The 72,089-nt window shown below is 37.5% G+C and overlaps 4 protein-coding genes and 1 pseudogene across 4 annotated transcripts; 1 reads left to right on the top strand and 4 right to left on the bottom strand.

The window, feature by feature from the left end:
- Positions 1-21,369: 21,369 nt before the first annotated feature.
- Positions 21,370-22,831, top strand: LOC120008072 (protein PHYTOCHROME KINASE SUBSTRATE 1-like). The gene has a single exon (XM_038858583.1). The coding sequence runs from the start codon at positions 21,508-21,510 to the stop codon at positions 22,696-22,698; it is 1,191 nt and encodes a 396-aa protein (XP_038714511.1). The 5' UTR covers positions 21,370-21,507; the 3' UTR covers positions 22,699-22,831.
- A 4,473-nt stretch (positions 22,832-27,304) lies between these two features.
- Positions 27,305-28,061, bottom strand: LOC120007311 (secreted RxLR effector protein 161-like). The gene is made up of 2 exons (XM_038857512.1): positions 27,942-28,061; positions 27,305-27,763 (listed from the first exon to the last, which is right to left on the bottom strand). Exons 1-2 carry the CDS (start codon positions 28,059-28,061, stop codon positions 27,305-27,307), a joined length of 579 nt encoding a protein of 192 aa, XP_038713440.1.
- Positions 28,062-41,559: 13,498 nt separating this feature from the next.
- LOC120008066 lies at positions 41,560-44,039 on the bottom strand (annotated as a pseudogene).
- A 4,196-nt stretch (positions 44,040-48,235) lies between these two features.
- LOC120008108 lies at positions 48,236-48,974 on the bottom strand. The gene is made up of 2 exons (XM_038858626.1): positions 48,631-48,974; positions 48,236-48,383 (listed from the first exon to the last, which is right to left on the bottom strand). Exons 1-2 carry the CDS (start codon positions 48,964-48,966, stop codon positions 48,303-48,305), a joined length of 417 nt encoding a protein of 138 aa, XP_038714554.1. The 5' UTR covers positions 48,967-48,974; the 3' UTR covers positions 48,236-48,302.
- A 530-nt stretch (positions 48,975-49,504) lies between these two features.
- Positions 49,505-50,156, bottom strand: LOC120007310. Its single transcript, XM_038857511.1, has 2 exons — positions 50,054-50,156; positions 49,505-49,956 (listed from the first exon to the last, which is right to left on the bottom strand). Exons 1-2 carry the CDS (start codon positions 50,154-50,156, stop codon positions 49,505-49,507), a joined length of 555 nt encoding a protein of 184 aa, XP_038713439.1.
- Between the last annotated feature and the right edge of the window lie 21,933 nt (positions 50,157-72,089).

The raw sequence follows: 72,089 nt of genomic DNA, 5'->3' as shown, positions 1-72,089 counted from the left end.
ATCAGTTCAGTTCTTACATGGATGACTCCGTTCATCCAGTACATTACTGAAGGGGTTATACCTATAGACAGAAATGAGGCGAGATGCCTAGTGGCTAAAACAGCAAGGTACACGGTGTATGATAGGTGGTTATATAGGAAGTCTTTTTCAGGTCCTCTATTGCGCTGTGTAGATCCACAACAAGCCTAATATGTACTTACGAAATTATATGAAGGGGAGTGTGGCAATCATTCAAGAGGCAGAAGCCTAACACATCACGCTTTGACAACTAGTTACTACTGACCAACTATGAGATCAGACTCGATTGAATATGTCAAGCGGTGTGACAAATGCCAAAGGTTTGCTCAAATCCGTCATCAGCCCCAAAAAAGCTTACTCCGATCGTAGCGCCCCTGGCCTTTCATAGCCTTTCATGAAATGGGGAATGGACATTGTTTATCCCTTACCTAAGGCATCAGGATAGCGACCAACACTTATTGGCTATGACTGATTATTTCACTAAATGGATAGAAGCTGAGGCTTACTCACAGATCAAAGACTCTGATGTCAAGAAGTTTGTCTGGAGAAACATTATCTACAGGTTTGGTGTACCCAAGAAGATTGTGACGGACAATGGGCCACAATTTGCTAGCCATAAAGTTCAGGAGTTCTGTGCCAATTGGGGAATACAAGTAAACTTCGCGATGCCAAAACACCCGTAGTGTAATGGACAAGCCGAGGCATCGAACAAGACGTTGATTAAAACCCCACCAGAAGCGCTTAGAGAAAGCCAAAGGGTCCTAGGCTGACGGGTTACCATGGGTGCTATGGTGTTATAGAACTAATGCTCGAACTTCAACTGGAGAAACTCCATTCTCTCTTGCATACATTTCAAAAGCGGTAATACCAATTGAAGCCGGTATCCCTTCTACAAGGTTCCAATGGGCAAACGAGCAGTTGAACTTGCAAGAGTTGAATGATCAATTAGATACAGAACTCAGAGACCGGGCACTCATAAGAACTACGACATATCATGACAGAGTGTTTAGGCACTTCAATAAAAATGTTCATACCAGGACTTTTAAAGAAGGGGATAGAGTACTTCGCAAAGTGTTTGAGAACACCAGAGAGCTAAACGCAGGAAAGCTAGGTCCAAATTGGGAAAGGCCCTATCTGATTACAGAATTACTAGGTAATGGCGCCTATAAGCGACGCAAGATGAGTGGAGAAGCCATTTTACATCCCTGGAACGTCGTACACCTAAAGTTGTATGACTCTTGAATTGCTATTTTTTATCTTTACATAGTATTATGCTCCGTATGCTTAAGTCTTATGTGCCTTCAAATATCCTAATGTAATTTTGTCATTATTTTGTTTAAAGAATATGTTCTAACTTAAGCATCGGAGAGACGACGGAAATCCCATCAACTACCCCTCATTATTGCCCTAAACGCGGGACTTAATAGGTTAGGTACCAGGAACAACAAAACATGGAAATACCCGAGAATGAGTCTTTCCAATTAAGTTGACCTTTCCTGTTGTTATTATTTTTTCTTGCCTACTAGAATGAGGTTACGATATCCCCTAGCTTAAGCCACATTAATATTTCGTTCTTTAGCTTGGTGATGGCCATAATCACTTAGGGTTATGTAGTTTAGATAGCAAGAAGAAATAACGTAAAGTAATTTTAAAGTCAGCAGCAATAAATTAAAATTCAAAAATTTTATTAATGAAGGAACGCCCGTTGGATCAAAGAGATAGTTTAGGAATTTCCTAAGACCGGACACTTAGGCTATCACTCATCTTGTCTAGGATATCCTTGATCATGAAAGAGAGATCCAGAAGGGAGGCCTGCAACTTCTGAGGATCCTTTTCCATAGCTTTCCTCTCCGCCATATCCTGAAGTTGGGACATTGCGCTTCTAGTTGTCTGCAGAGCTCTAGTGAGCTCCGCAATGCGCTCTTCAGCACTCTCAAGGTCCTCATCTATGTCTATCAGATCCACCTGTAAGCTAGCTATATGCTTATCTGGGTCCCTCTTAAACTTGGCCATGGTATATAAGGGACCTTTGTCCTCTTTCTCTCCCCCTCCCGATAAACATGAAGAACTTATGTTCTGAAAAGTTTACCTTACTCTTCTCTGTAAAAAAAAAGTGATATTATACTACCATTTCGGACTTAATATAGTGGAATTTCGCTTTAATTCCTCCTAAGTAATCCAACATATTTAAATAACTAAATTAAATTCCCTCCGGCTACCAAAGAGCCAGAGTTAATTGTCATCCCGAATTTCTCTACAACACAATTAATTTCGTTTAGAAAAGTTTAAGATCTACATTAAATGCTTAATATCCAAAAATTGGTCCTCCTTGAAATTAGAGTAACGATTCCGAAATACTAGGAGTAATAAATTTCACTGAAAACCAACAAATTCAAGGAAGAATGAAAGCCAGAAAAAGATAAGTTGAAGTCCAAATTTTGCAATGGTATCTAAACTTAAACTTGGGGACAAATAAATATCATAAACGATAATAAACCAAAGAAATCATAGGTACAGGCAAAATTGTCGTACCATCATATTATTGCTGTTCAAAAATAAGGATTGAACAAAACTCCCAAAATTAAAATATGAAATAAAATAGACTAAGGATCGGGCACCACATCAACCCTACTCTCTATACTCTCTATAACCTCTCTCGCTTGCTCCTCAGTGTCCACGAGGAGATCCTCTTGTACTCCAACCGATAGGAGAAGCTCCATCCTCGACCACTTGACGATCAGCAGGAGCCTCAATCGCAACGACCTGCTATTTAGTAGAAGTCTCCTCCCTAACAGTATGCTTTTCAACAGAGGCCTCAATTTCTCCTTCAATTCCAACAATAATCGAAACTACACCCTCAAGAATTGGCAGCTCCACATTGATCGATACTTTTTATCATAAGAAATACTTACAATTCAATACCGATGGGTTTATCCCACTCACAAGTGTACGTGCCGAAAGACAGTAAATGGTGAATGGGGTCGAATCCACGAACACTGTATTAATTACCAACTATAACTACTAACAATAGTGTAAAATAAATTTCAGACGCTTCTAATATTAACTAGCAATAAAATTGAACTAAATATCAATGGACGAAAACTAGCTTGGGTTTGGCATGTCAACTACCTCCACTTGTGCACACAAATTAATACGCAATCACACAATTTGAAAGTTTAACATTGTCAATTGAAAGGCCTTGGTCCAGCTGCAGTCAATTAGATTTCCCTAAACAACGATCCTGACTTTGGTCCAGTTGCAAGATCTTTTCTTATCAAAGGAGTCTTGGTTGGTCTATCCTAAGAGTTTCCTAAGACAAGCATCACACTAGGAAATCGACAGTTGCACAATTTAGGATAATGGTCTATTACCCAATCAATTATGTCCTATGTTCCCAAAACTTGGATCTTACGCAAGTTCTTGTTACTTCGTCAAACACCGGGTCATAGTCAGCGAAATATGTTTAACTAACAATTCCTAGAATTAAGATGTTGATCAAGAATGCATAACAATAGGAAATAAGCAATCAATCAATAGAATAAAGAATTAAACTTAGTCTGATTGTCAATCAAATCTGTGCACAAGGTTTATCGTAGAAGAATTACCAAACTCTAGCTAGAAAAGAGTTTAGCTACACATAGTCATAATTAAAACCATATAAATACTCATTAACAATGTTCAAATCAATGGGAGAATTGAGATTTGCCGAAGAATTGCACTGCGAAGCTTGATGTTTCTTCTCTTCTTCTTGCTGTCACACTCTCTCCAATATTAGGTCTGCAACCGTGAAAAAAAAGTCATTTTGTCTCAGCATAACACTACTTATACAGTCTTTAACAAGCCCTAAGATGACCCAACTATCTTTGCCACATCAGCAACTTAATCGTGCAAGTTTGATTCCCATGTTCTGTGGCCACAATAGGTTGCAAACAGGTTACAAATTCTGTCCCATGCTAACTTTACTCTCTAGCAGTATTTGTTCATAAAAACACCAATATGGGCAGTATTTTGCACTAACATCATAGAAAAATAATAACTTTAAGCCCAGAAAAATAGGTGTATTTTACACCTAACAAAATCCCCCAAACTTCAACCTTACTAGTCCTCAAGCAAGCAATCAAGAAAAAGTTTAAACCATTTTAAGAATCATTTAAAAAGCTTTAATCAAGAATTGGCAGCACAAGTACTTTCTCATTATTTTCACACACAACTACACCAGTTTACACATTTATTTTCACACACCCTCACAAAGGTACACACATAATATATAAAGGAAAATTTTCACTGAAGTGTATAAAGGTAGTGTTTACTCTCTTATGAACTCATAACCTACAGCCATATGCTCACATGTCCACCAATCTTACTTCATACTAAAATTCTGTAATATCCTGACCCGATTATACACCATTTATAGTATTTTGACACGTTGATCGAGGTGGAGTGAACCTTGGTAATCGTGAATCGGGATTTAGGGAGAATAAAAAATTAAATCAAGATAAAACTATGAAAATATTTTTAATAAATGAAGGATTTAAAAAGAAAATTATTGGCGTAAGAATTACTCGAATCGGATTTAAATTGGATTTATTATAAATTTTTGAAGTTAATTTGAACATTTTAGTTAGGGGTGTTTTTGAAAGATGGGTGTTTTTGAAAGTAAAATATTGTATAAAAGAAAAATTAAAGAAAAAATAAAAAATTGCAAAAATACCCTATTCTCTCACGATTTTATCTCTCTCTCCTCTTTCTCTCTCTAAAACAGGTTCAACTGTGATTTCATGATTCCGGCGACGGTGACGGTCAAGGCTGGTATCACAGGGGACGCTCTCTGGTGTAGGCTATGCTATCGGGATATCTGATCCTCATCCAGTTTCGGTATGGACCTGGACTGGGAGACACCCTACGGGGATTAGGGTGGGTCCAGGAGTGGATTATGGATTATGGATTACCGGAGATTAGTTTTTTGGTTACGGTGCTGTATAGCCTTATCGGCTACCATATTACTTGGTTAAATTGCCAATGATTGTATATTTATTGTGCGGCATATTATGCGTCATATCTCTGGATTTCTTATTTTTTTTTGGATATCGGTGTTCCCTTTCTATGCCCTACTGAGCTTCTTGGCTCACCCCTTTTCTTGTTTCCCTTTCAGGTGAGTTGGATTTAGGTGATGCTGGTCAGCGACGGGACGCATGAGCTGGTGTGTAGCCTCGAGCTGTTTCTTTAGCAGGTTTTGAGGATTTGGGGTTTTGTATTTGTATATATGTTACTTATTTGCTCAGTCTGATCTCGGGTAGATAAGTCTTCTTATTTCCGCTGTTGTATAGATACTCCGATGTTTTCGATAGGTGTATATATGTGGTATTCTGGAGAGACTATGCTCATGTTATATTTCAGGAGTTGTTACTATTTTATATATTGATTTAGGTATATTGGATTAAGGGTTGGTTCGGGGGATGGGGTCCCCTACCGGTCACGTTCTTATGAGTTTAGGTACACTTCGGTATACCTTAGGAGAGAGGGGCGTGACAAATTCTCATTCAAAGAATCAGAAGGACTTTATTGGGAGCAATAAAATTGGCTAAGGAAGGATCAAGAACACACAATATCAATATAAATTGGATTCAAACTAAAGTCATCATAATCCAATCAAAATTAAGTTCAATGCAAAAAGGATAAGCTTCCAGAAATAACATAAGCTGGATAAAGGTATGGTTCAAACAAAACATGTGATGATCATGCCATATATCACAGAGTCTCATAAATAGGCATCCATCATAAGACTAATCCTAACTCCACCAAACCAACCCAACATAATAGAATAACAAAAGCTTCCACTCCTCCAAAATAACAAGTCAGAGTATCAGTAAACCTAGTCAGATCATCAGCACATCAACCAAATAAAATCAGGGTAAGGTCCCGTCACGAATCAAATCAAACATCTCCATCTATTGAGCTTCAAATCTCCTGAGCCTCCTTCATTTCATGCATATGCATTCCAATACTCATCTGAAGTGACTCAACAGTTGATTCAAGATGCTCCAACCGGGTTACCACCTGCCCTTGCAAAATTCCAACTTGCTTAACCTCAACACCCAAATCAATCACCCTTTCCTCAACAGCCTCCAACCTGTCTTCCAAGTTACCACGACCTGCACCATCATTCCCTTCTTCAGTGTTATGAACCTGAGATTCCTCAACTGTACTAGAAGGTTTCTGTTGCTGCCTAATTAGCTGCACCTCACTTCTATCAAACCAAAATCTGTTAAGAGGTGCCTTCCCTTTCTCCTGTACATCACCCAACTCCTTTTCCACATTTTCAGTAAGACATAAAGTAGTAATCAACACCCCAAATGGCAGCACCTGACCAGGTTTGTTGTCCAACTTCACCTTGACAATGTGATCATAAATAGTACTTGCTATACAAAAATCCATATCACAGATAATTGCATACATCAAATAGCAAGATTTTGCATTGACAATGGAGAGATGCGTCACAGGTATCACATTCCTGGTCACAATCTGGGCTAACAGTCTATAAGGCTACATCAAATCAATATATAAAATCACATTCTTATTCGGCTCATCACTACTGTTCCCAGTCAAAGATTCCACCACAATCCTCCAATCAGGCCACACAGTATCAACATTTGAGGTTCCAAAATCCCTGAACTTGAAACTAGGTTTCTTTAATGGTTCGGGTAAACTTAAGACAGATGAAACCCTTCTTGGGTTGAAAAAGAATTGCTTACCACTGACATATGACACACAATGGTTATCATTGACTGTTAAATTTGCATAAAATTTATATACCAATTGTCAAATAGCCATACCTGGAACACTGGTGATGCCGAGCCATCCCATTTCCTTCAATTTGTAATACCAGTTAACTCGCTGGAAGTGCTCTACCACAACATGGCGTTCCACATGCAAAGCCCTCTTCGACCACACTTCCTCACACTCAATCTGAACTTCAGGGGAGATGAATCGGTCGAAACCTTCTTCCTCTTTTGTAGGGACATCTGAACTTTCGACCACTTTTCCCTTCTTTTGCTTGCTAACTCATTCTTCCTCTTCGCACTCCTCGTAGCCATTGATGAACTCAGAGTTGTTACAGGAGTCAAAGGAAACAACCCAAGTATAAGTTCTCCAAAAACTGAACTTGCCCCTCCCTTGAGTGAAAGAGACAAGAAATTTGGGATTTGTGGTTGTAAAAAGGGGTTACCAACCTTAGTCCGTAAATATATACTTTTGTTTTTTTCTGTTTTTTTTACGGATGTGGGTCACCGCTTTTTAAATAAGCTTCAGTAGCACTTAGGTCACAAACAGGTTGCAAATTCCCCCAGAACTCTATTTATACACTTCTCCCTTTATTCAGACCTTAGTCCCTTCAACACCACACTTAAACTCCTCCTCACCTTATCAATCACCTTCCAAACACCTCCAACCATAGCTTCATGATGGATTCTATTTTTATGACTTATGACACATGCATAACATATCATAAAGATGGGAAGGGTTATCGCAAGAGAAAAATATTCAGTCAAAGAACTGGGAGCAAGGGTAACGTTCAAGGTAGGCCAAAATTTACAAAGAATGCCTTCATCACTTTCAAAGAATAAAAACATAGCATTTACTTCAGATGGTCTAATGCAAGTTCTAGCTATACAAAGTCATGAAATTCATAGTACACAAAATTTTCTGACGGCTCCTCACAAGCTAATTGGTGTTGCAAATAATATGTAAACTAAGCAAACATTCATTGCAAAAGATCATGCAAATAATCACACCATCAGTCTCAAAAGCACTTCATAATTAAGCACAAGCATGCCAATACTCTTCTCAAAACAATTTCAAAAATTTTCTCGGCAAAAGCAAATTCCTTCTCCCCCAAACCTGAAATTGACATTGTCCTCAATGCTTAAAAAGAAAACAAAAAGAAAATTTGCTATGACGAAAAGAAATAACAAAATTAAGTGAGGAAAAGGAAGAGAGACTTAGCTGATTTAAGTGGTCAAAATTGTGCTCCTTTTCCACGTGGGTTACATCCCATGAAGTGCTAAATTTATTGTCTTCAGTCAGACATAGACTTAGATTCTGTCAGAGATCAATAGAGTGGAGATAGACCACTTCATCCACGGTAACGTGTACATTCTCCCAATAAGGCTTCACTCGATGGCCATTAACCTTGAATGTTTGATCAGAATCTTGATGTTTTAACTCTAATGCACCATGAGGAAACACCACTTGTATCACATACGGGCCATGCCACTTTGATTTGAGTTTTCCCAGAAACAGTTTCAAACGAGAGTTATACACCAGCACCTTCTGTCCCACAGAAAAAGTTTTTCGCACAAGCTTCTTGTTATGGCACCCCTTGGCCCGCTCCTTATATAACTTGGCATTCTCATAGGCTTCATGTTGTAATTCTTCAAGCTAGTTTAGTTGCAAGCGACGCCTATCTCTAGTTGCCTTCATGTCAAAATTGAGCTTTTTAATAGCCCAATAAGCTCGATGCTCTAATTCAACTGGCAGGTGACACTCTTTCTCATAAACCAACCGGAACGCAGACATCCTTATGGGTGTTTTGTAAGCAGTTCTGTATGCCCACAATGCCTCATTCAAGCGTAGAGACCAATTTTTTCTGTTTGGATTCACCGTTTTCTCAAGAATGGTCTTGATTTCTCTATTGCTTATCTCCACCTGCCCACTCGTCTGAGGATGATATGGGGTGCCCATACGGTGAGTGGTCCCATATTTCTTCATCAATGCCGAACATGCATAATTATTGAAGTGACTTCCACCATCACTAATGATAGCTCATGGCATCCCAAAGCGAGAGAAAATATTGTCCTGCAAAACTTCACAACCACTCGATGATCATTAGTCCTAGAGGGGATAGCCTCGACCCATTTGGACACATAATCAACACCTACTAAAATATATTCAAATCCAAAAGAATTAGGAAAAGGACCCATGAAGTCAATTCCCCATATATCAAAAAGTTCAATGACCTGAATATTTGTTAAAGGCATTTGATCTCTGGCAGCGATGTTACCAGTCCTTTGGCATCTGTCACAACTCTTACAAAAAATCCAAGCATCTTTAAAAATAGTATGCCAATAAAATCCAGCTTGAAATACCTCAAGTGCAGTCTTTTTAGGCCCAAAGTGTCCTCCACATGCGTAAGCATGACTATGCTTCAAAATTTCTTGTTGTTCAGACTGTGATACACATCTGTGAATAATTTGATCTGGGCATATTTTGAAGAGGTAAGGGTCATCCCATATGTAATTTCTTGCCCGTGAACTTATCCGCTTCTTTTCCTGATAAGACAACTCGGTAGGAAAAGAGTTAATAACAAGATAATTCATAATGTCAGCATACCATAGCAGTGTGTTTATGGATAGGAGCTACTCATCCGGAAAAGAGTCACCCAAAGGAAGTTCTTCATGCTTGCTGTCAGGTAGCAGCCGAGAAAGATGATTGGCAATGACATTTTCAACTCTCTTTTTGTCTTTAATTTCCATATCAAACTCTTGCAAAAAGAGTATCCAACGTATTAACCGTGGCTTTGCATCTTTTTTAGTCATTAAATACCTCAACGTTGCATGATTTGTGTACACAGTAACCTTGGAGCCTATGAGGTAATACCTAAATTTTTCTAATGCAAAAATCACAACCAACAATTCTTTCTCCGTTGTCGAATAATTCAGCTGAGCATCATTCATGGTGCGTGAGGCATAAGAGATGGCATATGGCATCTTATCCTTCCGCTGACCCAAAGCAGCCCCCAAAGAATAATCGTTTGCATCGCACATTAACTCAAATGGCAGCTCCCAATCAAGTACTTGCATAATAGGGGCTGAAGTGAGTGCTTCTTTTAACTTGTCAAACGTTGTCCGACACTCATTTGTCCATACAAAGTCTGCCTCCTTTGCCAGCAATGCACACAAAGGTCAAGAAATCTTGAAAAAATCCTTTATAAATCTCCGGTAGAATCCCGCATGACCAAGAAAACTCCTCACACCCTTCACTGTTGTTAGATGAGGCAGCTTTGATATGACTTCGATTTTGGCTTTGTCCACTTCAATTGCACGGCTGGAAATCAAATGACCCAACACAATTCCTTCTTGCACCATGAAGTGACATTTTTCCCAATTCAAAACAAGGTTGGTTTCTTCACATTTCTCTAAAACCAACCTAAGATGCTCAAGACATTCATCAAAATGAGCTCCAAATACACTGAAATCATCCATGAAAACTTTAATAAACTTCTCTACCATATCAGAAAAAATACTCATCATGCACCTTTGGAATGTAGCTGGTGCATTGCACAGTCCAAACGGCATCCTTCGGTATGCAAAAGTGCCATATGGACATGTGAACGTGGTCTTCTCCTGGTCTTCAGGTGCTATGGCAATCTGATTGTATCCACTATAGTTGTCAAGAAAGCAATAATGACTATGCCCTGCTAGTCTCTTCAACATATGATCAATGAACGATAATGGAAAGTGGTCTTTTCGTGTTTCATTGTTCAACTTCCTATAATCAATATACACTCTCCATCCCGTAGTCATTCTAGTAGGTATCAGCTCATTATTTTCATTCTTCACCATGGTGATACCATTTTTCTTCGGGACTATGTATTGGACTGACCCATTTGCTGTCTGAAATCGGATAAATTACCCCCATATCAAGTAGCTTCAGAACTTTAGCTGTGACAACAACCTTCATATGTGGGTTCAACCTCCTTTGTACTTCTCGAGTGGGCTTTGCATTATGTTCCAGAAAAATCTGATGCATACACCTCGCTGAGCTGATTCCCTTGATGTAGCAATGGTCCAACCAAGAGCTGTTTTATGCTTCCTCAAGATCCGGATCAACTTTGCTTCCTCCCCTAAACTCATATTTGCAGCAACTATCATAGGTAAAGTGTTTTACTCGCCCAAATAGATATATTTCAAGTGACTAGGCAGCTGCTTCAGCTCCAAATTAGGTGCTTTAACTGTTGAGGGAACAAGAGATGCATTAGTAGGCGTCAGCTGCTCGAAAGGAGGAGTATTCTTACAACCATAAAGTCGGTCCAACTGGAATGCTTGGATAGCCTCCTCTATTCGGTCATCCTCCAAATCTCCTTCGAAAATTCTTTTCTCATTCAAACCATACGCCACCACTGCTTCAACTGGATCACTACTTGTAACCTAAAATACCCAACTTACAAGATCATGTGTAGTATCAACATTAAAACAATCACTATGATCATCATGAGATTTAAGAGCATCAAACACACGAAATTTCAGTTCTTTGTCATTCACTTGCATAGTTACAGTCCCCTTTTTTACATTAATATTCATGTCAGCAATAACCATAAAAGGTCATCCAAGAATAATACGTAACGATGAAGATCTAGGACTATCCTCCATATCCAACACAACAAAATCAGCAGACAAGATCAAGTCATTTATAGTTACCAAAACATCCTCTAAAATCCCCTTAGGTATTTTCACATTACGGTCAACTAGTTGCAGTGTTATAGAAGTCTCTTGGAGCTCTCCTAACCCTAGTTTTTCATAGACAGAGTAAGGTAACAAATTAATGCTGGTCCCTAAGTCTAGCAATGCCTTTTCAAAAAATTGATTTCCCACTTTACATGGTATGGTAAAACTACCAGGATCTTTAAGCTTTGGTGGGAGTTTATTTAACAACACAGCACTAACTTCTTCTTTCAAATCAATTTTTTCATGGGCAGTAAATTTTCTCTTTTGAGTACAACATTCTTTAAGAAATTTAGCGTAAGAGGGAATTTGTTTAATAGCATCAAGCAATGGAATATTAATTTCAACCTTACGCAAATTCTCAAAAATATCAAATGCCTTAGAATCAGTTTTCTTTTTGGCAAACTTTGCGAGAAAGGTGGAGGATCTCTTTCCCATTCCTGTGTCTCCACTGGTGCAGTTTTGCCGCCTGTTTGTACCCTATCTGTTGCTTGACTACAGTTTGTAGACTCTGTTTGCAGCTGCTCTGTCTGTTAATTTGCTTGCCACTTCGGAGAGTTGTTATAGCTTTCAATTGCTCTGGTTGCCCAGCTAGGTTATTCAAGGGCTGTGAAGGTAATTCTCCCTTCTTCCTCTCACTCATCTCCTTAGCCATTTGTCCCACTTGTGTCTCCAATTTTTGAATGGCTTGAGTTGTTTGTTACATGAATTGCATCATTGTAGTCTCCAGGTCACTCCTCTTTGCTGGTTGATGTGCAGGAGTTACTGTTTCAGCCGTATTCTGTTCATTCCTCCATGAGAAATTTGGGTGATTATGCCATGGATAAGCTTGATTTCTTATGTTGAAATTTCCTTGTCCCAAGTAATTGGCTTGTTCTTGGTCTGACATAAATGTCAATGGACAAGCTTCAGTCACATGATCATTATTTGAACAAATAGCACAAATAGTGACTGGCTTTGTTGGCACAGAAGCTTTCATATTCATTCCCTTCATGGCTTCAACAATCATGTCAAATTTTCGATTGATATTTCCCATCTCAGCTTGTACCATAGTGTCAGCACTTACTTCGTACATGCCTTGCTTCCTTGTTGAACTTCTACCCCGTGTAGAAAATTGTTGAGAATCTTCACTCAAGTCTTCGAATAGCTCCATTGTTTCGTCACTACTTTTCCTCATCAACACTCCATTACATGCTGAATCAACCTTCATCCTATTAATCTCATTCAAACCTTCGTAGAAGTGCAGAACAACATCATTCTTATGTAGATTATGAGTTGGGCAACGAGTCAATCGGCTTTTGAAATCTTTCCAAGCCTCATAGAATAAATCACCATCTTTTTGTTAAAAGTTTTGAATTTCTCGCACCAGCTGCTTGGTTCTATGGGCTGGAAAAAAATTTCCTTAAGAATTTAGTATCCATCTGCTCCCATGTGCCAATAGTACCTGCTTCAATAGAGTTGTACCACATCTTGGCTCCTCCTCTAAGAGTGAATGGGAAGAGTACCAATTTCAGATTATCAATAGATATCCCAGTCATATGTTGAGTACGACAAAGATCGGTAAAATCCTTCAGATGTTGATGTGGATTTTCATCAAACCACCCCTCATAATGTGGTACAGAATTCAGCAATTGGGGTAATAGGCTGACATTAGCTGCTCCCGTAGGTTGGCATGTGATACATGATGGCTGGGCAATGTTCTACGAGATGTATCTATTCATAATGGGTATCCGTGCATTACCCTCAGCATTCCCAGCGCCACCGACAATTTGAATCTCTCGATTAGGTGGGTTTTCAGCCATGTTTCTTTGTCTCAATGCTCTAGTTGTTCTTTTAATTTCTGGATCAAAATCTTCTAGTGGCTTATGTTGAGAACAAGTATTGACCATGCAACTTTAAGAGACAATCTTGTGCCTGCAGAGAAATTGATTGAGGTAAGTAAAAGTAGGAAAAAAAACTAAACAAATAAATACACACTACTGCAGTAAGAACAACCGGTAATGAACTTAACAGTCCCCGGCAACGGCGCCAAAACCTTGATCGATACTTTTCATCACAAGAAATACTTACAATTCAATACCGACGGGTTTATCCCACTCACAAGTGTATGTGCCGAAAGATAGTAAATGGTGAATGGGGTCGAATCCACAAAGACTGTATTAATTACCAACTATAACTACTAACAATAGTGTAAAATAAATTTCAAACGCTTCTAATATTAACTAGCAATAAAATTGAACTAAATATCAATGGACGAAAACTAACTTGGGTTTGGCATGTCAACTACCTCCACCTGTGCACACAAATTAATACGCAATCACACAATTTAAAAGTTTAACATTGTTAATTGAAAGGCCTTGGTCCAGCTGCAGTCAATTAGAATTCCCTAAACAACGATCCTGACTTTGGTCCAGTTGCAAGATCTTTTCTTATGAAAGGAGTCTTGGTTGGTCTATCCTAAGAGTTTCCTAAGACAAGCATACGCACTAGGAAATCGACAATTGCATAATTTACGATAATGGTCTATTACCCAATCAATTATGTCCTATGTTCCCAAAACTTGGATCTTATGCAAGTTCTTGTTACTTCGTCAAACACCGGGTCATGGTCAGCCGAATATGGTTAACTAACAATTCCTAGAATTAAGATGTTGATTAGGCATGCATAACAATAGGAAATAAGCAAACCCTAGCTAGAAAAGAGTTTAGCTACACATAATCATAATTAAAACCATATAAATACTCATTAACAATGTTCAAATCAATGGGAGAATTGAGATTTGCAGAAGAATTAGACTGCCAAGCTTGATGTTTCTTCTCTTCTTCTTGTCGTCACACTCTCTCCAATATTAGGTCTTCAACCGTGCAAAAAAAAAGTCCTTTTGTCTCAGCATAACACTGCTTATATAGTCTTTAACAAGCCCTAAGATGGCCCAACTATCTTTGCCACATCAGCAACTTAATCGCACAAGTCTGATTCTCGTGTTCTGTGGCCACAACAGGTTGCAAACAGGTTACAGATTCTGTCCCATGCTAGCTTTACTCTCCAACAGTACCTGTTCATAAAAACACCAATATGGGCAGTATTTTTACACTAACATCATAGAAAAATAATAACTTTAAGCCCAGAAAAATAAGTGTATTTTACACCTAACACGCATTGCCAACATCACTTCCTTCAGTAGCAGTCGGGATCTCGATTTCTGGTAATGTGGCTCCACAACACCAGCATTCAATCCCTCTTTAGGACCCTTCCTCATTCTCAGAGTCACCTTCACTTTATCGAGCCATTTTGAAATTATAATCCAAGCAAAGAAAACAAGGATTACCTTTGAGCAATTGGTCTCAGAAATCGGTTCCTATTGAACTCTTTAGGACAGTAAGAAGGCTTCTACTAAAATGACAAAGTACCAACTAAACCTCAAACCCTAGTTTAAAAGGTGCATGGAACGATGCCAATTAAATGATGTGACTCCTCCAAAAGCAACTCTAATCATCACTTGTCACGGTTCACTAAACGTTTCACCCAAGAAATGATGGATGGATTTTTGATTGGACCTCTATTTTGAGGTCCTAATATCATCTAATTAGGAGGTTCTAGTGCTTATAGTAATGCATTTGTGTTTAAATAAAGTAATTTTACTCTTATAGATGTTTCCCTATGCTTTTGCAGGAAATCGGGCTTTAATAACTGAATTAAGAACTTTTGGAGCTGAATGAAGAAGCTGAAATTCGCTAAGTGTCCGGACACCTATCCGGACAGTGGGCGTCCGGACACATCAAGATTCGTCCGGACACTTTCTTCACAAATCGAGACAGAGGCTCATAAAGTTGAAGGATGCATGAAGTGTCCGGACACCCGTCCGGACACCTATCGCGAATCTGCAAGTTTCTACATTGAAATTTCAAGGGCATTTGGGGAAAATCATTTATGTAACCAATGGGGGACGTTATTGTAAGGGTAATTAGGTATTTTTCATTGTAAAAAGAGAGGAAAACCCTAAGATTGGGTCTTCTTCCTCATTCATTGGATTACACAACATCTAGCCTCCATAGTTTTTCTCTCTTTCTCTCTCTAGGGTTTTACTTAGTTCTTGTGATCTTGATTGTAAACATTGGTTTTTATCTATAAAATTGATTTTTATTCTCATTATAATGAGTGGCTAAGTTCCCTTTCTAGTTTCTAGTCCCGAACGGTGGGTGCAAGGTTTCGATTACTCAAGGTATGCTCAAAGAATCGTAGTTTCGATTTTTCTCTTTTAATTTCGTGATAGTTGTGTGATTGGATATATGAGAATGATATATTTGATTGTATTCTTGGATTGTCTAGTCTAGGGATTGCATCTAATGTGTTTGATTGAGAATTGTTAAATCCATTGCATGATTTCCTTAATTAATTGAGTTTTCCATTGCATAGCTATTAATTATGTGTATTGATGATGGGGTTTTGGGTTAATTTAGGAATGTGCATGGGAGAGTTATGGTTAATTGATCTTTGAGTGTGAAACTAGGGTGTTAGCCAAGCCGAGCCCCAAGGGGGAACATTAATCCATAATATTTGGTGCTTATCCCTTTGTGTTCATCATAGATTAAGAGACCCGATGGCCTACATGTATGAATTGAAGTCTTATATCTTAATTCTCTTTGCATATGCATGATTGATAGTATCACACAATGCATTGTGTGTGGTTGTGTGTGTTTGAAATGATATCTTGAGTATGAGAACCGAGTAGCCACCGGGACGGATTAGAGACTAGGTTTTTAATTAATTGTCTTAAATCCAATTCGTGCTTACTTTGATTACAAAATCGCTCATGCTACCGAGTCATTTGGGCCATTTCATTTACTTGCTTTTATTTGATATTCATTGTGTTTATTAGTGTTAGCTAGTCATTTGCATATCATTCACTTCAAATTTGCATTGCTTCCTCGTGGATCGATACCGGACTTACCGGTTTATTACTTGACGATACCCTACACTTGGGGTAGGTACACACACACTTTGGTGTCGGTCAATTTCAAAAACGTGTCCTACCGTTTAATACCCACCGTTTCATTTTGACACATGACGTTGTCCCTACTTTATTTAAAAAACACAAGCTCAATCATGTAAGTGGGACCCCTAACCTGCCACGTAACATAGTCCAATGTCTGCTGTGAGGAACCTCAGTTCCGACCTAGTTTCATTTAATGAATTATCATTGTGATTATGATTTCATTCTCTCTTACGAGTATTCAATTAACTTACATGTCTTTCAAATCAGTTAAGACAGTTACTTACTTATCAATTATACTGTTGATCATAATACTAACGTTGTTTCAAAGTTCTCAACAGGGAGCACAGAAACAATGACCCTGGCACCACGCCTCTTCAAGTTATATATCTATACACACCTCTTTAGGCTATATATCTATACATGCCTCTTCAGGGTATATATCTATACACGCCTCTTCAAGCAAAAAGAAGCTGTTCCCAGCTATACATGCCTCTTCAGGTGAAAAAAAGTTGTTTCCAGCTATACACGCCTCTCCAGGCAACCTGAAGCTGTGCCTAGCTATACATACCTTTTCATGCTACATTTGCTTAACAAATATCTTGTTCTATGCAAGCCTTACAGGATACACACTGCAAACTACTTTCCAAGATGCAGCTGCATTCATACTTAGAGAGTGAAGGACAATTGTGGTTACCAAAATTCGTATGGCCCCACTGGGCCACATAATTACTAACCCAAGTCCGGAATGCCGAAATTCATAGGCCCAACTAGCACACTCTGGCGCATGCTAAGGCCCATACGAATTGTTCTAGGCTCTTACCATTAACAACACAGTCACATGACAACAAACAGTGACCCTGACGCCACATCTAACACCATATCTGACAATAGCGGCTAACGTCCCCTCTTATACTTACTTTATTGTGTGTCATTACTTAACATGAACTTCCTTTCACCTAGCAATGACGCGACCACAATAAAGGCGCCTGGACGCCAAGCCATCAATCTTGCCCATGATCATTCCCTCCTAGGGAGCATGATCCAATCCAGCTCACACCAACATCTTTGTACCTAACAGATACGTATCCACAGGTATGATCTCTTATCACATACTATCATTTCACTTATAGTATCCCACTACTACTCTCCATTTTGTGACCAACGCGTGTCAAACTCTTATCTTATCATATGTCTCGACATCCCATTCTGCTTTCCGTCTACCAAACCTGACACGTCTGATATACTTGACTTTCATGCACTTATACCTTGGGTTTTGCCAAAAAAGACACAAGTGGGTGACACAACTCTCGAGGTCTGTCCTCACTTTCATATAAATACCCTGCTCCTACCTTGTAGAAGGGGATCGAAACATTGAATACCAAACAACATCGAAACTCTCTGACCACTCACTTACGATTTAGCCATAAACACTCCAACCATCGTCGGTCTTCCACCTCCGATCACCACTGACTTGATCATCGGAGCCTCTACGATCGACACCCCCCAGACCAGTCTGAGAGCTTTCACGGTTGTATTTGTTGTGACGTTTGCAGGATTCAAAGGTGCAGACAAGCCTCCACGTAATCAAAGTTGACTATTCAACGATTGTAGAAAATTGCCCTATAGTAGCTAATAATGTTATCCTACATAGAAGTCTATCTTGTAAAGAGGTAATCCACGAGTAACAATATTCAACTAATTAGCTAATGATATTATCTTACATTGGAGTCCATCTTATGAAAAAGTCATTGATCCACAGATGGCTGATTTGTTTGGTCAGTTGCCAAGTTATAAGAATCTATATGGTCTTGTTTGTTGGCCTCCCAATCATGATATGAATGCAATATCTTGTTTGTTAAAGTAACCGAACTCTTGGAGAATTCTTCCTTGAAGTGAGGCTTTCTAATCAGCTGATATGAGACTTTTATTGTCCTACCACTTTGTGTTGAAGGAATTTCATTTGAACCAAATTCATCACTCAGGATATTCTTAATGCCCGAACGACAAGGTAAAAGAGAGGCAGGAAACGTGTCCAATGCCTGAACAAGAAACAAAATTGAATTCATCTCATGCAGTTTGAGGATGAGATTTGGTCAGTTTGGGTGCCAAATTATACTATCAACATGTAGTGGCATATTGTCCTATACATTAAATATATTGCTTGGATTTATTTGCGGTGATGTGAACCAGTGTTCCCCTGGAGATTGGCAGGCAATGGTGTTCTTGATGAGGTTAATTTTTTGTGGACTACAGTTCTCTGGGCTACATTATCTTTGGCAGAAGATGATAATTTGGCATGAAATGTAACTTGTCGGCCACAGCTTCCCCTCTTGTGTACTATCGGCAAATGGTAAATTCTTGACCTCACATCTTTCTCAATTTGAAGAACTGGTTTTCAATTTAAAACCAAAATTAAATATATTTATAATATAATTTTAGATATAATATAGATATTATCAAAATACGTCCGCCAATAGAGATAGGCCACGTGGCAACACAAGTGTCTGCTAGGCCAGGATGAAGAAGGAACCGAAGTACCTACTTCGGTCCCTTAGGAATCCATACCGAAGTCAACCAATTTGACCCTGTGTTTACCACACCAAAGTACAACCTTGGTAATGTCCCCACACAACCAAAGTAGGTATAGACCAGGTCCAACAATGAAGAGTCCCAATAGAACACCAATTCTCAGTAGAGTCCAACTCCCATTTGGAGAGAGATACAAATGGAATTTACCATCCGAAAAACCTTCTGGAAAACCAATGAAAGAGAGTCTGACTCCTACTACAACTCAAACACTTCAAACTCATATAAAAAGGAACATCTGTCCTCAGGTAAACATTCTAACTCCTGCACTCTCAATTACTTACTGAGCAAGAGGCAATGCTTGAAGCAACGAGCCATCCTCCCAAGTTTAGTACTGTACTGACTTGAGTATTGGAGTGGTCCCCCCAAGTACACCCTCGGGACCCTACCAAAGCTTACGTTCGCTTCTTGTGTAGGAAGGAAGGAAGTAAGCACGTACCAGCAAAGAAGAGATTAGTTATTCTAGCTCAGTCTAACTTGATTGATTCGTCTGATAGGGCAGACTTATTTCGGACATCATCAAATATTATATATATTCTTGTAAAATAAAATTATAATTTTTCTAAAAGAATTATCTTATAACATACCGTGACTATCAATTTGTCTTGCAAACTGAATTTAATATTTTTTATGATTAGTTTTTACCAAATAAAGATTACGATATAATAAAGAACGACTACAAAAAATAAATAAATAAAACGTTACAGTACCAAATGACACATGTTTTCTTATAGATATAGTTTTTACAGCATCTTTTTAAAAAATTATAATTAAAAAAAAAAACAATGAGGTATTTCCCTTTTCCCAAATAATACCGAACTACAATTGATATTTTAAAGTCCAATCTATGTGACACATATGATATCCATTGATTATGAACATAGATTTACGACTCCTTAAACATTCAACATTTCAAACAGATGATGATTTAAATGGGGGTAAGAAATTGAGGGGACAAAACATTTTTCATTGCAACTATAAAAACTACAAAATAAAAGTCTGGGTGATAGGAATGGAATGTAGCTCATCAGTATTATATTTTATTCTAATCAAACTTAAAAGTGATTTAAGTATGAGTAATTCTATTGATTCCCACAATAAGACTCCTATTTTACTCACAAATCTATGTGCCATGTGTAATAACGACTGATTATAAACATATATATATGACTAACTTAACATCTTCACGTTAATTAGGGTAAAAATGATTATATTTTCGGGGTCTCGATCAAGCATTATATTCTTCAAGTATTTATATATTATTTGAACTCTTAAATATTAATATTCGAATTTATTATTAAATAATACATTGTAATGGAATAAAATTAGTGTAATTTTAAATTTGAATATATATCATTTGGAAGTTTTAATATATCTAATTTTAAATTTGAATTTATCTCATTTTTATAAATTCAACTCCATATATACAAAGTTTTAATATAATCTTGTGTGCACAAAACTGACACGTGGCGCAAATACAAAGTTTATAATCTAGTTTTATATAACTAGATATAATTGCAAGGTTGTTAGAACTGGGTGGATCGGTCCGACCTTACAATCGGTGACTAAGCACTTATTCAGTCTGATTGATATGTCAGAACCGATAATACCAAGAACTAGATAATTTTTAATTGAACCGACTGGTTCTGCAATTGAAAATGGAGACATAGTATTGATATATTTCTATATTATTGTGAATATTATATATTATTGCGAGTATTATAAAATATGAAATATTTTTAATAAATATAGTAATTTATTACATTGAACCCGATTTGAATCCCGATTGAATCATTAAACCGTAAACCGAAATATTTTTCAATTCGATAACCGATCCGGTTTTTAAAACCTTCTATAAAGGGCCAGCTAGCTAGACTTCTTTTATATATTTTATTTTTATGATAATCACACCCAGAAGTCGGACTACCCTACGACCTATCCCTATATAGTAAACTCGGGTGCAAGATCCCTCTCTATATCAGCTACTCCAAGTATGTCATGAATGTAATTATCATGGGTACATTATATCATATCTACACATACAGAAGTAAAGAGTCCAACGTCAATGTCGTTTTTATTTTATTTTTACTAAAAAATGGTGGGCAGGAAAGATTTAACCCGAATTCTAATGTAGTTAGGTAAGTAGTCAAAATTGCAATAAATACTGGTTGTCACATAAGAAAATGATACTTGTGTCTCTGTGTAGCTAGTGAGAAGAAAATTGCAAAGCTCATTTTGGACCACAACCATGAGGACCTACCCCAACTTGCATACTGATCTACTTATACAAACCCATTTCTCTATCTCAAGAAGCCTAATTGAAAACTTGATCGGTTTATTTCACCAAATATATTCTCTGGCTTCTCTAACTTGCTGCTTAGTTCTCTTCCAATTTTTTCTTCTGTAATCATGGCTATGATCTCAAATAACCTCGGGGATGTCTCTTTCTCTTGGTTCTTGAACCGCACCGACGAGGCTTTTGTGCGTAATGTAGTCACAGAATCCAGTAGAATCACTAAGAGTAACAATGAAGAAGATGGAGAGATTGGAGTATTTAGTGCTGACAAGTACTTCAATGGAGTTTCAGGAAATGAAGAGAGTACTAATAATGCAAGCAAGTACAAAAAAGAGCAGCAAGTAGTCTTGACAAAACCAAAACTGTTTACACCTCCAAGTGTTGCTTCTGAATCATCATCCAGTTGGCACAGCCAGACTGCGTTGCTGCCGCTGAGTAGCACCACCGTCGTTAAGAATCTGCCGAGGAGAAAACCAAACAAGGACCAACAAGGAAATAAGGGTGGTGGCGGTTTTCTTGCCAGTCTTGGCTGCAAATGCTATTGTTCTGATAAGACTTCTGTTGATGTCGTCGAGGACGAGGACGACAACATAACTGAAGTTAGTTTGAACAAAGGTCTTAATAATCATGTAGAGTTCTCAAAATCTCGATTCGATCAAGTTGCAGGGAAGGAAGAAGTACTCCCCCGTCAGTCGCTGGAGGTGTTTGGGTCACCGGTGATGGACAAGAGGGGCAGGTCATTAAGCCTTGAGAGGAGGCTCACAATGTTGTCATCATCAGCATCATCTTGTACTCCTAGAATCGAGACAATCATCGATGAATACGATAAGAACAACAACGATGATGGTGGTGATAATTATAGCGACGCGAGTTCAGATTTGTTCGAGATAGAGAGCCTAACAGGGAAAGTGAAGCCAATATTCCTTACAAGGCAACTATCATCAGCAGAATCAATTACATCTGGTTGTGGCACTCCAACTACTTGTTATGCACCAAGCGAGGCTAGTGTTGAATGGAGTGTGGTTACTGCCAGTGCTGCTGATTTCTCATCCGCGGCGTCGGATTACGAAGATTTAAAGGCACCCACCACCAAGACCAACATCAAGCCAATTAGTCCGATCAAAGGTAGACGATCCGGTAATATTCTGCTGGGTTGTAAGAATCAGAAGGCGGTTCAAGTTGCAGAAGATGCATATATGATGAGAACATATCATCATAACAACGTTGAGCCAAGAATGATGACAAGGTTTCAAGCTGAGACTAAACTCACTGGTCGCAAAACTCATATTTTGTACCAATTCTAGAATAAGTGTGTTGAATGGTTTAATTTGGTAGTACTATTAGTAGTTGTTTCTTCTGCCTAGGTATGGAGTCAAGAATTACATCTTGTCTTCTGCATAGATATGTAGTTGTTTATTCTGCCTATATAATTCAAGAAAATTTGGTCCCCAATGACACATGCAAATATGTAGTTCTTTTGTTTGATAGACATAAAATACAATACTCAATACAATTGAAATCAAGAAATCAAGTTAGAGGATATATAACACCATGTTTTATTTAACAATCTACCCCTCTGCACTAGTAACATATTGACGCGCACGACTTCATCTTCCTAGTCCCAACACTAGCCTAGGAAAAAAATTTGTTACTAGTTTGGAAGTGTTGTCAGGAAAAGTGCTTGTTATTAGTTTGGAAGTTTGACATATTATATTTTGTACTTCACTTCTTCCCTAAGGTGATGTGGGACAAGAAACGTAGCTCCATCACCAATCGGTAGCTCGCTTACCACCTCCAAACTTGACACTGCAGAAGCTTGTGACCCCATCCACTCAAGCTGAGTGCTACAGTTTATGTTTTAAAAAAGGGAGAAAAAGAAAAACAAACAGTGAAAGATTTGGGCTAGTTAACAAATTGAAAAGATAAGTTCTTTGGTTGATAGACATACAATACAGTTGAAATCAAGTTAGAGGATATTTCCATATTTCATGGACAAACTGACAAACAGAGAAATTAAAAGGATAAGAAATAAATAAATTGGATGACATGATGGGCAATATATTTATTCAGTGTAGGGAGGAGTGTCCCTTTCAAAATTAATTGCTGGAGGATGGAATGTCAAGATAAGAATGTCATACAATGACCTGCTCACCACTCCCTTCCATGTAAATCTGTGAACAACTCTCCTGATTTAGTTGTTAAATCGCTTTGATGAGCAGCACAAGTAACTAACTCATTAATGTGATGCATGGTCTATCTTATTGGATTCTTTTACTCCAAAGGAATACCAAGGCTTATTAAGTCCACCAATATGACATACAACTCGTGCATTAAAGAGAATATACGTACTCTCACAATCATTAAAAAAAGACCCAAATGTTGTCATTTAATCCAAAGTATTCCGTTGGATAGAAAGAAAAGGATTTGATAAATATTGATACATATATATATATGAACCCTACAACTTGCGTTGTCCAGGACTAGTAGCTAGTTGTTGAACTTTTAATACCGAACCCTACAACCTTACTTGTCCAGGATCAGGAGTAATTGGACTTACAACAATATACATCAATCTCACAAAATAAATCTCGCACTCCAACCCACGTTGATGGGATTCGAACCCTGGTCCGGGCGAGATTGCCTACCGACGGGCTATCCCATATTTCCCAGCATGAGATATGATGTATCCTAGATCGAGAGGAGAATGTTTCAAATTGCCATAAAGTCTCTATTGGGAGTTCCATCTGTAGAATCAGGCTGGAGTTAAAGAGTAGTTTGGCATGCCACCAAAATAAATATGTGGTCCTTCTTTGTTGCCCCAAAACATTATTGAGTATTGACCATCTATGTAGAGAGAGAGGGAGAGGGTCTCTTCAATTTGCATTATTTGTACTTTGACAGTCATTGTTTTGGATCAGAATTTATAAGATTTTCATACAATTAATATAACAAAAATTAGAAGGACATGAATGGTGCCGTGAAATCAAGATAAGTTCATTATTTTCTCAAACCCAGGATCGGTAGTCATTACCTTTCGGGTGTGCGGTGGATAAACCTACCACCCTACGCACTATTCCACAAATTACACATATATCTCATGTAAGCCATGAAAAATACATGTATAAGCTCATGCCTCTAGGGAAGATTGAACTCTAATGGGGTACGATTACCATATACCTTACGAGGCGAACACCGTCATTGCCAATTTTCCAAACACAAGAGAATGCCAACAACTAATGCTTCAAGCCCCAATGTAATTACAGCAACTTGTTCTTCGAGAGAATTTTCACTAACCTTTTGTGCAATTCTCTCCACTTAAGAAATTTGATAGGCTTACATAGGTCCCAATATCCACCAAATCAAAACAAAATCCCAAGTTCACAGTCAAACCTTCTTGATTATAGATGACCACTTGCTAGGAATCCCGGCAGTTATCATTCCAAGAGCACCCAAACAGTGTGTGGCACTCATTTATTGAGTGTAGTGATATCATAATAAGGGGTCCATTAAAAATCACATCCAAATATCCAATGAATGAGTGTCACACACTGTTGGGATGCTCTTGGAATGATTATTGCTGAGATCTTTATCATTTTTGAGTGAAAACATATGTAAAAATTAAATATAGGTAGGGGCACTCATTAAGTGAAATTTACATTTTGATAAATGTCGTGTACATGTTTAATTGCAGAATTTTGGCAATTTAATGGTATCATAAAAAAAATTCTTAACAAACAGCCTCATGTCACATACAATAGAACTTTTCATCACAATCAGACCAGCTTTCTTTTACAACAGAGAAGCAAAAGCACATAATGGTTGAAAATATTTTTATTCATCTTCAGATATAAATGAGAAGAGGGGAAAAGCCCTTAAAGTGATGATATTGTTTTTAAATTATAGAAGTTGAAGGAGAATTTTCTGATATTCTCATTGATCTTTTTATGGATATATATATATATATAAGAGTTCTATTGTTACAAGAGAATATGCTATCACAATATTTATGTACATAATTCTCTCCTTAACAATAGGAGAGAATTCCTCCCATTGATTTATTCTAATTGATCTTCAATTATAGTTGATAATTATAGAAGGCAATCATAGGAGGTAATTACTCCTAATCATATATTCTAACAGCCCTCCTCAAGGTGATGCATGGATATCACACATGTTCGGCTTGCTAAGAGAATTTGTAAATACTTTGTTGGATACTGCTTTGGTAAGAACATCCTGATAGGAATAGTATGCTAAAGGCCATTATTTTATGTAATATTCAAACTCGTTTTATTTATTTGAATAAAATATATTTAACATTTAATATGAGAAAAGATATATTGGCATAAGTGTCTTTTATTCTATATGGTATATGAATAGCTTGCACACGGAAGATCAATTCATAAGTTCCTATCGAATATAAGTAATCGATCGCAGCTAAGATGAAATTTGACAAACTGTCGGCTTGGTTGTTGTATAGTTTTCAGTATACCTATCTTGGTTACGGAGAGCGGCAAAGTTTGAACTTACTATACCAATACACTCGGAGTGTATTGATCAGGACTACGTGTAAGTCAATTTTCTTAGTCTGACCATATGAAAAATTATACACTCAGACAGACATTATAGAATTATTCATATTCTTAATTTATTAAAGATTATTAGTACATGTGCATTTAATGTACGGGATTTTGATTTACTAAAGGGTGAGGTCTTTTTATACAGACTGACAAACACCAAGTGAGTTGGGTCACAGTATTAAATGTACGATGAAAAATAATCTGTTAATAAAATTCACAACCAATTATGGATTGATGCTACCCTCTTGAGAATGCTTATAGGATTTGAAATTGTGTCAAAACCCTACAGGTGGATTTTCGTTAATTCGACACATTAAAATAAGTTAAGCGGTAAGCTCAAGGAAATAATTAAAGATGTCAATTAAATATTATATGTCAGTGGCATATTTAATTGACGGGTATCTATAACTTAACGTGAGGAATTTTATGAACAGATATAACGAAAGGCTCAGATTTAATTTGAGATAAAACGGGGAGTGCAATTATAATATTTTAGTGGTATATATTATAATTTATGAATCATAATTATGTCAATGAGTTTGGGTTTGAGTTGATAATTAAATTCATAGGAAGCCCATTGTAAGCATTGTTTTATTTTTCCTAGTTGGTCCCCACTGTAGCCCAGAAGCACAATACTAGAAGATACAGGAAAACCAAAAAGGACCGAAAATAGGAGAAGGAGAGGCCTAGCGGCCGGCCCACCTAGGAAGAAAACCCTAGGTGTGCCTGACCCTATAAATCCACATATAGTGTATGTTTTGTTCACACAAGTTTTGAGATACCAGTTGATCTCTCTACTCTCCAATCATTTCCACTAGTTTTTGGTTTGTGTTCTTCAGGTTCTTCGAATAAAGAGACCACCCTCTTGATTCAAGTTTGGGAATTGGTGCATACGGTGGAAGATCCGTAGGTTTGAGCTTAATATAAAACGCCCTGACTCCATCCTTCGTTCCTGATTATTAGAGATCAATTTAGAAATATCTCAAGGTAAATAATCTACGTACAATTAATTGATATATGGTTTATGCTATGGTGACTAAAATTGATAAGAAAATTTTTGAAACCTATCTAGCTATCGTTTATATTTATGAGGTCCTTATACGCTTTCGCGAGTTGCATGTTTCCAACACATCCGCAAGTTGAAATTCTGACTTGACAAATGGAAATGAATGATACCAGCTTCAAGCTTTTCTTTGATGAAATGTCTATCGACTTTCACATGTTTCGTTCTATCATGTTGGACGGGGTTATGAGCAATCTCTATAGCTAATGTATTATCACAATAGAGATTCATTACAATTCTTTGAGGGAATCTCAACTCTTTCAACAGATTTCATAACCACAATAATTCACATACTCCATTTGCCATCCCTCTATACTCAGCTTCAACACTTGATCTGGATACGACGGATTGCTTTTTGCTTCTCCAAGTCACAAGATTTCCTCTCACAAAAGTGAAATAACCAGATGTAGAGCGTCTATTATCAGCGGAACCAACCCCATCAGCGTTAGTATACCCTTCAACATTTAAATGCCCATGTTTAGAGAATAGTAGTCCCTTATCGAGTGAAGATTTTAGATAGCGCAAAATGTGATCTACAGCATCCATGTCAAGTACTCGTGGGTCATGCATAAATTGACTTACCACACTCACAGCATAGGCAATATCAGGCCATGTGTGTGATAAATAAATTAATTCTCCAACTAGTCTCTGATATCTCTCTTTCTCTGCACAACTAGTACCTAAATTGTAAAAAAGCTTATGATTCTGCTCAATGGGAGTGTCAATTGGCTGGCATCCAAGCATTCTTGTTTCAGTCAATAAATCAAGTATGTATTTTCATTGGGACAAAAATATACCATGCTTAGATCGAGCTACCTCAATTTTGAGAAAATATTTGAGATCACCAAGTTTTTTTCATTTCAAATTCAGAAGCTAGGTGTTGTTGTAAACTCAAAATTTCATCAACATCATCACCAGTCACTATCATATCATTGACATATATAATCAAGGCAGTAAGTTTACCCATTCGACACTTTAAGAACAAAGTATGATCCGAATTACTTTGTTTGTACCCAAACTTTCTCATTACTTGAGTAAATCTTCCAAACCAAGCTCGTGGAGATTTTTTTAATCCATATAGAGCCTTCATGAGTTTACAAACTCGAGTAGTATTCTCATATTTTGAGATTTTCCATATGCAGAAGGAGAGATTGTACTATCATGAGTCGACAGTGTCATTACAATGATCATTAGAGACGAGTGGAAGTGAAGCTGCAGTAGTTGAATCCTGAACAATAGAAGTATCATCATCGGAAGATTCATGAGTATTGTCACTGGGATACACAAACACATTTTGTAAATCAAAGAGCAAGACATCATCATTGCTATTATTTGACTGAAGAACATCGTCTGTAGCAGTAGACTTCAAATCCATTTTCGGATAATAGAGTTCAGACTTATGAAAGATCACGTCAATGGAGGTATATAACTGATGGGTATCTGGATGATAACATCGATAGCCTTTCTGAGTAGACCCGTAACCAACAAACACACATTTCAAACCTCTTGGTTCAAGTTTGGTCCGATGTTGTGGAGATAAGTGTACATAGACTACAAACCCAAAAATACGAGGCATCAACCACACCAATAGAGGGAGAGTATACTGATCAGCAAGTACATCGAGAGGTCGTCTAAAGCCTAGAACACTGGATGGTGTCCTATTAATCACATAAGCAGCAGAGCTAAGAGCACCTCCCCATAAATAAGTTGGTATAGTGCTTCCAATCATCATTGACCGAGTGACTTCCAATAGTTGTCGATTTTTCCGCTTAGCTATTCCATTTTGTTGAGGAGTCTCGGGACAAGATGTTTGATGAATAATGCCCTTTGAATGTAAAAAATTGGTTAATTCTCTAATGAAATATTCGCCCCCATTATCAGAACGAACTACCTTGAGAGAGCTACCAAATTGACTGAGTACCATATGATAAAAAAGACGAACTACACACAAACATCACTCTTATGTTTAAGCAAGTATACTCACATCATTAGAGTACAATCATCCACAAAGGTAACAAACCAGTTCATACCATGAGGTGTAGCAACTGGATCAGACCCCATACATCTGAATGATTACAATTAGTAAATAGAGACGGAAATAAATGTCTAAGTTATCCAAACGACGGGTGACCTAATCTCTTATGCCAAAGCCAAATCTCCTCTATATTTTCTATTGATTTATGCTTACTCAACATGTGCAAGTCTACGATAGAGCTGTGAAGATTCACCACCCTCTAGATAGTACAATCCTCCTCATTGTCTACCACTGCCAATCCTCTCCTTGGTATGAATGTTCTAAAAAATACAGTGAGTAGGATAAAACAGAGCAGTGCAATCAAGAGCCTTGATTAGTTGACTAGTAGAAAGAATATTGCATTTAAGGGATGGTACATATAACACATTTGAGAGAGATAAGGATGAGGACATAGGAACATTATCGACACTAGTAATAGAGGATGATACACCATTGGCATTGGTAATGGTTATTTTGGAATGTAGGGAGGATAAATGGCTAAATTTAGAAGAATCACAAGTCATATGATCATTAGCAGCCGTGTCAATTATCCATTCACTATTTTCAGTACAAGTAAGAGAGCTAAGAGTAGTATTAATCATACCAGTTTGAGCAACAAAGGCAGTAGTGTAACGGCCCATCTCCAAGCCGGGCCCATGGGCCGCTACCCCCAACCCCTCTCCTTTTCCCCAGACGGGTTGTTGATGGTGAGACTCGACCCCCCGATCTCACACACCCTTTAACATAGGGCCAAAGGCACCATATGCTACCAACTAAGCCATGGCTTAGTTGGTAGCATATGGTCATGGCTTAGTTGGTAGCATATGGTGCCTTTGGCCCTATGTTAAAGGGTGTGTGAGATCGGGGGGTCGAGTCTCACCATCAACAACCCGCCCGGGGAAAAGGAGAGGGGTTGGGGGTAGCGACCCATGGGCCCGGCTTGGAGATGGGCCGTTACAAGTAGCATCTGGTGGTGTTGGTGAAAAAGTGACGGCAAACATTTTTTTCCTTTGGGATGCCAATCAAGATATCCATGAAGTTTGAAGCATGTATCAACTACATGATTATCACCATTATAGTGGGTACATTTTCGAGTACCTTTCTTGTTATCTAGCCGAGTAGATGACCTTCGAGCTGCCATAACAGTTTCACCTATGGATGTTCCATCCATCATAGTATCCAGTCTGTTTGCCTCAGCACAAACCATAGCATAGGCAGTTGGAATGTTTGGGAGAGGTACAGTTGTAAGCACACGCCCACAAACCCCATCCAATTGTGAGTCCTGACCAGCCAAGAAAATATAGACACGTTGAGAGTTAACCTTAGTGGTATATATCTCAATATCGGCCTTCCACTTTATTGCACAAACATCTATAGAATCAATTTCTTGCCATAGTTTTTGTAGTTTGCCAAAATAAGAAATAATGGAACTTCCATTTTGACGAACTGAGATTACCTCACAGTATAATTGGCATGATTTAGAAGCACCTTGATTGACATAATATGTTAGCTTAGCAGCATCCCAAATCTCCTTTGTTTTTGACAGACGGATGAAAATAGACCTGATATCTTTTGTTAGCGCATCGAGCAACCAGGATTTGATCATGAAGTTTTCATCCTCCCATGCTTCATATTCCTCAAATGTGATATCCTTGGGTGTAACCTTTGTACCAGAGATAAAACCCCAACACTTGCGGCCCTGAATTTTATTTTGAGCATTCAAAGCCCACTCAATGTAATTTGTTCCATCGAGTCGCTCTGGAGTGAGTAAGAAGAAGATTCCTGCAATTGTAGTGCCGATAAAGCTGGGGTAATAGCTTTTGCTTTACCTTGCAGAGAGCTATCTTCATTAGTCGATAAAGTACTCATGATAGTTACGAGAGTTATAGATAGAAAATAAGATCAGAAACAAGGAGCATAAAGAAGAACAATTTCCGATTCTTAAGATATTTAGAAAGAAAAAGGAGTTTGTTCCGATACCATGTTAAATTATAAAAGTTGAAGCAGAATATTCTGATATTCTCATTGATCTTTTTATGGATATATATATCACTCGTGCTAGATAACCCATATAGTGGTAGCCCATGGAAGCCCAAGTCTCTTAAACGAAATTTAAAATGCTTTAACTCTCAAAATACATGTTAGATTTTTAAAAAATTACATATTTAGAATCATTGCATAAAGCTCTTTCTAACAAGATCCATCATTGATGAGTTTTATCGAGTAAATCTTAATTCCATTATTTTTTTAAATGGAATTTCAAAAACAAATGAATTCAAAACTAAAACAAAGAATTCTAAATTGTGCTTTAAAAAACAATAGAATCTATAGTAAAACAATAAATTTTGGACAATGAATTATGGGATAAAAGAGTGGAAATAAAACTATTCCTTTCATTAAATCAATGGAATTGTGAGGAATATTCCGAGAAGACAGTGGCATAATTCTATTAGTCTTTCTCGTCAATCAATCAAGTTATTATTAATAGGTTTATAATATCAGGAATTGTTTTTCAATTAAGTTGAACAACTTACTGATTGGAGGAGACCCCTAAAACTACTCTGATAAAGTTACACAAGGAGTAAATCTCTTCCACTATAAAAGAAGGTAAATGGTTAAGGTTTGTTTCTGGAAAAGCTCTAATTGTGATTACTTTGGCTGGAGATTGTTTTGGAAGCTAACTTGAGCGTTGAAGTGCCTAAGGTCAAATAACGACCGTCAGGCCTACTAACAATCTTTGTTTTCAGGATAAGGGCAGCCATATCACAGAGGAGCATTCGGCAAACGTGGAGTTCAGATTTTATTCACCATATTTTGCCTACCACAGTGGGAGGTGATCTATTTTCCACGAACATCAAAGTCAAAAGCAATATGGCGACCGTATGATCTGAGTTAGGAGATAGGGGAAGAGGGTCCCAGTCACGAAACAGCCATGAGGAGGCTAGAGATAATGCTCACTAGAATCTTGGCGTTGACCCGACTCAAGTAGATGAGGTAGCAAAGGGAACGCTTCCAACCGAGGAACAGGTTAAGGTAGAAATCTGGCATACCACTGAGTATTTATAGTCCTCGAGAAAAGGGCTCACTGAGGTCAGGCAAAAAGGCAAGGGCCCCTACGAGAGTCCACCTCGCGAAGCAGACGAGCAGGGGCTCGAGAGAAGAGCTGGCTCCCATTCTTGGCGAGGGCACTCACCAGGCTGGCATTAGTACACCATGAGGGAATACAAAAGGCGGAGCCTGGAAAGAGTTTCACGAAGAAGGGAAGAGTATGGGGATGATCAACATTCTTATCATGTTAACACCAAACCCCGGGAGACCAAGCACCAAGATGAGAGGCCAGTTAAGTACAATGACAAGCCAGATGCGATGAAGGCCAACCTCATCTATGGTGCCCATTAGAGAGCAATGAAGGCTCTTGATGAAATGATAACTTCCCCTTTTACAAGGGAGATCAGAAAAAGAAAGGTCCCTAGAAGGTTCGTCATGTCGACGTTTGAACAGTTCAATGACCGAACTGATCCAGTTGCCCATCTGGACCAATTTATGCTGAAAATGATCTTGTGAGAAGGAGATGAGCCAATTTTGTGCAAGGTCTTCCCAACTTCTTCGGGAACGATGGCATTATGGTGGTTTCACCAATTGCCTCCAAACTCGATTTCGTCGTGGCATGAGATGGCCAAACTATTCATCAACCATTTTATTGCTGGAAGTCGAGAACCAAAGACCCTTAGTACCTTACTTACCATAAAGCCAAATAGTAGAGAGGAGATCTCCGATTACTTGTCCAGGTACTTAGAGGTGTGTGTGCGGAGGTGGAAGGATTTGATGAGCGGATGAATGGCACATCATTTAGGATTGGGCTACTGGACAGCTGTAAACTCAAGGAGTCGTTGACTTTATATGAGCCTAACACCATAGCTACCCTACAGGACAGAGTCAGGAGATATGTAAAAGTTGAAGTTCCAAAGGCTAAATGGCCGTCCTTTCCAAGAAGGGAGGAAAAGGGTTCCTAAAATAATTGATCTAAACAAGATGGCAAAAATTCCTCAAGCCAGGGAGAACACAACAGGTCAGGGAAGATTTCTACCAGTGCTGTTGAATTGAACATGTCAATTCATAAGCTATTCTACGAGATCAGGGATCAACAGTTTATAGTCCGTGCTCCAAAAATGTCAGGAGATCCAGATCAAAGGGATAAAAAGAGGTACTGTGTATTCCATAAGGATGTCGGACACATGATAGGAGAGTGTAACAATTTACAGGAACATCTAGAGGATCTAGCAAGGCAAGGGAAGCTAGCAAAGTATTTGAAGAAGAAGGGAAAATACAGTAATAAGACTTGGGATAATGTCGGGAGATCTACTGCAGGCATAGGGCAAAATGATGATGATGAACCAAAAGGCACAATTAATGTGATTACGTTGAAAAGGTAGGGGCACGTGGTCTCTGTGAATAACATGATTGCTCAAACAAAGATGGCCGAAGCCCAAGAAGCAAAGAAGAGAAGAAGAATCGGAGTAGACATTACCTTCTCAGGCAGGGACTTACCCGGGTTGGACCCAGCGCATAATGATGTTCTTAAGATCACTATAAGGGTATGTGGTTATGATGTTAAGAGAGTTCTTATTGATCAAGGAAGTACCACCACTATCATGTACTACCCGATGTTGAGAAGTTGGGACTGAGTCATGTCGATCTCATTCCAGAAACGGCATACTTGGTCAGATTTAATAGTAGCCAGGTTTATCATTTGGGAAGAATTCGAGCAAAGGTTCGTTTAGGACCAAAGACTCTGGACACGGAGTTCTTGGTGGTATAGGGAGAACGGCTAATAATGCCATTCTAGGAAGACCTTGGTTTCTTGCCATGGAAATCGTGCCATCAACTTATCACCAGACTCTCTGGTTTCCTTATAACGATGATATGTATGATGTGAAGGGAGATCGACCAGAGCATAATAGTGAGGTAGCTAGTGCCCGAGCAGTAAAGGAGACTCATCAAATAGGCACTCTTGTAGAAGAGACATTAGTCGAGCCTGAGCTAGGAACGAATCCAGAAAAGAAGTCGACTGAGCAACATGGGAAAGTGCAGATTGACGGGTCCAATATCGATAAGTATTTTCTCATTGGCAAGAATTTACCAGCAGTAGGTAGAGAGTCCCTCCTCAAACTATTAATGAGAAATATCGGAGTCTTTGCTTGGACTCCTCAGGAAATGCCAAGAGTCGATCGGAAGGTTGTGAGCCACATATTGAACATATGGCCTCACTCGAAGTCGATCATCTAGAAAGCTAGGAGATCGACCTTGGCCCATGCCAAAGTCGTGGTAAAGGAAGTGGAGAAATTGACCAAAGCAGGAGCCAAACTGAAAGTGGATTACCCTGAGTGGTTGTCGAATATAGTGGTGGTTAAGAAAAAGAATGGAACATGGCGAGTTTGTGTAGACTTCATGGATCTTAACAAGTCTTGTCCAAAAGATCTGTTTCCATTGCCCAAAATTGATCAGTTGGTGGACTCGACGTCAGGAAGTCGAATGATGAGTTTTTTGATGCCTATAGAGCTTACCACCAAATTCCAATGAATGAATAGGATGAAGAGACTACTGCGTTTATTACTCCGAGAGGCACTTACTGCTATAAAGTAATGCCTTTCGGACTAGAGAACGCAGGGGCAACCTATCAACGTTTAGTCACGAAGACGTCTAGAAGAATGATTGGGCGCACAATCGAAGTTTATATCGATGACATGGTTGTCAAAACAGCTAGACAAGATGACCATCCCTCAGATCTTCAATCTGTATTCAATGTCCTGGAAGTATACAAATTGAAGCTTAATGCTTTAAAGTGTGCTTGTGGTGTTAGTTTCGAAAAGTTCCTTGGACACCTTGTGACCCGAAAGGGAATCAAAGCCGATCCAGACCAAATCACGGCCATCAGAAACTTGAGGAGCCCAAGCTCACCTAAAGAAGTGCATAAGCTAACTGGAATGGCAACTGCCCTTAATAGATTCATTAGCAAATCTTCTGATAGATGCCATCATTTTTTTCAAAAGTCTGCGGGTTGCAAAGAAATTTGAATGGGATGCGGAGTGTGAGAAGGCATTGGCCAAACTGAAGGATTACTTACAGTCGATCCCACTTCTGGCCACTCCTGTTCTACGAGAGAAGCTAAGGATGTATTTGGCAATGTCAAAAATTGCTCTGAGCACCATTCTTCTGAGAGTAGAAGGGAAGATTGAGCAACCAATTTATCATGCTAGCAAAACACTCCCAGATGCTGAGATGAGGGTATACACCATTGGAGAAGTTGTTGTACTGTTTGGTGATAGCTTCTAGGAAACTCAATCATTATTTCCATGATCACTCCATCGAAGTTGTTACTTCCTACCGTCTCAGAAGCGTTTTGATCTGGGTCGACCTCTCTGGAAGAATTGCTAAATGGGTAGTAGAGCTCGGCCAACAAGATATTCACTTTGTCTCTAGAATGGCTATCAAAGGCCAAGTCGTCACCGATTTCGTAGCAGAATTTTTCAGTCCGCCAGAACTGCCAGTTAAGGAGGTTTGGACCTTGGAGATTAATCCTGGAAGTACTTGGGAACTTATGGTGGATGGCTCTTCAAGTAGAAAGGGGAGTGGAGCTGGGGTAGTTCTGACCTCCCAGGAAGGCCTTACCATTGAGCAGGCTATCAGGATGGGGTTCGACATAACTAATGATGAGTCTGAGTATGAAGCGCTATTATGTGGGTTACGTAGTGCACTCAAGTTGGGGCAAAGAGAGCAAATATTTATTCAAACTCGCAGCTGATAGTCAGTCAGCTCATTGGGGAATATGCAGCAAAGACTAAGGCGATGATTGCCTACCTGACCGAAGCAAAGAAACTGATTGAGAAGCTAGAAGACTTTGAAATTCAACAGGTCCCAATAGGGCAAAATAGTCATGCACATGCCTTGGCAACCTTAGCCTCAGTCGATCAAGAGAAAGTAAGAATAACTATCATAATCGATATACAAGAGAAATCGTGTGTACCAGCCGAGCAGGTCGAGGTGTCTCAAGCTGAGCTCGGCCCAAGCTGGATGGATCCCCTTATTCATTTTTTAAAAGATGGTTCCCTTCCGGGAGACAAGAAAGAAGCTAGAAAGGTCACCATGAAGTCATCACATTTTTTGTTGTCTCCTAAAGAGAAATTATACAGGAGGTCATTTACTAGCCCGTATTTGCTCTGCATCCATCTAGAGAAGAAAGATCAGTTGTTATATGAAATCCATGAGAGAAGTTACAGGTCCCATACTGGGGGTAGGTTGATGGTTCAGTGGGCAATCTCACAGGGGTATTGGTGGCCGCAGATGCATGAAGACTCAAAGCATATGCCAGAAGCTGTGAGAAATGTCAAAAGTTCTCAAACATACCTCAGCAATCGACAATAGAGCTAAGCCCCCTGACGAGTCCATGGTCGTTCTCCCAATGGGGTCTCGACTTAGTAGGCCCATTACCCAAGGTGACTGGGGATAGAAGGTGGCTTATAACAGCTACAGATTATTTTACCAAGTTGACAGAGGCCAAGGCACTTGCCAAAATCATAGATTTCGAGACAAAGAAGTTTGTGTGGGAGTCAATTATCACAAGGATTGGCAGTCCCTATGTTCTGGTGTCAGATAATGGTACTTAGTTTGATAGCAAAGCCTTCAGAGACTTTTGTGATGGATACGATATTCGAAACAAGTATTCAACCCCAGCATACCAGTAGGGAAATGGACAAGCTAAGGCATCCATCAAGATAGTTCTTGATGGATTGAAAAAGCGTATGGATTCTACCAAAGGAAGGTGAGTGGAAGAACTCCCAAGTGTACTCTAGACACAACGAACTACCCCTCGGAGGTCGACTGGGTAGACTCCTTTCTCCCTAGCTCATGGGACAGAAGCTGTCATTCCCCTAGAGATCGGCCTACCGACCATCAGGACATTGGACTTGGTAGAGGTGAAAATGACAATGCCCTGGCTGTCAACCTTGATCTCCTAGAAGATAAAAAAGAGCAAGCGGCGTTGAAATTGGCTTCAAAACAACATTAGTTGGCAAAACTACATGACAGAAAGGTGAAGGCAAGAAATTTTCATCCGGGAGATGTTGTCCTCATGACAGTATTGGGCAACACCAAGAATCTCCAGGATGGGAAATTGGGGGCAAATTAGGAAGGCTCGTACAAGGTGGTTTCCATCAGTGGATCTGGAGCATATAAGATCGAAGATTTTGCAGGCAAGACAATCCAGAGGCCTTGGAATGCAACAAACCTTAGGAAATTTTGTGCTTAAAAGTTTTTTAATTCTTGTTGTAATAAATAAGAGAAGCTGATTCGACGTATCTATCATCTTTTAATAAGACTATCATGAATAAAAGCAAAAGTTTAGATCCATAATTGTACAATCAGAAATTTTTTGATAAAAAATCCAAGGGGTTCCTCACCGACGTTTGGACAGAACGGCTAAGGCCAACAGTCCAAAAAAAGTCCATGGGACTTCCCAAGTAACTTGGTTTGATAAAAAACTCAAGGGGTTCCTCATCGAGGTTTGGATAGAACAGCCAAGGCCAACAGTCCAAAAAAATGCCATGGGACTTCCCAAGTAACTTGGATTTGATAAAAACTCAAGGGGTTCCTTATCGAGGTTTGGACAAAACGGCCAAGGCTAATAGTCCAAAAAAAAGTCCATGGGACTTCTTAAGTAACTTGGGTTAAAAAAAGGAAAAGAAAAAAGGCCAAGTCTTTAGATTAGAAAGGTCAAGTACTCAACAAGGCCAAGTCTCGAGAAAGGCCAAATACTCAGCTAGGCCAAGTCATGAGATAAGCCAATTAGCTTGGTCGAGTCCATAGCAAGGCTAAGTCCTCGGATTGGCCAAACGGCCAAAAACTAATGGACAAGACAAAAAGAAATTTTCCCAACAAGCGAAAGGAATTAAAGGAAATTGGAAGTGCACAAGTCTTCATTAAGCAAGAAAAGTTAGTACATAAATTTGGTGCATAAAATTCATACTAATACCCTAAATACACCAAAAGATAAACTGAAAGAGTTAAGTTACGGGGTCAACACTGTCATCATGAGCTTGATCAGTCAAAACTCGAGAATGAACGTCCTATGAATCAGGAGTAGAGCTCTGATCCATGCTACCTTCTGTTAGGCCATCTTGGTCGAGCCCCTCCGAGGCCAAGGAATCATCGTCAACATCGATATGGATGGTTCCAGAAGGGACTCCAGCAGCAACCTGGGAAACCTCAACTGTAGGAATGGGATTGACATCACAAGGGAAGTAATCCAGTTGTTTTCCTTAGCTCCATCTACAGCAGGGAACCTGATACTATCTTGACGCCAAAAGGGAGAGTCTCTTGGGATACTAATCTCCAATAAGGCCTCACATCGTCCCATGAGGTAGGCAGTGTTCCTTTGATCTTTCAAAAACTACGAGTACTTAACAAAAGCATCATTAAAGGCCTTGTCAGCAGTCGCCTAATCACAAGACAAAACGGCAGATAAAGTCTCATGCAAGCTGGCTTGGAGTTTCTGCTTGTCTTCCTCCAAGCTGACGACAATGGATTGGAATGCCTTTAACTCAGAAGACTTAGCAGAAGCTTCAGCCTTGGAAATGGTCAGATCGGCGATAATAGCTGCCAAGTCGGTTTTCATACTGTCATAATTCTTGAGTGTCTGTGCGTGCCGTTCACACTCAACCTCGTACCTCCTTCGATACTCATGAAGAAACTGGGCACCCTGTGAAACAAAAGTCCTCAGTATTGCAAGCATGTCATAAAAAAGAAAAAGGAGCAAGGAGGACTTCAAGTTACCTGTATATAATATCGGGACGAGTTCTCCTTAAGGTTAGCCTCGGAGAAAAGTTCCAATCGACCCTAGTCCGTCGAAAGGGCGATAGTTGACAGAAGGGCGTGACTAATCCCGGGGTCCCTCATCGAACAATTCTTGGAAACTGGGTGGCCAACAATCCTTGGAGTAAGTATCAAATCATTTATTCCGAACTGGCTAGGCAAAGTTGATAAAGAAGCGTCGTCTTCATCCCTAAGCCTCTTTCCAGAACAGACTGGAGGAGAAGGTGGAAGGCAATTGATGGAAATACTACTGAGGACAATCTGTCATCTTGACGAGCCTCAAGAGTCAGCCTAGAGAAAAATGAAGTTAAAGGCCTAGTCATGTCTTCTAACGGCACCGGAGGAAAGCCTGCCAAAAGAGAAAAAAAAAAGTGAGAATTAGCCCAAATGCGAATATTAAAGAGCACGACACTTTATCGACAGCTGAAGAACATACGATCGTAATGCAAAGTAAAATCATAATCAGGAAGATCGACTTCATCAGAATCAATATCCAGATTATCTAGAGGACAAGAGAAATCTGGCAACACGATCGGTCTATACCCGAGTACATATGGGGCAGAACGACCGAATGGATTAATCTAAGTAGGTCCAAAATGCCTACAAAGCTCATCAAAGGCCAAGCAATCTCCCCGAGCCCTAATATCTCGAAAGGTAGGGGTGGGACCTGAAGTGAGAGTTAAGTAACCTGGTAAGCCTTGACTCGAGGAACCGCATTCGGACCGCTCTCAATATTAAACCAAATTCCCAACTCGATCCTCTGATCAAAAAGAACTCATCCTCGCTATGATTAGCGGTGGAAGGAAGGCAGTGTATGAGATGTTGGTCCTTGTCCCTCGAAAAAAGATGGAATTTGTCTTGCCACCCACTATAGCGTTTTATAATATATGCCCTTTCAAGATCAGCCTGTCTCGCACCAAATCCATAAACTCTATTGAGAATATCCACACCGTTGACAATTCTCTAAAAATTGGAATTAAGATGGTGGGGAGCGAGGCCATAAAGAGATAAAGTTTCCCGGAGGAACTCTGAAAGTGGAAATCGAATGTCGCCTTCGACTACGACGACTATGGGAAACTTGACCCATCCAGGAGGAGGCTCGCCCTCTGGGGCAATTCTGAGTTCACAATTAACAGGAAAATAGTAACTAATTGCCCATCTACGGATCTCAGCTAAGTTTCTAACAAAACTAGCGTATTACCCGTGGGAAGCGAAACCTAAAAGTTAACCAAAAAGACTGAGCGAAAAACTTACTATTAAAAGTTTGATCAGAGAGGAAATCCAGCAACCAGAAGCTCAAAGCAAATACCAGACAAAATCCACAAAGATGGTAAAATCATAATAACCTTGTAATTCAAAGAGGTCTCACGTAAGAATCAGAGTGAGCGAAAGTTCCAATGAAGTCCGAATTAAGTAAGAAGGCCACGGTCGGATTGCGCATAAACGATTGAACATATGGGGATCAAGCACAGTTGGGAGCTACATGGCCGAGCACAAGAGAGCTGCACTAGCCGAACTGGAGATGCGCTAGCTGAATTGAAGCTACGTCGAGCGCGACGAAGCTGCATGGCCGAGCTGGAGTGCCCGACAGAGCTGTGTGGCCGAGCTGGAGTGTCCGGCTAAGCTGGAGGCGATGGCTGGTCTGGGTGCTCAGTCGGCCTGACTTCTCTACCGGTTTGGGTGTCCGGCCAAGCTGAGATTCCTGGCCGATTTTGGGTGTCAAATCTCTCTCTCTCTCTCTCTCTCTTTCTATTCTCTCTTTTGACACAAAGGGATTAGTAAAGACAAGTTGTAAAAGAGTGGGACACACAAGCAGGGTAAAGGTAGTCAAAAAGGAAAGTCATGGTTAAATACCGAAGGAGGAAGTTAAACTCTCAAATATGAAAAGCGTCCACCCCAAATCGATTGAGAATTTCTCAACAAAGCCCAATTCAGGTATCTTCGAACCGACATTTGGGGGGCAAATGTGAGGAATATTACGAGAAGACACATGGCATAATTCTATTAGTCTTTCTCGTTGGTCAATCATGTTATTATTTACAGGTTTATAATATCAAGAATTGTTTTTCAATTAAGTTGCACAACTTACTGATTGGAGGAGACCCCTACAACTACTCTGATAGAGTTACACAAGGAGTAAATCTCTTTCACTATAAAAGGAGGTAGATCGTTAAGATTTGTTTATGAAGAAGCTATAATTGTGATTACTTTGGCTGAAGATTGTTTTGGAAGCTAACTTGAGCGTCGGAGTGCCTATGGTCAAATAACAACTGTCAAGTCCACTGACAATCTTTGTTTTCAGGATAAAGGCAGCCATATCACGGAGGAGCATTCGGCGAACGTGATGATCGGATTACATTTACCGCAAGAATAAACCTATTGGGCTACCAAACTAATGGACTACATATCATTTTCGTATATATATACAAGAGTATAATTCTATTATTACAACATAATATGGTATCACAATATTTACGTACATAATTCTCTCCTTGGCAATAGGAGAGAATTACTCCTATTGATTTATTCTAATTGATCTTCAATTACATAAGATAATTATAGAAGGTAATCATAGGAGATAATTACTCATAATCATATATTCTAACAATTGACAATACAACTCTTGGTTTGTGAGCAAGGAAACTGATGAAAGTTCTTACAAAATAAATAAACCAGTTTATAAAAAAAATCAAACTCTTCACATTTGAATTCCTATAGTAGTAACCAGAAGAAGATAATAAATGTCTCACAAAGCTTCCAACTTCTGGCTCTCAGGCGCTTCCTTCCCAAAGTTGAGCCGAGTTTGTATGGCTCGCTTGCAAGGACCTGGGAGAAGGCAAGCATAAGATCAATTGTGTTTAAATAATTACTCATTGATTGCATTGGAAAGAAGTAAATCAGAAATTCCCTCACCACCTTTTTTTTTGCCTTGTTTATTAGATGAGATGACAGATGACTTCCACCCCTCATAAGCAACTTTCTCCGATCTTTTGCGCTTCTTGTAACTTGAATGCTGCAACAAATAGGCAATAGCACCATATCAATGCCATGTGAGAAAACAAAATCACTTTTTAAGAATGATCAAAACCACCTCATGTTAAACTGACTAATGCTCTGCCAAGTTGTAACCGAAACTAAATTGGCACTCTCAATCATTTATATTACTTCAAATCATAACCATCGAGGCACTTGGCAGTTGGCTCAGCACAGATGGAACTGATTGAGGGAACCTGAGGTAGTTATAATCCCAGAGAAGGAGATCTAAGTTGGATAACTTGAAGTAATAATTCTTATCAATTGATAAAAGGGACTAGAACCTCATTAATCAAAGGAGCTCGAGGAAACAACCAATGAATTGTACCTAATTATGTCATAGTATGCCACCACTTTGCCTTAATGTCAGTCCTATGGCAACCTAATTCGTTAATATATATTGCAGGAACACATGACATTCCGATAAATCAATAAACATCGAATTAAGGAAGATTTAAAAGAATAAAGCAAAATAAACTGTGATTTAAGAGATAATTGGAACTTCGGCAACAGTATTTTTTGAAGTAAGACATTATAAAAGCATGAAAATGGGCACCACTATCAAAGCCTAACATGAAAAGTCCAAGAAATCAATCCTGGACCAGTGTTACACAAAGGGTGATAGCAACTCAAATGCAACAGCATAGGATATAGTAATATGAAAATCAGCAAGGAGTAACTATAAATAACACCTCAGGTACATCATCAGATGAATAACCGCCATCCTCAAATTTCCTTTTCTCAGGGAATGCATCAAGTAGCTCTACATAAAGATGACAATGAATCAGGAAAGGGGACAAACACATACAATATCATTCAAAGAGATTCTAGCCTAAGAGTCAATTAGAACAAGCAAGTACCTCGGTTCCCTTTCACTTCCTTGGGATCCTTCTTTTCCTTTGCAATACCAAAAACGTCATGACACAAGTGTTTCATGGAGTTAGAGATCTACATTAAAGCTAACCGCAAATTAGTACTAGCATATCCTTTGGGAAGAGGAGCGGAGAAAAACCCAGTTTGCAATGCTAAACGAGTTTAAAGTGAAAGAATTCCATACACAAGAAAATTCTGACTCCGAGGTGCCACAAAGCTCAATCAATTTAATCTTGTCAACCTTTAGCTGTGAAATAATTTCAACTCAATATGAGCAAAATTAAAATGGGCATGTGCGAATGGCGTGTAAGAAAAATCTGTGAAGTTAAACCGAACTTGAGGAATTCTAGACTCTCAGGCATTTCAACAAACATGTAGTAAAGATGATAGTTGAACACATTCAGTTCAGGATAAAAAGACAACAAGACCTCAGTTATGTGGGCCAAAGAACTTATAGTGACAAACCCTTCCGCACAAAAGGAATGAGTCTAATGCAGCCAAACTGAATCCCCAACTCTCTTATATCCAACTTTGCCCTACCAAACCATAAATTCCATTGCAAATTAGATCCAATCCACAAAGTACAAATACATCAATACTAGGATCAAGAAACGACAAAATAAGAAACCCCACTTGACACCAAGCCCATTCTGTAGCGAATTGAAGGATCTGTTGTAGGCCTTCTCCGACATCCCACTCATTCTTACCGCTGTTTGTCTATCAAATATGACCTGAAAACTATACCCATATATACTAAATTCAGCAGCACCCATTTCAAACTTCAATATATTTTTTTAAAAATAATAAAAAAGGAAGCAATAGATACCTTGTTGCGGCAATTTCTAGACAGATTATAACCTTGCACACCTCTCCCTGCAAATGACAGTCAAAACACACCATTCTCGAATTAACTAGCGCTTATAAGACTTCTTCAATGGTTCTCATAGATTTCCAAAAACTGAAAGAAAAGATACTGACAACTCCGATAATGGAGGAATTGAACTGGACATCACATAGACGGCAGAGCTCAGCAGCTTTTCTGATGACTTACTTGGATTCTGAGACACCTAGCTTTCTGGCGATATCGGCGAGATCCATTTCAGGGGACTTTGGGCTTCGAGAAGTTTCAGGGGAGAGAATCGAAGGGAAGTTGTTTTGTTATTCTGAAAGAGTGAAAAGACACGATTGAGGAAGATAACCGAACATATTGAACATTTGGCGCGTTTGACTTTCATTTCCCGGAAAATATTTGCCGCCAAATTTCATTTTAGAAAGAGGGTGTGTTTCATTTCCTTGCATCATTTCGTATTATTTACCAACATTTATTTATTTATTCTTTCTTTCGATAAATTTAGGGTTCGGCATCGGGTCGGGCCGGGTCGAGCCGACTTTTTTAGGCCCTGATCCGGTTTAGATCTTCGGACCTCGGGCAGAGTCAAATTGGGAATATGAGGCCCAGGCCCGGCCCCGGGCCCATAAAGATCGGGTTTCGGGCTCGGGCCTCGGGCCATGACTTTTTTTGACTTTATAAAAAAAAATACATATTACTTACAATTGATTAATGCCATAATTGTACTTTAATTTTTATACAATTGAACAATATTTTATAGAGGGTGAAATATATACGTATTATGTGTATATATATATACACATACGTTGCAATAATATATATGTATGTATATACAAATGTATACACATATATATATATATATGTATGGCGTGGTTCTCTTACGCGGGATCCCTTATTTCAACAAAGTGCGGGACACACGCTTTTGACCCTTCGATTTATCAAACGGTGATATTGATGAAACCCAATTTAACCCACGTGACCCGCTTTTCTATGACCCATTTCATCCATTTCGTACGCGATTTTATCCTCTTGTGCAAATCAGCCGTGGATTCTTGCGATTCTTTGCGATTAACCAGTCGTCGATCTTTGTCATCCCCAGCCAAGCAATATCCCCAAAATTTCTCACGTCACCATGCCGATTTTCTATGAGATTCTTGTGATTCTTTGAGAAATCTGTGCTCCCAACGACGGAGGCCAACGAGTAGGGGACGGAGGCTAATTCAGACTGACAGAAGCAAGGCAGTCACAACGCAGTGCTGACAGAAGCAAGGCAATCACAACACAGTGTTGACAGAAGCAAGGTAGACACAACAAAGTGCTGACAGATTCACAAAAGCAAGGCATTGTTGGTATAATTTCTTTCTGCAATTGTAAGCATGAATACATTTGTCATGGATTCTGAATTTCATACTACATCGCAAGGAGATTTGGGTTCTTCGTCATCTAATGAATTGGCATATGTGCCTCAAGTAGTTTTTGAAAAAATTCCTAAAATTGGACAAGTGTTTGAGTCATTAGATGAATCCCAAAAATATTACAATGAATATGCTAGGTTGGCTGGTTTTGTATTGTGCTTTGGCTTGTTTCTGGGAGATATGTCTTCCTCTTATATTAGTTTATGGTGGATGGTGTTCTGCGTGATTTTTTTTTTATGAACTTCATCTATCTATTTTTGGAATCTGAGATTGTTGCCAATTACAAATGTAAGTTTATGAACAATGAGTTTATGAGCTCAGCATATATGTGTTAGCTTGCTGAATCACTACCATGATTTTTGAATGGTTTTAAATTCCTGTACTGGTGGTTTGATAATGCTAGTTCAAGCAAGCTAAGGCATAAACCTTCTCTTGGATATCAGTAAAATGAGTCTATATTAATTCTTGCACCAAGGGGGTGCTGCCCATTTGTCATACTTCTGCTACTTCATATTCAACAAACAATTCCAAAAAATTTCTAATAGCTTTAATTTCAGCTCCATTTGCATCCTGAGATTCCACAGAGCCTGAAAAAATGCAAATGAATTTTCCCTGGCTATCCCTTAAGACACCACCAACACCTGCTTTGTTCCCTTGAAAGGATCCATCAGTATTCCATTGAAGAAATCCAAGAGGAGGGGGAATCCAGAAAACATTAGCTCTGACAGCTTTGCACAAATTTGATTTGAACTTCAACCCATCACTGGAAGTCATAATTTCTAAGCCACAATAAGGAAGGGGGATGTTGATAGCTTTAAGCCATAAGCCATACCTGATGACAATTAGATAGAATATATTCTCCCAATCCAAATGACTATCCTCAAAAATCACCTTGTTTCTCTCTGTCCATAGGGTCCAAGTAGTGGTAGCAAACATCAAATACCACACTTTCTTTGTATCTTTACCAGAGGCAAACGACAACCATTCTTCAAATAAATTAGAAACTGATCTTGGAGAGCACCAATCCATACCCCACCAATTCATTATTCTATACCATATTGAATTTGCTCCATTGCAGTGCAAGAGGAGATGATCAATTGTCTCTGAATGAGAGTTGCAAATTGGGCATAAATTATCATGCACAATGCCTAGTCTGTGAAGCCTATCTCTTGTATTGACTCTGTCATTCAGAATTAACCAATTGAAAAAATCCACCTTTGGAGGAGCCAAACCACTCCAAACTTTAGAATAATTAATTTCATGAACAAAACTTCCATATGAATCTGCAGCATAAGTCAAGGATTTAACTGAGAAATTCCCATCTACTGCAAATCTCCAAATAATTTTGTCCTTTTTAAAAGGGCAGATAGCAACATGCTCAATGATACCCATAAGATCTTTAACCTGCTCTTCCTCCCACTGAAACAGATTCCTTCTCCAAACCAACCTCCATTTCCAACTTTGACCATACCACACACCAAATTGCTCTACAGATTGACTTTGAGACCCTGAAATGCTAAATAATCTTGGAAAACGATCTTTGAGAGGAATATTACCCACCCAGAGATCTTCCCAAAAATTAACCTTTTCTCCATTGCCCACACTAAAAGCAAGACCTTCTTTAATAGCCCTTTCAATCCCTCCCTCAGAAGCCCCCAAGAGACTCTGAATATTCTTCCAATTTTCAGCTATTAAGTATGCGAATGATCAAACAAGGAAAACAACGACAAAAGCCAAATCATGATTGAGCCAAAGCAATGTAAGGGCGATGGGATCGCATAAGCACAAGATCCCTTATCGTCTACACAGCTCCATCAAAACCCAACAAGGCAAATCGTAAAGAGAAGATTTCTGAAAGAATCACAAGAATCTCATAGAAAATCGGCATGGTGACGTGAGAAATTTTGGGGATATTGCTTGGCTGGGGGATCGCAAAGATCGACGACTGGTTAATCGCAAAGAATCGCAAGAATCCACGGCTGATTTGCACAGGAGGATAGAATCGCGTATGAAATGGACGAAATGGGTCATCTGTGAGAAAAGTGGGTCACGTGGGTTAAATTGGGTTTCATCAATATCACTGTTTGATAAATCGAAGGGTCAAAAGCGTGTGTCCCGCACTTTGTTGAAATAAGGGATCCCGCGTAAGAGAACCACGCTGTATTGCATATATATATATATATATTTTTTTTTAATTTAAAAAACTCAAAACGATTAATTCGATTAATCCCCGACTAGTCCCCGATTAATCCAATTAATCCCTAGTCCCTGCCAACCGCCTAGCGGCCGACTAGCGATTTTTGCAGCCATGAAATTTACCCAAGTATTCATTACTCGTTTGTTATGGCTATACATTACTGGTGTAATACCATTACCCTTGTTTGTTATTATTGTAATGAACCAAATTAGAAAAAAGTGAGATCATATTATTTTTTTTATTGTTACGACTATCATGTATCAAAATTTAAAAAATATAGATACATATGCATATATATACACACACACAGAGGCAAACACACACACACACACACACACGTATATATAACAACAATTGTTAACAATTTCAACAAAATAATTTGATAACATTCAAATCCATGACAAAGACGTAACACAAGTTTTTTCCAATATCCAAATTCATCATTGGTAATTATCCAATATCTATTCAAGCATATAAAACATAGCGCATAAGTTTTTTCCAATATTCAAATTCAAGCAAACCAAGCATAGCACATAAGTTTTTTCAAACATCCAAATTTAAGCAAATTAAATGTAGCACATAAGTTTTTTCCTCCAGAGAATCACTAAATCAAATCGAGCACCATCTTCACATAAAGGGTTTTCTCCTCCACAGAATCCATAGCATAGAAGTTTTCAATATCTTCAAGAGTCATCTTCTTCATTGCCTGCACCACTTGCAATGTCTGTAGACCTGGTAATTGTCCAATATCATATTTCAATTGTGACCTATCTATAGGTTTTGAACCAGTAGTAATGGCAGCTAGTATTTGAGAGAGCTGTTCATTCCCAATAGCAAAGGCCGCCTCCACCTTGCTAGAAAGTTCAGCTTGTGAACTGTCTATCTCTTCTAACTTTCTCTTATAAGCTGGTTTTCTTGTTGAACTAGAAGTTGTAGTGGTTGCAGGAACTTCTTCATTGGGTGTAGCAATAGACTGAGAAACACGATCAGCAGCAGTGGCTGCATTAGTCCCTATAGCCCTATCTTTGGTAAAAATCTCCTCGAAACTTATCATACAATGACCATGATTTCATATACAACCCCTTCGCAAAAGGATGACTCTACAAAGAACAAAAATCAGCATTATTCTAAACAATTCCCTACATAATTACAAAAGAAAGCATTGCTAAACAAATTAATCGTGTGTGTAGTCAAGAATACTATTATCAAACCACTATAACCAAGCATTTTCAAACAACTATAAATAATTATAACCAAAGAATATAAGTGTACTCAATTATCAAATAATGAACTTCAAAGAAAGACCAAAATTATATAACTCAAGATAAAAATTAATAAAGGAAGTATCTTGACCCATTCATCAAAAACAGTCTTATCACCGGTCACCATCTTCCTTTCATCATCCCACCCAAAGCCACTTCCCTTTTCTTTGATTTCATGTATAGCAGTAAATTGTCTTTTTAAGTAGCCTAGTCTAGAATCAATGTTCTTCTCTGTAACATCGATGCCAGGAATTTTCTTCCTCATCTCTTGTAGCAAGTAAGCTACATACCCATTCTTGAACCCACCTTCCCCTTTGAACTTGTTTTCTCGATGCATGATGATCAATGCATTAGTCAAACATTGGTCCTCTTCTGAATTCCATCTTTTCTTTGATCCTTTATCTGCACTCTCGGTGGCCATGCTTTGAAGAATTGCAATTATTAGATCTGTCAAACTCCTGGTGTTTGAATTCAAGAAAAACAATCCAAAAAGCATATCAACTACAGACAATATTCATGCATGAACAATAGTTTTCAATCAATGAACGAACCTAACAGGTAATAGACATCCAAAGGGTCGAAGAGTGAAAGACTTCTAGTTGACAAATCATCATGTGTACTTAAAAAAATGGACTGAATAACAGTAAAAATAGAAAAACAAATAAACAATAAAGATAGATTAGAAAAAGGCCAACATTATAAACAATAAAGACAACCAGAAAAAGGCCAACATTGTAAGCAGCACAAGTGGCATACCACATGTAAATCTGTGCATTCAACCCTTTGTGTACACTTTTCAAATCATTTCATCACTAGATCAGCATGATTGTCTTATAATTCAATACAAATAAAGTACTCCTAACACGATGAAACAAACTTGAAGACTTAAAATTCAGTACAAATAAGGTAGTTCTAACACACTTTAAAGCAAATTGAAAGCCAAATTCAGTTGAAGAGTCCTAAGTTTGCACTCTATTAGCTCTCCAAGTATTGAACATCTCATTTGCAAGTTGATCCCTCCAAGTAGTCCACTCATTTGAAGGCTCAACAATTCCTATGTGTTCTCCATGCTCATAATCATTTAGAAAAGTTTGCCCAAATTCTGTATCAAGCTGAGCTTCAATCGGATCAAACCTCATCTCTCTACGAATCAGGTTGTGGAGCAAACAACAAGCAGAAATTATGTCTGCGTGTGTGCCTATCCCATAGAAGCAAGTGTTATGCAGTATTTTCCACCGCATTTTTAGCAATCCAATGCACCTTTCAATTATATTCCTTGCTGCAGAGTGTTTCATATTAAATAATTCTTCTTTTGTCACCGGTTGACGTCCTTCCCTCCACTCATTTAGATGGAACCTTTGTCCTCTGTAAGGTGCCAAGAATCTATTACCATTGGTATAACCAGCATCGACTAGGTAATAATACCTTATACATGATATACAAATATTTCAGTAACATAATATCATACTATTAGCAGTTTAGTATATTTTAGGAATGTAAGATCTTACCATTTGGAATTTTTAGGGCATTACGCCTACTAATAGCATCCCTTAAGATCCTACTATCAGTAGCAGACCCTTCCCAGCCTGGCAAAGCATAGACAAATTGCATATCCCTTGTACAAACCAATAGCACATTGGTTGCTAGTTCACCTTTTTTTGTTTGATATTTTGTTTTTGCACCTTCTGGAAGTCTCAACTTCATACATGTGCCATCTAAAGCTCCCAAGCAACCATCTCTTCAACTAGCATGTTTTTGGTATCTTTAAGTCGTACCATGGTTCTCAACATTCCACACAATATGTAAAAAGTTTGCTTGTCCATTCTAATTTGTTCAATGGCAGCAACATCGCCTTTAAGAAGATCGTTGATGTTTTTCATTCATTTGTCAAATGGCCTTAAAGATACCCACATAGCTCCTTCGCACACAATAATGTGATTACCCACACAATAATGTGATTACCCACATAGCTCCTTCGCACACAAAGCATAGAAGCTCAAAATTCAACAAAAACTATGGCAAACTAAGCAAGCACCAAAGACACGCACAAGGAATTAGAACAATTTATAAAATCATCGTATCTTCAAAACCCAGAAAACCCCAATAAAACCAAGCTCCTCAATCACATATTAATCACCGGATATCCTATAGTCAATCTGATAATCAGCAGAATCAAAATAAAAAAACAAAACCGTTACCTTTGTCCTTCCAATCCGATGCTCTTCAAAACTCTGAAACCCTAACAAAATTGGGGAAAGAATCAATGACAGATTAAGTAAAATCCCAGTTGCAGTTTGTAAGGAGAAATCAAACCAGAAAAAGAAATCATGTAGTTTCCATTTGTAAAACAAGTAAAGGTCGAAACTTTTTATGGTAAAGAAAAAAGAAATAGTACCAAGAAACTTTTTATTATGTGCAAGGTTTGTTTTCGCAATTGAAAGACTCAGGACATAAATTCTGAATGGAAGAACCACTAAAAACAAGCCATGAAAAAGAAGAAACATTATAAAGCGCCAATATTAGCTTTTTCAAATGAAGGCAAACCGCATTACGAAAAACACTTCACGAATGAAACATGACCATGTCAAAGATGAATTGGAACACCAAAGAAAACCCAAAACTCCTCATTATCATACAGGACCAAAAAAAATAGAATATGCAGAGAAACATGACCACATCAAAGATTAATTGGAACACCAAAGAAAACCCAAAACTCCTCATTATCATACAAGACCAATAAAAACAAAAAAAAACAGAATATATCTAAACATTCCATGAGAGCCATTATGCAGAGAAAAAAAAAATCACATATTGATATCCTGAACCATTTTGTAAGCAGTTCTCTTATGCAAGTCACAACATAGTGCTGATAAATTACCAGAATAACACTATCTATGAATATAATCCTAGACAACATCCCTAATCACAATACACATGATACACGACACTTTGATCATGGACTAGGAAATAATGGGACAATCTTATAAAAATTAAATATAAGGAACAATCCAGTAAGAATACAACAAAATAGAGAAAACCTAGAAATAATTGTTGGACCAAGACTTAGTGTCTAGTCAACATTGTGTTTTTGATGATTGTGTATGATTGTATACTAAAATGTGTGTGAGCATGCTTGACTTGAACATATCCTAAAATGCTAGAAAACATGCTTAAATGGTTATTTGGTTAATTGTTTAATATCTTAATTGTGCATATACAAATGAAGGCTTATGCATATCTCTATGTGAATTTGGTATCTATATATTTTTGAGATAGTGCTGGAAATTAAGTTTTGAAAATAAATATACATGGACTAAGTTAGGGTATTAATCTTCTAATGATCATAATTTATCTTACTTAGGTCCAAATTACTTGAAACTTGAACCACATGCACATGAAGGTTTAATATATGTTCTAGGACTATAATCATGAGAAATTAAGTGCATCACATATATATTTGGTCATATGCTTAAATTCCGCCAAAACTAGGTTTTACCTAATTTTGTGCATATGTGTTCTTTGTGAACGTAGTGAACCAAATGAACTCCGATTTAAATGAAATTTCGTGTGCATCTTAGTTTCATCACTATGAACATATTTGACTTAGTAAAGTTCAAGAGAAAATGTCATTTACACTGAGTTTGCAAAATAACATTGAATTTACACTTAGAATTTATCGGTTTCACTATTAGTGACTTATTTGCTTGGTTGAGTGACCAAACGATTTCCGATTGTTATGAAATTTTATGTGGACATTCTAATATATATAAAATGATTTATCATGCAGTAATACGAATTTTCTGGGTTGTTTTTCTAATGTAATTAACCTATGCGCTCTATATGAAGCTCTTTGAGCTTACATGCAATTGGGGAGTTCTACCTCCTATTTCTTTGTAGGTTAATCATCATGAGGATGTTATATCACTCAGAATTCAGTTTGCTCAAGTGAATTGAAGTCCGGTTTTCAAGTATGAGCTTGGATCTCTAGAAAACCAAGAAAAACCTATGTTCATCAACCTTCCACTAAGGCATTTTGATTGATGATTGGAACTAGCCTTAGGGCTGTATAATATGGATATATTGGTGCTGCCAAATTCAGAGTTTGAAGTCAAGATTGGAGGGACATGTTTGGTCACTTGAAGGATCTCTTGTCTTCATCAAACAAGATCTTGCACATGCTTCCTTTATTGAGGTCAATGATCATATTTTTGTGAGAAGACAATTGATGAAGCTAAAGGACAAATGCAATGGTTGAAATTTGTAAGAGATGAGAAAGTATATTTTGTAACTAGACAAGACTTAGATTATGAAGATATTCTTGAAGACTACAAGCTCCAACGGTACACTAATCTATGGCTGAGATTGAATTGTTTTGAATTATGAATGGATCAGATTACAACAAGACTTGAAGGATTAAGATGACCATTTAAAAGGTGAATCCAATGGTTGTGCATAAGACCATATTCTTGCTTGCAATTTTTGACTTAAAAGAAGATCTTACTTGATTTTTGGAGTCAAAGATTGTTGCAAGTTGCTACACATTTTGTAGGAAATCATTGGAGATACCAAGGCTAAGATTTGGTGTAAGTTTGATCAAATGGTCAAAGATGACAAAATTGTTGGAGATACCAAGGTCAAGATTTGGTGCAAGTTTGATCAAATTGTCAAAGATGGCTGCAAGTGCACATGACAACTCAAATCTTGGAAAGCTAGACTTGGAAAATAATGCAAGTGCAACGGCTACATATTGTAAGGTCAAGATTTAATTATCTATTCATTCAATGGCCAAGATTTGCACATGTCATTGAAGGTCGAGATTTGAAGATAGAAAAAGATCCAATGGTGGAAATCACAAGAGCTTGGTAAATTATAAAGAGGGGTTCTTCCTCATTCCAACTTGGAGAAGCCAAAATTACATTGAAGAAATTCTTGTTCTCAAAGCTTCCAAGCTAGTTTGTGCCATTGAATCCAAGCTTCTACCCAAGCCACTCTAAAGGCTTCCTCACTATTTTGCTTTTGCAAAGAGGGAGTGCTTCTCATTTGGCTTCTTATTTTCAGATTCGAAAATCCTCATTATTCTTCATTTTCTATCCAACCCGTGAGGTGATATTGTGATTCTTGAGTGTTCCTCAACCCTATTTGCTTAGTGCAAACCTTGAGTGAACCATTTATACCGAACACTTGTAAAAGTCCCTTCATTGGGCAAAAACCTTGTTGAGATTGAGTTTAAGGGAGTGCTTGAAACCCTTGGTTGTAAAGTTTGAAGATTGTCTTGAAATCTTCAGTTTTAAGGGTGACCTAAAAACCCTTGTGAGTTTTGTGGAGCTCTTGAGAAAACCACATCCTTAGTGGAGGTTGGAAAATCCTAGGTTGGTGAACCTAGGTAGTAGATGTAGGAGAAGAGTCTCCGAACTACTATAAATTGCTGTGTGGACTTTCTTGATTGCATTGCTTGCTTGTTGATTGATTAAGTGTTTTGATTGTAGAATTTTCTGAACCACTAGTCTGTCCGTGCACTGTTCACATAGCTAAACTTTGAATTTTAATCTGAATTTTTGATATAGTATTCATTAGGGTGTTGTGATACTGCATACCAATTTTCATTGAATTCTGACTCGATTTGCTAGGTGAAATTTGAGTTGTAAAATCTGTGTGCAATGTGTTGTTTGAAAAAATCTGTTTTTGCAATTCCTTGATTATTTGATAATTGATCATTCACCATATTGTATCACATCTTGCATTGAAATGAATGTTGATTAGGATAATCATTAGAGTTCAAATTTGTGTGCTAATTGTTAATTGACATTGATTTCCTTTTAAATTATAAAAAGAGATTCCTATCGGAATTTGGGAACACAATTCACCCCCCCCCCTCTTGTGTTAAGTACGATCCATCAATAATCACATAAACCAGAGCCTGGCGATCGAGAAAAAAAAAGCAAGATTATTTTCGCCGGTCAAACGAACCCCGCAAATCACAATTGATCATAATATGCCAGTTCAGGACCCATAAAATACTTGAAAGTAGATCAAAGAAAAGCATACCTAGAAGCTTCGAGGGAGAGATTTGGAAATTCAAAGAGAGAAGAGGACGCTTGCGATGAGGGAGACGAGTGTAGATCGTCGATCAAGCTTCTAGGTTGCAACGAAAGAGACGAGCACAAATCGTCCTTCGAGAGAGACAAGCGCAGATGGTGAGAGAGACCGAGCTACATCGTCGATGGAGAGTTGCAACCAGAGAGAGACGTAACGAGAAAAGGTATTTCTTATCTGAGTTTTTTCGGGATTTAATTAGGGGGTAATAAGTTAGAGTAGAACTTCCTATTACTTTTTATTACCCAGGTCCCCCCACTAGTAAACTTTATGTATAAAAAATAAATTCAATTGCTAAAATTTATTACAGGAGTAAAAGTTATACTGACATAACAAACACAAGTAAACTTAAAATTTAATTACCCTTGTAACCATTACACCCCATTACCCCTGTACCAAGCGCACCCTTAAAGAGAGGAGAAATGGAGAATTAGGGCAGTTGCAATGGTTTAAGGGGAAATGTCCCCAACAAAATTAATCTTGAGTCTCACCTCTATTACAAAAAAAGTCAATTCAAACACGTATTCTAATACAGCCACATCAGTAAAACACAAATTTCTATACCCTTTCTCTTCCCACACACTTTCTCTTTCCACCCAACCCAACAACATTCCATTGCTCCATATTATTCACAACAAAACTACATCAAAACACCAAATACCAATACATCCACATCAACAAAACACTTCTCCCAATGCAGTCACATAAGCAAAACACGTTTTACAATACAGTTACATCAGCAAAAGACAACATCTTTGTTGGCCCAATAATTATATACCATTGCAAGTGCCCTTATTATCAGTTGGTGATGTTCATGTAGTGCCATAGTGTCCATAGAAGGCTCAAGGCTGAAGCTAGCTATTAGCTAATTTGAATTTTCCTAAATGTAGCTTCTTTATTAATTTTGTTTTTGATGCAACTCTGTTATATTTGGTAATATTTACTATTTAGAAGTTAAATTATGTTCTGTAGTTGAGAATTTGAGATTATGGATTATGGATTGGAACTTGGAAGAATGGAACATTGGAAGTTTGGAACTTGTGTGAGTGTGTGGTTAAGTGGTTTGGATTATTTGCAGATTATGCCATTATGGATTGAAAATTTGGAACCGGTTACTTTAAATCTTTAATTGTTTGGAACATGTGTGGGATGTGTTTGTTACAGGTTAGGTTTTAGTTATTTTCCTTTTATGTTTTATCAATTTGGATTATAGATTTATTGATTTACAGGTTAGATTACAGGTTACAAATTTCAGTATTTTTAGATTTGTTAGAGGCTGGGTGTACCATCAACCAATCGACAATGTCGGTTGACAACCATTAGCCGACCCACAAAATCAGATAAGGTAATGGTTTTGAATATTAGTCAAGGTCAGTTGGATTATCGGCCGATAATCAACCGACCCGATCCATGGAAATCCCTACTTTGGATATGGCATGCCTTCTTTGGAATGCCTAGATCACTTAATGATCTCAATGTGCTACAAAAGTATTCGGTTACAATTGGCTCCATGCATCGCAAGTCTTTGGTCATTACTTCAACCTCCCAATAGCTTCCTCCCTCAATAAAATCCAACAATGCTCAAGCAAAAATGCTTTATTTTTTAAAATTATAATTATAATTATTATAAATTATTAAAATAATTCGTTGGCATCATCAATCTGTATAAGGAAACGTTAGATTCTTAAAATAATAATTATTATAAATTATTGATAAAAAATAAGTAGCGATCATTACCCTCCCATGTTCAGTCTGCCTGTTTTGGTTTCTTCCTTCAATCTAACTCAAATATCTAGAAATATTTTGACATTTTTTGTTAATGTCGTTCCATCATTGTTTAAGAGATGCCTGGGTACGAGAACCGCCATTGGTGTTGAAATTCATTACCAATATTTGTTAAGAATTTTGAGCTTTCTCTTAACATCAATCTTTGCTAGTATTGAGCCAAGTAGAACGACGAGTTTATCCTCGTCAATTGAGAAATTCTCACCCATTCGATTATTTCTTTTTGAAGGAGCGATCTCATTTGAAATTTGAGAGTCAAAATCGGTGTTAACATTTTGATTGCCTTCTACTTCTAGTGGTCGACTATTTGACTTTTGATGCTTTCTGTCTACCTTTTGTGGGAATGTGCCTTAAAAAAATATCATGTATGTTGACAATTCTTAAATTTATAGTAAACATTTTATTATTGCACTTGTGTTTTAAATATTTTATTTAATATTTCATTTATGGATGAATGCTCTGTAAATGTCAAGGGATCTTAAATATAGTAATATTGAATACTCAGATACACTTTATATGTGAGTATACACAATAGCAAGATTCACTATTACATCCAAAATAATTAGTTACAACCAAATTAATAAAGCTAGATACTTTGTTGATATACGTTGTAGTGCTCGAACATCTTTAAATAGGGGAGTGATTTGTCTTGAGTACTCAAGAGGATTCTTGGATTGGTGCACTAGTGTATGTAAAGTAACATACATTGACGAATTACATATGAGTTAACAACTATAAAAGTATTATCGATGAGTTGTTCATCCTATAGCTGTAGGAGTACCATATCTATTAAGCTTGAGTTGATCAATACTTTTGCGCTCATAGCGTGTGCATTTTGATTCATCAATGAGTGAGACACGCACTATTGTCGATATGCTCAATGGATTTGACGTAAGCTACTAGGGTGTGGGAGCACACCTATAATATAGTGATTCACAGAAGTGTAAGCACCTACTTGAGAGGTTAAAATTAATCTACCTAGAAACTATGCATAGTGGTCCTTATGGATCAAACATTAGTATTTCGTTTGATTGACGAGTCAATCTAATAATTTTAGTGGATAGATAGAGAACCGAGAGCTTAGGAGAAATATGGATTTCGGAGTGTTTGATAGTACGCAAACTCTCACTCTAACTTGCCGAGTGCGACATGGAGAATATATTCGTATACATCTCACATGTCAGAGACATGTTTCTAAAAGAAAAGTCTTGATGTAAGAATCATATATCTTTGGGAGTTCATCCATAGTTTAGGTGGTGTCAGAAGAACAATGGATTGAAATATTATTCCTAGTCATAGGGCTTGCCGGTAGAGCATAATATTTTCGGGAGCCTAGATTTGTATGTCCTGTGGAGTTCCCTTGGTAATCCCACTTTAGTCTCTCGTCCTATAAAAGGAAAATCGAAAAAATCTCGAAGTCACTTTGGCTATGCTGAGGAACTCAAGGAAATTTTATGTATTACATTAGATTTAATTTTATGGGTATTAGTTTACCAATGAAACTCCAAGAAAAAAAAATAATTTTGTAAAGACATAAAGATTCCCTGTAATTAGTATTTATTATTAAAATTAGGATGCATGAATTTAATTTAGATCGTAAATTAATTTTTACTAAATTAAATTCGGATATACAGTTTGGAATCCGACAGGGTACGTGTAGGCCCAGGCGCAAAGGCTACCGTAGAGCGCTAGGCCGTGTGCTGGCGCACAAAGGGGCTGCACGGCTACCCCTTCCCGCATCCCTTCCCCCCTCTCCTACTTGTAACCCTATTAGAATTTTTAATTCTAATTATGGTTTGATTCCTAAAAACCATAGTCTTAGTTTTTAATATAAATACGACTCTTTTACTACTAAAAATCTGCACTATTCCAAAGCTTGAAAGAGCTGAAAAATTAGGGATACGAATTTGGTTTTTGATTCAGGTTGGAACCGAGAAAGGAAAAACCAAAAATTTTTGGTTTGTGGAAAGTCAAAACCGAATCGCACCGAAATATAGGCAAAACCAAACCAAACTATAGATATTCAGTTCGGGTTCTACTTTTTCGATATAAAAACGAAATTGCTTTACTTCATGTGACTACTCAGTAGAGTAGGGGAGGAGCACGATGATTGAAGAGGCAAGAGTTGACAAATATACATTAGACACCCGAAAAATTTGACAAATATCTATGATACCTACGAAGCCCACAAACAGTAACCTTGAACAACTAGCTGGTGGGTTCAGCATCACAAGTAAATTACCAAGACACACTAAGGCATATCATCAAACATGTGGTGTCTCATTGGAGTAAAGCACGAAGCCCAAACAATAGCAACCAGAAATTTGTCAGATAAATTAGTTCTCAATCTCAAATCACATATTTCTTTGGCTTACCGTGATTATAAGGAGTCTAGAAATGAGAAATTTGTGTAAGTTCTCTCAACGAGAGAGGCATTTGGTAATGAAGAAGGAACTAATCGTGGTCAATGGTTAGTAATGGAGAAAGATGAGCTGTTAATGAAAAATTAGACGAGAAAACGAGATTGACAGAAGCCGCAAAGGGTAGCAACCTAATACACTATTAGAGTGTGTTTGGATTGAAGGATTTGGAGGGGAGGGAAGCGAAGGGAAAGGGAGTTTCCTTCCAATTCCTTTGTTTGGATAGTTTATTAAAAATTGAGGGGAGGGATTTGAGAGGATTTGGGAGGAATATTTCATTAAATTTTTATCAAAATTCTTTCCTCCCAAAATGGAATCATTTGGAGGGAAAAGATTACTAATTAAGTTACTTATAAGTTTAAAACTTATTTTATCCTTGGACATAACACTTAAACATAAATAATAAGGATAAACTAGTAAATTAAACTACTTTTCTTTCCTTTCTTTTTTTTTTATCTAGCCAAACATGAGAGAGGGAAATATATTTTCCCTTCCATTCTCTTCCCTTCTCTTCCTTCCCTTTCCTTTCCCCCCAAATCCCTCAATCCAAACACACTCTTAGGGTTCCAGCTTTGAGCATAGGCGTAGCAACATCCTCTCTGGTCTTCAGTCTTCTCCGCCTGGGTCTTCTCAAATCTCAAATCTCAAGGTCTGCGTTGGCAGAGGTAGTGCTACCGTAGTAGAAACTAAAAACCTAGAAGTCTAAAAAATGTAAGGGTAAAGTATAGTAAATTCAATGAAATAAGTCAATGATATATCATAACATGAATTTTGTGTTTGTTCGTTATCTTTTGTGCTAGACTGGAGATATCCAAATTATGACTGTTGGGGATAGAAGTGTTTAGGTTATGGATGATGTGTGTTCAGGTGTGCCAAGACTTATTGTTAGTCCAAAGATTTCTGATAAGGGGTGTGCCAAGACATTGATGGAATGCATCAGAAATTTCACTAAAAGGAAATACGTTCCAAGATGTATTGGGGCATGCTTTACAAGATAAATTAGAAGCATAGCCTTGGATGCTTAAAAAGTAAAGGACAAATGTAAAACTAGTTCGCCGGAACCATGTTAATTGAAGGATAAATGACAGGAGTCATTGCCTAAGTATGCAGTAAAGATTTGAAGACGTGAAGTCCGTGTTTTGACGTAGGGTGTCTGTGCACTTCTCTTCTTCCTCCTTTTATACCTTTCATAGTAACCATGTGAACTTCAACTCCTGTTTCCTTGGCACGTTTTGAACACGTGCAAACGTGGTTAGTTGATGTGCCAATTATATACATATAATTGTACATCCTTTTACATGTAATATTGCTTTGTTTAGAGTAGTTTTGGAATTAATTCTACCTAAAGAGTTGTTATTTGCTTATTTCAGGTGTCGGGGCATAAATAGATAGAAAGAACCAAAATTGGAGTTAGAGAAGAAATCCGATCGATCGGCCCATTGTCCGATCGATCGGACAATTTTGAAATTGGAAATGGCCCGAGAGAAATTCCGATCGATCGGTGCTCATACCCGATCGATAGGCCTATCCAATTCTCGATATTTGAAGATCTCTACATGCCCCAAATTACCTTCAAATCATGTGGGTCCACTTCAAAACGACACAGACTTGTTAGAAAAAAGACTTTAGGGTTTTTGGGAGTATAAAAGCTTAGATTTTAGGGGTTTGAGGAACTTTTGGACTTTGGAAGCAAAATCAAGGGTTTTGGAGACTTGTCTACAGCAGCCATTGAAGCTTGAGCAAGGGGATCCAGGGGTTTCTCGTTAATTCTTCCTTGTTCTTGTATTTAATAACTGCTATTTTGGATCTTGATTTGTATTCCTTGGTTATGAGGAACCCCTCTTTGAATGTTGAATGAAATTGGTTTATTATTCTTGAATCTCTCTTTTTATTGTTGATTCTCTGTGGATGTGCTTATTGCTTTCAAATGCTTGATCACCATTTGGATAATTTTGAGCCTGGGTTGAGACCGGAAGGTTATGCCTAGGGTTGCAAGATTCCATAGAGAACATAGGTTGCCTAAACCATAGAATTATAGGTTTATAACTTATGCAATCGTTAAATGATTTCCATTATTCTTAACGGGTTTTCAATATATTAATCCGAGTGTTAGGAATAACAGGGATTTATATTGAAAACACTTTCGGTGTATCTAGGAATAGAACATTGAATAGGTTGGGAAATCGATTGTCAACAATTAAATTGAGAATTGGGGATTAATGAATCAATGGAGTTCAATGGGATAAGAGGTGGTGATATTAGGAACCCTAGTGTTTGTTTCTCTTGAAAACTCGATTTCTTGTTTGTTGTTTGGTTAATTACTTAATTTGTCATTTAATTAGTGATCTCTTAATTACTTTTTTAGCATTAGATAAAATACAAACAACAATTCGCATTTCCATCTTAGTGTGATAATTACTTGAATTGATATTGAATTGAAATTGTCAATATATCTTCGTGGGAACGATACTCTATTCACTCTTTATTACTTGTGTGACTTGTACGCTTGTGAATAATTCACATCATTAGTCATGGAGAATTGTCTTCTTACTCATTGCTAGGATTATTGGGTTAGAACTCTTCATAACCCCAACATTTCTCTGGTAATGGGCATCTTGGTGGACACTCTGGATCATGCTTCTCCTCTTGGCGGATGTGAAAAAACTGGGGGCATGGATGTTACTATGACTTCCTGAACTATAGGCTTCATGCTCTTGATTAAGAGAAAATGGTGAATCGTTGCCATTTTCGATAGTGCTCATGTATGATAGATCGTGGAAAAGTATATTCTTCTTTGGGGTGCAAGACGATCGTGACTTTGCATTATGGTTGATGTGAAGTCATTGAGATTATGTTTGAGAACATTCAAGAATGTGCAAGCTGCCACTTTCGATTTCTTCTAAGTCTCTTTGCACTTATCTAACTAGAAACTCAAATTCTGTTTAACAAAATGTTTTAAATCAAGATTAAAACATTTAAGACAAAATATCCCTTGTTAGCTTTTAGACATCAATCTTCGGACATGATGGATTTTAGATAATTGCATCCTGGATTTCACACCAGCTAGCACCAAATTCACCTACAAAATGAACAAATAATAATTTGAATTCCCCTGCACTCACTACGTTTTGTAGATTATTTGATCCTTGCCAAGTGTAGGTCCGATGAGTGGAGTTTATTTTTGGTAGATGAGTGGAGGTTATTTTTAGTATAAATAGTGTCAGACTATCAGTGATGTATATGTAAACTATTAAACTAACTAAACTAACTATAAGCAATATATATATATATCTCATATATAACAAATAAAATATGTCAGGTTTTTTTAAGGTCAACGACCCATGGTGGAGAAGACCCTGTAGCTCCAGTGGTAGCATCAGTACTGGTAAAAGCAGTAGGGGAAAAAGAAAGTAGTCCAACTGTTCAATAAAAAACATTCTTCGGCTTATATTGATATTGGGAATGCCACTCGACTTCTTAAACAACTTGAGAATCCGGGCATCCAATTAATGCAGGCAAGTAAAACCATGCGCAAGGAAGGTTTCACTCTTTCCCGCTAGCGGATGAGATTAAGGATTCCACTGAACTGCTATTCAACTGTAACCTGAGACTGCCGCTAACAACCATGGAAGGTTCTCTTTTCCCCTCTCTTCTGAAATGGTAAGTTTGAAACCGAAAATTTTATTTTTAGACCAAATCGCAAATCGAATACCGAAAAACACATAAACCTTAAACCGAAATTCGAAAAACCAAACCAAATGAAATTTTTGGTTTGATTATAGTTCAGGTGTCGGTTTGGTTTGGTTGTTTACATCCCTATAAAAAAAAAAAGATTTTTAGAGAGAAAAAGAGAGAGCTTGATTGGTGATTTAGGCTCACCCCCTAAGAGATTTTTGTTTGCATTGGGCTCTTTTTACTATATCTTAGTGATGTTATGGATGGAAAAGTATGAAGAAATCATGAAGAAACATAGCTGTCAAATTGTAGTATTCAAAACAAGTCACGAGCACGATTGATTATGGCCTCTTCTCCTGCTTCTTCTAACAAATATAAGTCGTTGAGAAGAAGCTCGTTATTCTCTTGCTCTGTGTAGTTTTTGATTCGAGGTGTAGGTACCCTGATCTTGATTGGAACTACGGCTATGGATCCAAGCGTGAGAGAGAATGGTGTCTCTTCTATTGAAGTCCAAGGAGTTCTCTTGTAAGACCATAGGAAATTTGGTAGTTGTTCGATGCAGAGTCCTTTGGTTTTGTCAAGTTGGGCTTTTAACCTATGTAGGATAATTCTGTTCATCACCTCAACCTATCCATTTGCTTGAGGATGAGCTACGGAAGTAACTCGGAGATTATTGTCCAATTCTTCGCAGAACTTTTTGGTGGCATTACGAATTTTGTTCCATTATCCATCGATGAGGATCCGAAGGGTTCTATACCAGCAAACAATATTTTTCCAAATTAATTCTTTGACTATATGGTCGGTGATGGTGGTGAGGGGTTCGACTTATACTCATTTAGTAAAATAGTCAACAACAACGATGAGGAATTTTTGTTGGGCTGTTGCCTGAAGGAAAGATCCAACCAAATCAAGTCCCCATTACTCAAAAAGGCAAGGGTTCTAGATGATGTTTATCTCAGTGGGAGGAAGATGAGGGACATTTGAGTGTCTCTGACATTTTTTGCTCTTTCGTACGAGTTCCTCGATGTCTTTCTTCATTATAGGCCAATAATAGCCGTATCGTAGCACCTTTTTGGCCAAGGTTCTTGCTCCCACAAGACTGCCACAATTGCCTTCATGGAATTCTCTTAATGTTAAATTTGCTTCTAAAGAGTGAGACATTGCATGAATGTTCTATAAACCTTCTATAAACTTTGTCTTGTATAATAGAATTGTTGGACAAAGATTTTATTCTAGGGTATAAAGAACACTGTCTATTCCATCTGCAACAGATCCAAGTTGTACTGTGATCTCAGTGATTGCTTCGTGCAATTTATCTGGGTCATGAGTACTTGCTTGTCTGCCCCATGACATATATCGAACACCTTGTATGGCATACCTTGAAACCATAAGTTGCCTTTTGTAGTCTTGAACTTTGTCGGTTGCTTTTTTAAGTCTCCTTTTGGTTTCCCTCAAAGCTTCTTGTAGAGATTCGATAGTTTTCTGGGGATCGTCCTCGTATACGTCTTCCCTTATAGGGGAGAGGTTGAATCTGGGATCACCTCCACCTTCTTCTTCTTTAGAAGTAGAACCTTCATCAGTTCTAGACCTTTTTACAGGTGGAGAGTTAGGAGTATCCATCCTTGAAGATTTCTTGAGAAAGATATTGGTTTATGATGATTCTTACTTTTGAATATTTATACGAATGGAATATGAAGAGATTGTTGGACCAGGACTTAGTGTCTAGTCAACATTGTGTTTTTGATGATTGTGTATGATTGTATACTAAAATGTGTGTGAGCATGCTTTACTTGAACATATCCTAAAATGCTAGAAAACATGCTTAAATGGTTATTTGGTTAATTGTTTAATATCTTAATTGTGCATATACAAATGAAGGCTTATGCATATCTCTATGTGAATTTGGTATCTATATATTTTTGAGATAGTGCTGGAAATTAAGTTTTGAAAATAAATATACAAGGACTAAGTTAGGGTATTAATCTTCTAATGATCATAATTTATCTTACTTAGGTCCAAATTACTTGAAACTTGAACCACATGCACATGAAGGTTTAATATATGTTCTAGGACTATAATCATGAGAAATTAAGTGCATCACATATATATTTGGTCATATGCTTAAATTCCGCCAAAACTAGGTTTTACCTAATTTTGTGCATATGTGTTCTTTGTGAACGTAGTGAACCAAATGAACTCCGATTTAAATGAAATTTCGTGTGCATCTTAGTTTCATCACTATGAACATATTTGATTTAGTAAAGTTCAAGAGAAAAGGTCATTTACACTGAGTTTGCAAAATGACTTTGAATTTACACTTAGAATTTATCGGTTTCACTATTAGTGATCAAATTGCTTGGTTGAGTGACCAAACGATTTCCGATTGTTATGAAATTTTATGTGGACATTCTAATATATATAAAATGATTTATCATGCAGTAATACGAATTTTCTGGGTTGTTTTTCTAATGTAATTAACCTATGCGCTCTATATGAAGCTCTTTGAGCTTACATGCAATTGGGGAGTTCTACCTCCTATTTCTTTGTAGGTTAATCATCATGAGGATGTTATATCACTCAGAATTCAGTTTGCTCAAGTGAATTGAAGTCCGGTTTTCAAGTATGAGCTTGGATCTCTAGAAAACCAAGAAAAACCTATGTTCATCAACCTTCCACTAAGGCATTTTGATTGATGTTTGGAATTAGCCTTGGAGCTGTATAATATGGATATATTGGTGCTGCCAAATTCAGAGTTTGAAGTCAAGATTGGAGGGACATGTTTGGTCATGTGAAGGATCTCTTATCTTCATCAAACAAGATCTTGCACATGCTTCCTTTATTGAGGTCAATGATAAGATTTTTGTGAGAAGAAAATTGATGAAGCTAAAGGACAAATGCAATGGTTGAAATTTGTAAGAGATGAGAAAGTATATTTTACAACTAGACAAGACTTAGATTATGAAGATATTCTTGAAGACTACAAGCTCCAACGGTACACTAATCTATGGCTGAGATTGAATTGTTTTGAATTATGAATGGATCAGATTACAACAAGACTTGAAGGGTTAAGATGACCATTTAAAAGGTGAATCCAATGGTTGTGCATAAGACCATATTCTTGCTTGAAACTTTTGACTTAAAAGAAGATCTTACTTGATTTTTGGAGTCAAAGATAGCTGCAAGTTGCTACACATTTTGTAGGAAATCGTTGGAGATACCAAGGCCAAGATTTGGTGTAAATTTGATCAAATGATCAAAGATGACAAAATTGTTGGAGATACCAAGGTCAAGATTTGGTGCAAGTTTGATCAAATTGTCAAAGATGGCTGCAAGTGCACATGACAACTCAAATCTTGGAAAGCTAGACTTAGAAAATCATGCAAGTGCAACGGCTACATATTGCAAGGTTGAGATTTAATGATCTATTCATTCAATGGCCAAGATTTGCACATGTAATTGAAGGTCGAGATTTGAAGATAGAAAAAGATCCAATGGTGGAAATCACAAGAGCTTGGTAAATTATAAAGAGGGGTTCTTCCTCATTCCAACTTAGAGAAGCCAAAATTACATTGAAGAAATTCTTGCTCTCAAAGCTTTTAAGCTAGTTTGTGCCATTGAATCCAAGCTTCTACCCAAGCCACTCTAAAGATTTCCTCACTATTTTGCTTTTGCAAAGAGGGAGTGCTTCTCATTTGGCTTCTTATTTTCAGATTCGAAAATACTCATTATTCTTCATTTTCTATCCAACCCGTGAGGTGATATTGTGATTCTTGAGTGTTCCTCAACCCCATTTGCTTAGTGCAAACCTTGAGTGAACCATTTATACCGAACACTTGTAAAAGTCCCTTCATTGGGCAAAAACCTTGTTGAGGTTGAGTTTAAGGGAGTGCTTGAAACCCTTGGCTGTAAAGTTTGAAGATTATCTTGAAATCTTCAGTTTTAAGGGTGACCTAAAAACCCTTGTGAGTTTTGTGGAGCTCTTGAGAAAACCACATCCTTAGTGGAGATTGAAAAATCCTAGGTTGGTGAACCTAGGTAGTAGATGTAGGAGAAGAATCTCCGAACTACTATAAATTGCTGTGTGGACTTTCTTGATTGCATTGTTTGCTTGTTGATTGATTAAGTGTTTTGATTGCAGAATTTTCTGAACCACTAGTCTGTCCGTGCACTGTTCACATAGCTAAACTTTGAATTTTAATCTGAATTTTTGATATAGTATTCATTAGGGTGTTGTGATACTGCATACCAAATATCATTGAATTCTGACTTGATTTGCTAGGTGAAATTTGAGTTGTAAAATCTGTGTGCAGTGTGTTGTTTGAAAAAATCTGTTTTTGCAATTCCTTGATTATTTGATAATTGATCATTCACCATATTGTATCACATCTTGCATTGAAATGAATGTTGATTAGGATAATCATTAGAGTTCAAATTTGTGTGCTAATTGTTAATTGACATTGATTTCTTTTTAAATTATAAAAAGAGATTCCTATCGGAATTTGGGGACACAATTCACCCCCCCTCTTGTGTTAAGTACGATCCATCAATTGGTATCGGAGCAGGTTTGCTAAAACATAGGATTAACACCCTTATTAGCATTTTTATGACTTACACAAATTTGCATGTTGAGGCCGAAAGCCTTTCTATGGATATTCCACCTATCTTTGATGGTGACTATCCATTTTGGAAGAATAGAATGAGAATATTTATTAAATCTAGAGGCATAGATGTATGGAGGGTAGTAAAGGATGGTCCTCATTGTCCTAGTAGGAGTAGAGGAGATGAATGGACAAATAAGGACATTGAATTAACGTGCTTAAATGTTTATGCTATTAATCTCTTTCATATCTCTCTTGGTAGGTGTGGACTTGACCTCATTTTCGGATGTACAAATGCAAAGCAAATTTGGGAAATGATGGAAAGAAAGTATGAAAGGTCAAATGGCGATGTGTGTCTAGTGACCAAAGTGGAGGAGACCTCTAGTGATAAAGAGGATGAAATCAAGGCCAACCTTTGCTTGGTGGCAAAGGAAGAAGAGTTATCATCCATTCCGGATGATATGGTAAATGATTCTACACTACCCACTTATGATGAATTGAGTGATGTGTATGATGAATTATGTGATGCTCATGGTGACTTAATTTCTAAATACAAGCATGCTACAAAAGAAATATCTAGGCTTGTGAAAATTGAGAAATCACATGTGGATGAGATTAATGACTTGAATGATAAGTATGTTGATCTAAATGCAAAGCATGATAATATATATTTATCTCTTGATGCTTTGATGAAAGAAAATGAAAATCTTAGAAAGCAATTATCTATGCACACTTCTAGTAGTAACATGACAAATTGTAATACTTCAAAGATTCATGATTTGGATGCTTTGCATGCTAGAGTGAATGAGTTAGAACAAGAGTTGAGAACATGGGATGAGCATGAATGTATAATTTTGAACAACTCTACTTCTTTGCAACTTGAGCTTGATGATGTGAAAGAAAAGTATAGGATGTTAGAAATTCAATTTTCAAAATTTTCTATGAGTTCATCAAAGCTTGATGAGTTGCTTGTCTCTCAAAGACACTACCTTGATAAGAGTGGACTTGGATTTGATCCTACGAAACTCAAAGAAACCTTGAGTAGTGTTGGTACCATTGCCAAGCTTTCAAAAGGCAAAGCCAAGCTAGCTTATCCCATGGGTGAGACTAGTACCTCTATGGAAACTCATCCTAGACTAAGGAGAGTTCACCTAAGGAGGTTGTGGGTGCCAAAGGGTTTGTGTGATATTGATGTGAAAGCATATGTGAAGAATTCTTTTAATATTAATGCATATGCAATTGTGGCCACTAACCCTAAAGGATCCAAGGTTTGGATACCTAAAGCGTCTTGATCACACTTTATTTAGATGTGCTATGCATTAGTTTGGGATACTAGGCTTTATTGATTTGTTTCTTTTAAAAAAATATATATATATAAAAAATATAAAAAAAAATAAAAAAATTGAATGCTAGAACCTAAATGAAGGGGCTGCCCAAATATGATTTTTAATGATTGTCATTGAAAACGATTTTATTAGGTTATATGATGCTTGGTTGTTGTATGAGAGTTATGCATTTATACTATTTTTAATCTTTATTAAAAAAGATTGCAAATTAAGCATGAAATGCATGATATGTATGACAAATGATGAATATGAGAAAATCATTGAACAAATTATTTTTGTAATTTTTGTATGACGAGAAAACCTAAAGTTATCCACTTTAGGAGTTTTAATTTAAAGATGCTTTTTCTTTAATACAAAAGAAAATCTGGAGAAGTTTGATGATAAAAGTGATATTTGTATGCTTCTTGATTACTTATCTCTTTCTAGTGCACACAATGCTTTTGATGCTAAGCCTAGAATGGTTAAGGAAAGTGTTTGTGTTAATTTTTATGATATAACCACACTTGAGGTCAATGTGCTTGTAGAGAAATAATTTTCAGATTTGAAGGACCTTGGACATCCCAAGGAGTTAATCTCAAATGGTACCCGTGGGGTACTTATCTTGGATGAGGATGCACCATTGGTGAAGAGCTCAAAAGAAGATAAAGATCTCAAATGATGAAGCAACACCAATTGGTGAGGAAAGTGTGCAACCCTTGGGGGAGCAACTTTAAATCAAGGAAAATATATTCAAAACATGGACAAGCACAAACACTCTAAAGAAGGAACAAATATTAAAGGAATATCATCAAGATGCTCAAACAAAAAGCTAGGAGGGTTTCGACGGTCATTTCTTAAACCTTCAAACTCCTTTGCATTATTTTTGTTAGATGCTTAACTTTAACTCAATTGCATTTGGAATGTTTGATTTTGGATGATATATGCTTTAGACATGATTAAATGATGATGATACGTGCATTAAGTTTGAATGAAGCATCATGGGTGCATATTTGCTTAATTGGTATCTCTTGTTGTTTTTAATTGGATTGGAATACATTGATGATATGTGGTATGTATATTTTCTCAAATATTCATTGGTATGCATGATTGAAGGGGGAGCATGCCCTAAGTCTAGAAATTCATGTTTTATCATTAATTGAAAAAGATAGAACATATGTTAAGTTTCTTAAGTGAACTTGTTGCATCTCTATAATTTGGAAGCAATATGTGGAATACATGACTTCTAGTGTGCTTTTATTACTATTCATGAACGCATGTATTTGGTTGTTGTGAACTCCTCTCCCTATTCCCTCTTGATTGACTACATTATAGGGAAGAGATAATGATTAGAAAAGATGCATTAAAATGACATATTCTAAAATGGTATCCTTTCATGCGATATTTAGTATTTGAACTTTTATTGACAAAACATACTTATCTTGTATCAAGCATGGTGCATCCTTAAACTAGTACTTGAACTGACATATGAAATGGTTTATAGACCAAAGTTTAAGGGGGAGTGCATTTGGCATGTTTTGGTGAGAAGTATGTATGCTACTATACTTGAAGTGAGGGGGAGCTAATATGAACATTACTTTGTACTCGATCTATAGCTCACTTCATTTGCATGATTGAAAACAATTAAGAATTTGAGTATAAAATGAGAATTTCAATTAAACCTTAAGATCTTTTTGATAATTACAAAAAGGGGGGAGAAAGAATATAGTTTTTGGATAAAGATTGTAGTTCTTAAAAAAAAAAAAAAAAATAAAATGGTACATCTTTACAAAACTACATTACACATTTTGGAGTCATCAAAAAGGGGGAGATTGTTGGACAAAGATTTTATTCTAGGGTATAAAGAACACTGTCTATTCCATCTGCAACAGATCCAAGTTGTACTGTGATCTCAGTGATTGCTTCGTGCAATTTATCTGGGTCATGAGTACTTGCTTGTCTGCCCCATGACATATATCGAACACCTTGTATGGCATACCTTGAAACCATAAGTTGCCTTTTGTAGTCTTGAACTTTGTCGGTTGCTTTTTTAAGTCTCCTTTTGGTTTCCCTCAAAGCTTCTTGTAGAGATTCGATAGTTTTCTGGGGATCGTCCTCGTATACGTCTTTCCTTATAGGGGAGAGGTTGAATCTGGGATCACCTCCACCTTCTTCTTCTTTAGAAGTAGAACCTTCATCAGTTCTAGACCTTTTTACAGGTGGAGAGTTAGGAGTATCCATCCTTGAAGATTTCTTGAGAAAGATATTTGTTTATGATGATTCTTACTTTTGAATATTTATACGAATGGAATATGAAGAGATTGTTGGACCAAGACTTAGTGTCTAGTCAACATTGTGTTTTTGATGATTGTGTATGATTGTATACTAAAATGTGTGTGAGCATGCTTTACTTGAACATATCCTAAAATGCTAGAAAACATGCTTAAATGGTTATTTGGTTAATTGTTTAATATCTTAATTGTGCATATACAAAGAAGGCTTATGCATATCTCTATGTGAATTTGGTATCTATATATTTTTGAGATAGTGCTGGAAATTAAGTTTTGAAAATAAATATACAAGGACTAAGTTAGGGTATTAATCTTCTAATGATCATAATTTATCTTACTTAGGTCCAAATTACTTGAAACTTGAACCACATGCACATGAAGGTTTAATATATGTTCTAGGACTATAATCATGAGAAATTAAGTGCATCACATATATATTTGGTCATATGCTTAAATTCCGCCAAAACTAGGTTTTACCTAATTTTGTGCATATGTGTTCTTTGTGAACGTAGTGAACCAAATGAACTCCGATTTAAATGAAATTTCGTGTGCATCTTAGTTTCATCACTATGAACATATTTGATTTAGTAAAGTTCAAGAGAAAAGGTCATTTACACTGAGTTTGCAAAATGACTTTGAATTTACACTTAGAATTTATCGGTTTCACTATTAGTGATCAAATTGCTTGGTTGAGTGACCAAACGATTTCCGATTGTTATGAAATTTTATGTGGACATTCTAATATATATAAAATGATTTATCATGCAGTAATACGAATTTTCTGGGTTGTTTTTCTAATGTAATTAACCTATGCGCTCTATATGAAGCTCTTTGAGCTTACATGCAATTGGGGAGTTCTACCTCCTATTTCTTTGTAGGTTAATCATCATGAGGATGTTATATCACTCAGAATTCAGTTTGCTCAAGTGAATTGAAGTCCGGTTTTCAAGTATGAGCTTGGATCTCTAGAAAACCAAGAAAAACCTATGTTCATCAACCTTCCACTAAGGCATTTTGATTGATGTTTGGAATTAGCCTTGGAGCTGTATAATATGGATATATTGGTGCTGCCAAATTCAGAGTTTGAAGTCAAGATTGGAGGGACATGTTTGGTCATGTGAAGGATCTCTTATCTTCATCAAACAAGATCTTGCACATGCTTCCTTTATTGAGGTCAATGATAATATTTTTGTGAGAAGAAAATTGATGAAGCTAAAGGACAAATGCAATGGTTGAAATTTGTAAGAGATGAGAAAGTATATTTTACAACTAGACAAGACTTAGATTATGAAGATATTCTTGAAGACTACAAGCTCCAACGGTACACTAATCTATGGCTGAGATTGAATTGTTTTGAATT

Source organism: Tripterygium wilfordii, chromosome 10 (genome assembly GCF_013401445.1).
Source record: "Tripterygium wilfordii isolate XIE 37 chromosome 10, ASM1340144v1, whole genome shotgun sequence".
In the NCBI taxonomy this organism is placed as follows: Eukaryota; Viridiplantae; Streptophyta; class Magnoliopsida; order Celastrales; family Celastraceae; genus Tripterygium; species Tripterygium wilfordii.
Note: the sequence above shows the minus strand (reverse complement) of the source record. Positions and strands in the feature narration are given on the sequence as shown.

What these genes read in the sequence shown, in the direction of transcription:
- LOC120008072 (XM_038858583.1), top strand. Translation starts at nt 21,508, where the DNA reads ATGGCTATGATCTCAAATAACCTCGGGGATGTCTCTTTCTCTTGGTTC.
- LOC120007311 (XM_038857512.1), bottom strand. Translation starts at nt 28,061, where the DNA reads ATGAGAAAGTTTGGGTACAAACAAAGTAATTCGGATCATACTTTGTTC. An exon ending in TGATAGTGACTGGTGATGAT is followed by an intron (nt 27,764 to 27,941) that starts GTTGATGAAATT and finishes CTTGGATGCCAG; the next exon opens with CCAATTGACACTCCCATTGA.
- LOC120008108 (XM_038858626.1), bottom strand. Translation starts at nt 48,966, where the DNA reads ATGGCCACCGAGAGTGCAGATAAAGGATCAAAGAAAAGATGGAATTCA. An exon ending in TTTTTGATGAATGGGTCAAG is followed by an intron (nt 48,384 to 48,630) that starts ATACTTCCTTTA and finishes TGTTCTTTGTAG; the next exon opens with AGTCATCCTTTTGCGAAGGG.
- LOC120007310 (XM_038857511.1), bottom strand. Translation starts at nt 50,156, where the DNA reads ATGCAATTTGTCTATGCTTTGCCAGGCTGGGAAGGGTCTGCTACTGAT. An exon ending in TGCCCTAAAAATTCCAAATG is followed by an intron (nt 49,957 to 50,053) that starts GTAAGATCTTAC and finishes ATTATTACCTAG; the next exon opens with TCGATGCTGGTTATACCAAT.